The 72,089-nt window shown below is 38.6% G+C and overlaps 1 pseudogene; it reads right to left on the minus strand.

Annotated features, from left to right (window-relative positions):
• Window positions 1–20,999: 20,999 nt before the first annotated feature.
• Window positions 21,000–30,866, minus strand: LOC118894020 (annotated as a pseudogene).
• Between the last annotated feature and the right edge of the window lie 41,223 nt (window positions 30,867–72,089).

Raw genomic sequence — 72,089 nt, forward strand, 5'->3', positions numbered from 1 at the left:
GCTCTTAGAGTAGAAGGAACTAAGAGCAGAGGTCTTCCTCTACCAGAAGAAAATAAAAATTACATGAAGCCATCCCCATTTGGTTGGTATTTTTGAACAATAAGTGGCCTACTATTACTACTTGCACACATTTCCGCTAATACTATAGACACGCAGTGCCAAAGGTGACTCTAAAAGGACTCGGTTATAAGAACACCACACAGTCATAGCAGTAATGAAGGGCTGCTTAACGGGCAATTCTAAACACTAGATGACAATGATACTATTTCAGGCTCACAGAATTTCCTGATTGCTGGGGCAACCTCTAGTGGTAAGTGTGGAGAAGAGGAAAATGTTCAGCTGAGAGCAGGGAGTGAGCACTAACAACAGATAGAGCAGCTCACTAAGCAGGCTGCTTTTGAAGACGTGCTCCAGACACTGCCCAAAGACACTAATGTGAGCTCAAAGAGCTAATAGAGCTAAATGATCTACCCATTCTATGAACGCTCTTACGCTCACCTGTCTCGCAGGTCATATGCATGTCCCCAGCCATGAGATCAATGTGGACTTAGCAACTGCCACCTTATAAACCCAAAACCTTGACCTCCTTCCCTTGTCAATTTCCTGGCTACGTCTGCATTCGGGCGCTCTAAAAGTACAAATGACACCCATTTCCAAATCTAGAGCTATGCAGGTGAAGGCCCTCTCAGAAGCGTCAAGGGTGCCTTCACCTTCCTTCTCTGAGGGAGACTACCCCAGTAGCTCCAAGTTGTTTCACTTTTAAGTGAAGCCCTCTGAGTACCCCAGCTAATCTTCAATAGGATCTTGCCTTCAATGTCTTCAAAGTGGAGTTTTTCTTTAACACCTTTCTAATTAATGCCAGGAAAAACAAAATCTCCAATAACCTCTTTCAAAATGTTAAAGTAATCCTCATATCACCATGTCTCTTATTGCTCAAAACTTTCCCATCATGCACAAAATTAAGAAAACAAAATGATTACAAAGAATTTCTACCATATATGTACACAAGTCTTATCTCACTTTACTGCCCGTAGAATTACTGAAGTGGGCATCATTTCTCAAATTCATTCCAAATATTGTATAGTAAGTTATCCATTATATTCCCTCCACCTGAAATTCCATCCACCTCACCTGTCAAAAAGCTACTCTTCATTTAAAGGATGACAGTAATGCCACCTCTTTTTAGTCATCCCCAAACAATGGTAACCTCTCCATCTTTTAAATTCCACCAAGTACAGTGCCAAGACTGTAGGCTTTGAAACTCAACACAGGACTGTGTGAACCCCAGTTTCACCACTTGCTTAGCTCTGTGTCCTAGAGAGATTTACTTAACACCTTGATCCCCATTTTCTTCATTTATAAAATGATCATTTTCTTAATTTATAAAATGTAAATAATATTTTTCTTTCAGGAAAACTATAAGAATAATATAACTCACATAGCCAAGAGCAAGGCAAATATGTGCTAAGTAGATAGTAGCCAATGCAATTCACTATGAATTGCATCTTCTGTAACTTTACCAGGTAGGTAACAAAAACCTTAATCCAAAAATATGGGAAACAAAGCAGGTCAGGTACAGGAGACCAAGGGCAAATTCTTAAGTAGTAATGGGAATCCAACACAGGTTGGCCCTGAACTCACGCAAAATTCTAACCAATGTTTGACTGCTGTTCGGAATGAATTATATTACTTCTTGATGTGTATGTGGTTGTTTCTGCTACAAGAGTGCCTGAATGATGTCAAGTTGAAATTTCTGAAGCATTGTAACCAATTATTTTATTATTTATTAACTAATTGATTATCAAAGCTTTACTTGTACAACTATTTAAAAATTTCCTATGTTTATGACTCAGCTCCTCACTTTAAAAGCTTATTGGGGGCTCTGAACTAAGATGGCAGAGTAGAAGGACATGCTCTCACTCCCTCTCGTGAGAACACCAGAATCACAACTAGCTGCTGGACAATCATCGACAGGAAGACACTGGAACTCAACAAAAAAGATACCCCACATCCAAAGACTAAGGAGAAGCCACAATGAGATGGTAGGAGGCGCGCAATCACAATAAAATCAAATCCCATAACTGCTGGGTGGCTGACTCACAGACTGGAGAACACTTAGACCACAGAAGTCCACCCACTGGACTGAAGGTTCTGAGCCCCATGTCAGGCTTACCAACCTGGGGGTCTGGCAACGGGAGGAAGAATTCCTAGAGAATCAGAATTTGAAGGCTAGTGGGATTTGACTGCAGTACTTCGACACGACTGGGGGAAACAGAGACTCCACTCTTGGAGGGCACACACAAACTAGTGTGTGCATAGGGACCCAGGGGAAGGAGCAGTGACCCCAGGGGAGACTGAACCAGACCAACCTGCTAGTGTTGGAGGGTCTCCTGCAGAGGCAGGGAGTGGCTATGGCTCACGGTGGGGACAAGGACACTGGCAGCAGAAGTTCTGGAAAGTACTCCTTGGCGTGAGCCCTCCCAGAGTCTGTCATTAGCCCCACCAAAGAGCCCATGCAGTCTCCAGTGTTGCGTTGCCTCAAGCCAAACAACCAACAGGGAGGGAACCCAGCCCCACCCATCGGCAGTCAAGTGGATTAAAGTTTTACTGAGCTATGCCCACCAGAGCAAGTCAGCTCTACCCACAACCAGTCCCTCCCATCGGGAAACCTGCACAAGCCTCTTAGATAGCCTCATCAACCAGAGGGCAGACAGCAGAAGCAAGAAGAACTACAATCCTGCAGCCTGTGGAACAAAAACCACACTCACAGAAAGATAGACAACATGAAAAGGCAGAGGGCTATGTACCAGATGAAGGAACAAGATAAAACCCCAGAAAAACAACTAAATGAAGTGGAGATAGGCAACCTTCGAGAAAAACATTCAGAATAATGATAGTGAAGATGATCCAGGACCTTGGAAAAAGAATGGAGGCAAAGATCAAGAAGATGCAAGAAATGTTTAACAAAGACCTAGAAGAATTAAAGAACAAACAAACAGAGATGAACAATACAATAACCGAAATGAAAACTAAACTAGAAGGGATCAATAGCAGAATAAGAGGCAGAAGAACAGATAAGTGACCTGGAAGACAGAATGGTGGAATTCACTGCTGTGGAACAGAATAAAGAAAAAAGAATGTAAAGAAATGAAGACAGCCTAAGAGACCTCTGGGACAACATTAAACGCAACAACATTCACGTTATAGGAGGTCCCAGAAGGAGAAGAGATAGAGAAAGGACCAGAGAAAATATTTGAAGAGATTATAGTTGAAAACTTCCCTAACATGGGAAAGGAAACAGCCACCCAAGTCCAGGAAGCGCAGTGAGTCCCATACAGGATAAACCCAAGGAGAAACATGTGGAGACAAACAGTAATCAAATTGGCAAAAATTAAAGACAAAGAAAAATTATTGAAAGCAGCAAGGGATAAACAACAAATAACATACAAGGGAACTCCCATAAGGTTAAGAGCTGATTTCTCAGCAGAAACTCTACAAGCCAGAAGGGAGTGGCATGATATACTTAAAGTGATGAAAGGAAAGAACCTACAACCAAGATTACTCTACCTGGCAAGGATCTCATTCAGATTTGATGGAGAAATCAAAAGCTTTACAGACAAGCAAAAGCTAAGAGAATTCAGCACCACCAAACCAGCTCTACAACAAATGCTAAAGGAACTTCTCTAAGTGGGAAACACAAGAGAATAAAAGGACTTACAAAAACAAACCCAAAACAATGGAGAAAATGGCCATAGGAACATACATATCGATAATTACCTTAAACGTGAATGGATTAAATGCTCCAACCAAAAGACACAGGCTTGCTGAGTGGATACAAAAACAAGACCCATATATATGCTGTCTACAAGAGACCCACCTCAGACCCAGGGACACATACAGACTGAAAGTGAGGGGATGGAAAAAGATATTCAATGCAAACAGAAATCAAAAGAAAGCTGGAGTAGCACTACTCATATCAGATAAAAGACTTTAAAATAAAGAACGTTACAAGAGACAAGGAAGGACACTACATAATGATCAAGGAATCAATCCAAGAAGAAGATATAATAATTATAAATATATATGCACCCAACATAGGAACACCTCAGTACATAACGCAACTGCTACCAGCTATAAAAAAGGAAATCGACAGTAACACAGCAATAGTGGGGGACTTTAACACCTCACTTACACCAATGGAAAGATCATCCAAAAGGAAAATAAATAAGGAAACAGAAGCTTTAAATGACACAACAGACCAGATAGATTTAATTGATATTTATAGGACATTCCATCCAAAAACAGCAGATTACACGTTCGTCTCAAGTGCACACGGAACATTCTCCAGGATAGATCACACCTTGGGTCACATATCAACCCTTGGTAAATTTAAGAAAATTGAAATCACATCAAGCATCTTTTCTGACCACAACGCTATGAGATTAGAAATGAATTACAGGGAGAAGAATGTAAAAAACACAAACACATGGAGGCTAAACAATACGTTACTAAATAACCAAGAGATCACTGAACAAATCAAAGAGGAAATCAAAAAACACCTAGAGACAAATGACAAAGCAAACACGACAATCCAAAACCTATGGGATGCAGCAAAGGCAGTTCTAACAGGGAAGTTTATAGCTATACAAGCCTACCTAAAGAAACAAGAAAAATCTCAAATAAACAATCTAGCTTTACACCTAAAGGAACTAGAGAAAGAAGAACAAACAAAACGCAAAGTTAGCAGAAGGAAAGAAATCATAAAGATCAGAGCAGAAATAAATGAAATACAAACAAAGAAAACAATAGCAAAGATCAATAAAACTAAAAGCTGGTTCTTTAAGAAGATAAACAAAAGTGATAAACCATTAGCCAGACTCATCAAGAAAAAGAGGGAGAGGACTCAAATCAATAAAATTAAAAATGAAAAAGGAGAAGTTACAAAAGACACGACAGAAATACATAGCATCCTGAGAGACTACTACAAGCAACTCTATGCCAATAAAATGGACAACCTGGAAGAAATGGACAAATTTTTAGAAAGGTATAACCTTCCAAGACTGAACCAGGAAGAAATAGAAAATATGAACAGACCAATCACAAGTAATGAAATTGAGATTGTGATTATAAATCTTCCAACAAACAAAAGTCCAGGATCAGATGGCTTCACAGGTGAATTCTATCAAACATTTAGAGAAGAGTTAACACCCATCCTTCTCAAACTCTTCCAAAAAATTGCAGAGGAAGGAACAATCCCAAACTCATTCTATGAGGCCATCATCACCCTGATACCAAAACCAGACAAAGATACTACAAAAAAAGAAAATTACAGACCAATATCACTGATGAATATAGATGCAAAATTGTTCAACAAAATACTAGCAAACAGAATCCAACAACACATTAAAAGGATCATACACCATGATCAAGTGGGATTTATCCCAGGGATGCAAGGATCCCTCAATATACTCAAATCAATGTGATACACCATATTAACAAATTGAAGAATAAAAACCATATGATCATCTCAATAGATGCAGAAAAAGCTTTTGTCAAAATTCAACACCCATTTATGATCAAAACTCTCCAGAAAGTGGGCATAGAGGGAACCTACCTCAACATAATATAGGCTATATATGACAAACCCACAGCAAACATCATTCTCAATGGTGAAAAACTGAAAGCATTTTCTCTAAGATCAGGAACAAGACAAGGATGTCCACTCTCACCACTATTATTCAACATAGTTTTGGAAGTCCTAGCCACAGCAATCAGAGAAGAAAAAGAAATAAAAGGAATACAAATTGGAAAACAAGAAGTAAAACTGTCACAGTTTGCAGATGACATGATACTATACATAGAGAATCCTAAAGATGCTACCAGAAAACTACTAGATCTTATCAATGAATTTGGTAAAGTTGCAGGATACAAAATTAATGCACAGAAATCTCTGGCATTCCTATACACTAATGATGAAAAATCTGAAAGAGAAATTAAGGAAACACTCCCATTTACCATTGCAACAAAAAGAATAAATACCTAGGAATAAACCTACCTAGGGAGACAAAAGACCTGTATGCAGAAAACTGTAAGACACTGATTAGAGAAATTAAAGATGATTCCAACAGATGGAGAGATATACCATGTTCTTGGACTGGAAGAATCAATATTGTGAAAATGACTATACTACCCAAAGCAATCTACAGATTCAGTGCAATCCCTATCAAATTACCAATGGCATTTTTTACAGAACTAGAACAAAAAATCTTAAAATTTGTATGGAGACACAAAAGACCCCGAATAGCCAAAGCTGTCTTGAGGGAAAAATACGGAGCTGGAGGGATCAGACTCCCTGACTTCAGACTATACTACAAAGCTACAGTAGTCAAGACAATATGGTACTGGCACAAAAACAGAAATATAGGTCAATGGAACAGCATAGAAAGCCCAGAGATAAACCCACGCACCTATGGTCAACTAATCTATGACAAAGGAGGCAAGGATATACAATGGAGAAAAGACAGTCTCTTCAATAAGTGGTGCTGGGAAAACTGGACAGCCACATGGAAAAGAATGAAATTAGAACACTCCCTAATACCATACACAAAAATAAACTCAAAATAGATTAGAGACCTAAATGTAAGACCAGACACTATAAAACTCTTAGAGGAAAACATAGGCAGAACACTCTCTGACATAAATCACAGCAAGATCTTTTTTGATCCACCTCCTAGAGTAATGGAAATAAAAACAAAAATAAACAAATGGGACCTAATGAAACTTCAAAGCTTTTGCACAGCAAAGGAAACCATAAACAAGAGGAAAAGACAACCCTCAGAATGGGAGAAAATATTTGCAAACGAATCAGCGGACAAAGGATTAATCTCCAAAATATATAAACAGCTCATGCAGCTCAATATTAAAAAAACAAACAACCCAATCCAAAAATGGGCAGAAGACCTAAATAGACATTTCTCCAAAGAAGACATACAGATGGCCAAGAAGCACATGAAAAGCTGCTCAACATCACTAATTATTAGAGAAATGCAAATCAAAACTACAATGAGGTATCACCTCACACCAGTTAGAATGGGCATCATCAGAAATCTACAAACAACAAATGCTGGAGAGGGCGTGGAGAAACGGGAACCCTCTTGCACTGTTGGTGGGAATGTAAATTGATACAGCCACTATGGAGAACAGTATGGAGGTTCCTTAAAAAACTAAAAATAGAATTACCATATGATCCAGCAATCCCACTACTGGGCATATACCCAGAGAAAACCATAATTCAAAAAGACACATGCACCCCAATGTTCATTGCAGCTCTATTTACAATAGCCAGGTCATGGAAGCAACCTAAATGCCCATCGACATACAGATGGATAAAGAAGATGTGGTACATACATACAATGGAATATTACTCAGCCATAAAAAGGAACAAAACTGAGTCATTTGTAGAGACATGGATGGATCTAGAGAGTGTCATACAGAGTGAAGTAAGTCAGAAAGAGAAAAACAAATATCGTATATTAACACATGTATGTGGAAAGTAGAAAAATGGTACAGATGAACCGGTTTGCAGGGCAGAAGTTGAAACACAGATGTAGAGAAGAAACGTATGGACACCAAGGCGGGAAAGCCGCAGGGGGGTGGGGGTGGGGGTGTGATGAATTGGGCGATTGGGATTGACATGTATACACTGATGTGTATAAAATTGATGACTAATAAAAACCTGATGTATAAAAAAATATATAAAATAAAATTTAAAAATAAAATGTGTGTAACACATACACACACACTCACACACAAAGCTTATTGGGGATGACCATATCATGTTGTTTAATTGTTTCTATTCCTCTTAGATCTGGATAAAGAGTAGGTGTCAAGAAAGCACCAATTCAATTGTTGAACTGGACCTTACTGCAGGCAAAGAGATGATACTGACAACCTGTACTTCCCTATGAGAGCTGCCACCCTAAGTGTGCAGGAAACCGTTCAGGTGGGACTCCAGCCATGCTGGCCCGCCCTCCTCCCCCAGCGCCCCTGTGCGCGCCACTCCCCTCTGACTCAGGGCACCCCTGGACCACTAGCCCACGTAGGCCTGGACAGGACAGAGCCTCAGTGCGGTTGTACAGGCAGCCTTTCCTCCTCCCTCATACATTTATTTGCTCTACTTAACACTGAGCAATGCGATTCATTAATCACATGACAACCGCCATTTTATGCATCTTGGATCTCAAGTGCTCCATCTTCCTTCCGCTGTTTCCACAGCTCCTCCATTCAGCAGTTTCTATTTCCATCAATAACCACGGCAGAAAAATAAGCATGCCTAATATCCTTTAAGATTTACACCGGATTTGGCTCTGTAGATTAGGGCACACCATCTTGTGATTGTGAAACTCCTACTGTCTCTTCCTGTAACTCCAGCATTTCTCACAGGGTGGGGGTGAGGTGTGTATTCGGGGGTGAGGGCGTTGAGGTCACACCAAGACGGGGATACGTTTCCCTGGGCATCAGTGTACTCACGGTGCTGCTCTTGTGGAACTCTCCATCTCAGTGTCTCCTTTCAGCTGTCCTCGCTCTGGAACTCACTAATCTAGACATAAACCATAGATCTCTTCCTTTAATCCTTCTGTGATACCATCTCCCCCTCGAAAAATATACCTCACCTGAGACTTTTGTGAATGCAACAGAGTATATTGACATTTGTAGCAATGGAAGAGATCTACAACACAAAATGCAAGTGTATTAGTTTGCTAGGGCTGCTGTAGCAAAATTCCACAGGCTGGATGGCTTATACAGAAATTTATTTCCTCACAGCTCTGGAGTCTAGAAGTCTGAGATCAAGGTGTCAGCAGGTTTGTTTTCTCCTGAGGCCTCTCTCCTTGGCTTGCACATGGCCACATTCTCACTGTGTCTTCACACAGCCTTTTCTCTGTGCACACATATCCTTGAAGTCACTTTGTGTGTCCAAACTTCCTCTTCTTATAAAGACACCAGTCACATGAGATTAGGACCCAGCCTAATGGTCTCATTTTAACTTAATTACCTCTTTCAAGGCCCCATCTCCAAATACAGGCACATTCTGAGGCACTGGGAGTTAGGGCTTCAACATATGAATTTTGAGGAGACATAGTTCATCGCATAACAACAATTAACTTCAAATTCAGTATTAGGTATCCTTGTTCCTAATTAAAGTTCCTTAGCACCAGGAATTTCTCACAGGCCATTTTTCTTCAGAAGTTCCAGCTTCTGTGTAGACCAGTTGATAACATTTTGTTTTGTTTTGTTTTGTTTTCCCACCCAGCTATATGGACACAGAATTAAAACTGCAGTTTATCCTTTACAGAACATACTGATTCTAGCATTTCTCTGCTAATACTCAACCAATCCATGTAAGAGGCTCCACTAGATTAAGCACCAAGAACTTTTCAATTACTAATTATGTTTGCACGTAGCAGAGGCTGACGCTAAGGTGAACCCATACTCAGCCCTGGGATTCAGACTGAGCATATCTGATCGGCTGGTTGTATGAGGGTTTGGGTTGAATGTCCATAGAGGAGGGTACACTTTTATGTATCAGTCCCAGGTCAGTGAGGAAACAGGAAACACTCTCAGTGCTTTAAACATAGGGAACTTAATGTTGGGAAGGGGTTACACAGATGATGAGAAAGATGAGAAGCGAAGCAGGGCTGGCGGAGTAAATGAATAGTTAGAAACAGCAGAAAACCACCACCACTTCTAGGACTGCAGGAACACAAAAGAAAAGTGTTACTACCGGAAATCAGGAGCTTGGGACACGTGGGGAGAGCTAGAACCACAGCAGGGTTTACCTGGTAGGGACTGGGTTTACAAAGGGCAAACTGTTCAGAAAGAACTTGCTACCCCAAAGACTCAGCCGCTTCCAGAAACTGCTGCCTGAGGCAGAAGAACTTTAGAAATATCCCAGCTTCCTTACTCCTGAAACCCTCTAATATTCCACCAGTGCTTCCTACAGGCCAAACATACCTGGAAGCCCAACACAGAGGCAACATACAGCAAATATAGACAAGACAGAAAACATAATGGGGCAAGAACTGGATCTTTGTGTAAATAGGCAATGACTAGAACTGTACTCGAGAATTATGAGAGCACAGAAAATCAGTCTCACAGATTCCATCCTCAAGTATAACAAATGGATTAATGCCTGAATCTTACAAAGGCCAGTGAAACTTGAAAAAACACAGTGAAAATAGTTGTTTACAGCAAAAGCTCTGCGTGCTACTGGGGAATGCAGTTAGAATAATGGGCCCCCAACGATGTCCCTGTCCTAATCCTTGGAATCTGTGAATATGGCAAAAGAGACTTCACAGATATGATTAAGATTAAGGACCATGAGATAGAGAGGTTATCCTGGATCGTCCAGGTGGGCCAAATCTAAACACGTGTGTTCTTAGAAGTAAAGAATACTTCCTTGAGTGGTCAGAGAGGGATGTGACTATGGAAGAATGATCGAAGATGCAATGTTGCTGCTGCCTTTGCAGATGGAGGAAGGGGGTCACATGTCAAGGAATGTGGGCAACCTCTAGAGGCCAGAAAATGCAAGGAAACAGTTTCTTCCCTAGTCTTGAGAATAGAACATGGCCCTGACACAACACCTTGGCTTGAGCTCAGGGAGACCTGGGTCAGACTTCTAATTTACAAACCTAGAAGAAACTAAATTTGTGTTGTTATAAAGGCACTAAGTTTGTTACAGCAGCAACTTGAAACAAATACAGGGAACAAAGAGCTCTGCTTGGTATTAGTAACAAAGTTGAACTGAAAGAAGGGAAAGGTGGGAAAGGAGCATTTTCCCAACGTCTGCATGGAAGGCAAGGTGGCTTCGGGGCATTGTGGTCTCCAAAGAAGTCAACAACAGCATAGTGATCACCATGCAGAGTGCAAACGGTGCCTGATTAGAGGTAGAGGAGCCCAGGAAAACTCAGCTCGATGGCGAGCACTCACACAGCTGGTCGTGGTAGGTCTGAAAGCAGAAGAGTTTCAGCGGGAAGCACCAATGAGATGCCAAGTAGTCCTAAAGGACCTATGAGTTCCAGGTGAGGATGGACAGGACTCCTTCATGGACACACATGAAATTCACAGTGAAGAATTTTGATGGCAGTCTTCTATTCCTTTACTCTTGAATGAAGTCCTAGGTAATAAACTGAAACAGTTTTGTATTCAAGACACAATTAAGAGGTACTTGGAGAGATAAATTAGTTTCTAACAAAAATGGATAAAGAACTCTCCAATATAATTGTTACTAATTATTTTTCTGCACACCTACAGCTCGAGAATAAATTAGAGACATAATAATCTGTTTATAGCAGAATGCAGTTAGCAGGCTTTATTTAAGCTTATCTGATAAAGACTGGCTTGTTACTTTATCCTGAAGAACAAAATCAAAAACATCACTTCTTCTTGAAAATAGTCCTGCAAAATATGATTTGGTATCTAAACATTGTATCTTACTATCTTTAAGTAATTGTACAATTCTGTAAGGATAAATTCCTAAGGAATATTATTCCATTCTGTCTAAAACACCTTCTGAGCCAAACCTGATTCTCAGGTTTTCCCTACATCTTCCATTATATTGCAGGGCAAAATAAAGTGGTCAGGTAATGGAAGACGGATAAAAAGCGCTTGAATATTTTGGAATACTGAGTGCCACTGTGAATGACTAAGTATAAGAGGAATATGTGTTTTTTACCTCAAATGAAATATTTCTTAAACTAAGATGTTTGATAGTCAAAGTAATAAACTAAATCAACTTTCCAAACCAGAGCTTTAGAATGTTTTTCTCCATGATGGAATTACTTACACTCTTTAGGCCCATTTTCTCTCTGGGATGCAGGTTTGGTAACGGCTCTGATTTTAGCACCCAAAATACTGAAACAAACCTGGGCAACTATTTTACAGAACGCATGAAAACCAGAGTCAAAGCGCTCTCAATTTTTCTACCCTTTTACTCATCTTTTGCTAATGGTCATCCACTTAATGCTCATCTTTGATCAGTTCTGAACCATGGCAGTAACTTCCACCTCTTGCAGTACTTACACTGACAGTAGGTATGTTAACAACAATATACTATTTTCATTATATCCTGTTCCCCAGGAGGTGATTACCTTCTTTAATCTTTACTATAATGCCCATTGCTAGTGTCAGGATTTGGTGGTAACAAAAAAAAAAAAAAAAGCAAAAGCAAAGACTGGAATGGTTTTCAGAATGCTATTTATCATATTTACTCAGTGTTACAATGTTTGGTTGGAAAGCATGAAAGCTATGATTTCTTAGGCTTAGTCAAAGATATAATTTTGGAGACAAGAAAATATTTTTTAAAATTTTAAGTATTTTTTAAACATAAAAGCAATGCACAGCTTTTTTACTGACTCAAGCAATATGTACAGAATAAAAAGTTAAAGCCAAAGCAAGAATGATCATTATTTTAAATATTATTATAACCTTGTTCTCAAAGTCCTATCCAATTAAGTTATCAAAGAAAATTAGATTAAAAATATTGGGGAAAATAATCATTGTTTAATGGTGGTAGGATTACATATGTAAAAAACTGAGAGAATCAACTATACAGGAAATAAAAAGAATTCAGTAAAGCAATTGATTACAAAATTAATATATAAAAATCAACATCAAATATGCAAAGAATTTGTCAGAAAATATATGAAAAGAAAAAGAATCCTTTATGATAGCAATAAACAGATGGACATATATTTAAGAAAGGTGCTGGTCCCATAAGAAACCTACTATAAAAATCAACTGGAGGAAATGAAGAAAAAAAATTAAAGTAAGATATTTCATGTTCTTGGATAGAAATGCTCAGTACTGTGAGATTATGAGTTCTCCATAATTTACTCAACTATTTTATACAATCCCAATCAAAACAGCCACAGGATGTTTTAAATTGGAAAACCCTGATGACTCCACAGATGATACTGACAACTCAGCATTCTCATATACCATTGGAATGCTTTTCTAATCAAATTTTAAATGTTTATGTCATATGATCTACTAATTCATCTACTAAAAATTAACCCTATGCATATTCCAGTAGTCAGAATTCCAATCTAAAAATAGTCATCAAAGCCTTGTTTACAACAATAAAACAAAAGAAAAAATGCATCAATAAGGCACTGAGTAAATCTTAGTGAGTACCTTTAGATAAAAGAATATTGGTCAAAAGACAGGAAAAGACTTTTTCTGCATTTCATTTTTTCCACTGTTACGTCGTTTTTATTACCATTTGCATATAAAAGCATATTGACCAGGGATACCTTTATGGTAGACTATGGATCATTTTAAAATATCTTTTTTTTCTTTGATTCATTCAACATTTAATTATTGAACACCTACTCTATGTATCACACTCTTTGGACACTGGGGATACAGTAGTCAACAGTATTTTTTAATGTACTATAACATATTTTTTTAAATAATAAAGATTACCAAAAATACAAATTCCTTTTCACAAAACCATGATTCCTATTTACCTCTTCAGAGGCAAATCAACGTTAAGAGTTTAGTATACAAGTATACCACACTTTATTGTGCTTCACTTTATTGCACTTCATAGATAATTCATTTTTTACAAACTGAAGATTTGTGGCAACCCTGCGTCCAGCAAGTCTATCAGCACCATTTTTCCAACAGCATTTGCTCACTTCATGTCTCTGTGGCACATTTTGGTAATTCTCACAACATTTCAAACATTTTCATTATTATTACATTTGTTATGATGATCTGTGATCAGTGATTTTTGATGTTACTACCAGGACTCACTGAAGACTCAGATGATGGCTAGCATTTTTTTAGCAATAAAATGTTTTTTAATTAAGGCATATACATTTTTTAGACATAATGCATTGTACACTTAACAGACTACAGTATAGTGTTAACATTTATATGCACTGGGAAACCAAAAAATTCATGTGACTCACTTTATTACAGTATTTGCTTATTGTGTTGGTCTGGAACTAAACCCACAATATCTCTGAGGTATGCCTGTATTCCATCCAGACATTTTCTATACATTCCCACATGTGATAAAGACACAGAAAATAAATAAAAATGATATAGACACAGTCACACAGACTCACATTCATACAAGCAGACTTTTAATGTGAATTGAAAAATAATACCATTCTATGTTATTCTCCTGCTTCCCTCTATTTCTTAAAAATACATAAATTACTTAGAGATCTTTTCACTTTTTTTAGCTGTTGCACACTCTTCTCTAGTATAGCTGTACTATAATTATTTAACCATTTCCCTGTTCATATGCATTTGAATTGTTTAAACTTTTCCATGATCACAAATATAATTGCAAAAAATAACTCTGAGCATATACAGTACATCCTTCATATCCACGCATTCTACATTCATGAATTCAACCAACAGTGGATGGAAAATATCCCCCCCCAAATTCCAGAAAGTTCCAAAAAGCGAAACTTGAATTTGCCACACACCAGCAACTATTTACCATCATTTACATTGTGTTGGGTACTATAAGTAATCTAGACAAATTAAGGTATAGTGGAGGATGTGTATAGGTTATATGCAAATACTATGCCATTTTATATAAAGGATTTAAGCATCCACTGATTTTGGTACCCACAAGATGTCCTGGAACCAGTTCCCCGTGAATACTGAGGGACGACTGTGTATCAGAAGCAAAATCTTTTAGTTGATGTAAATGTGCTTTTGAAATTTTGATACCATCAATCTGCCCATCAAAAAGCAGTTCCAATTAACCCCAAGAGAAAAAGAATGTGTCTATTTCCCCATACTTCTCCTAGTTCCACATATTAACATTGCCCATTAGATGGGTTAAACTATATAATTTCATTACTCATTTGATTGAGACTCTTCATAATTATTCTGAGCCATTTGTATTTCTTGTTATCTGAATTGCTGTGCATATTATTTTCCAATTTTTCTACTGGTTGTGTTTCTTACTGATTTAAAAGTGCTCCTTATACAGCACACTTATCAAGCCTTTGCTAAATGTTTAGAAAAATCTGGCCCAGATTTTTCAAATGCCTTTTAACTCTGTCCATGGATTTTTTAATATTATAAACAATTTGAGGGTCACCAGTTTGATATGATCACATTTGTAAATCATATTTACAAATGGCTCTATGGCTTTTAGAGTTTTATGTCTTTTTTAAGAAGGCCTTTCTTGATAAAAATTTATAAAAATGTTCTCCAGTACCTTTGTATTACTTTTATAATTTTTAAGTGTTTAATATCTCTAGAATTTTCTTGGATATAGTAAGGCAAGAGATTCTGCTTTACTTATACTGCTAAATAAATGGATTATCAGATAAATTAATTAAATACTCTATTTTTTCCCCACTGATTTGCAATACATCTTTTTTATTTAAATTCATGTACGTTCCGGGAGTACTTCTCTACTTCTTAAATTACTTGTTCATTCAGGCCCTATCAGCATTGTCTTTTAATAATTTTGGCTTTAACATCCAGCATCAAAAGACTGCCCTCATTTTTTCCCCAAAAGTTACTGTCTCCTCTTATGCATTTACTTTTCCAGATAAGCTTAGAATCAATTTGTCACTTTCTATTTTTAAAAATGTCATTAGAATTGTGTTTCAGATTGCATCTATTTTATAGATACATTGGGTGAATAGATATTTTACAAAACAAAGTCCTCATATTCAGGAACATAGAAAATCTCAACATTTATTCAGGACTCATTTAGTATCTGTCTTTAATTTCATTTTTTTTTTTAATTCAGGTAATTGTGTGTGTGTGTGTGTGCGTGTGACATTTTTCCCAGTATGCTTTTTTTAAAAAATAAATTTATTTATTTATTTATCGTTGGCTGCTTTGGGTCTTCGTTGCTGCGCGCAGGCCTTCTCTAGTTGCGGGGAGTGGGGGCTACTCTTCGTTGCGGTGTGCGGGCTTCTCATTTTGGTGGCTTCTCTTGTTGCGGAGCAGGGGTTCCAGGGTGCGTGGGCTTCAGTAGTTGTGGCGCACGGGCTCAGGTGCTCCACGGCACGTGGGATCTTCCCAGACCAGGGCTCTAACCCCTGTCCCCTGCATTAGCAGGCAGGTTCTTAACCACTGCACCACCAGGGAAGCCCTTTCCCAGTATATTTTTAATTTCTAGTATAAACACACTTTTATCCATTTGAATTTGTGTCACCATGCTTATCTCTCTTATTTACTCCAATATATAGTTAGTTGACTCTAGTTGATTCCAGATAGTTCTTCATGTTGTTTCCAAAAAGTAAAATTTTTCTTATTCTTTAATATCTAAAATTCATTGTGCTTTCAAGATGTATTGCATTGAACAGAACTATCTATAAAATACCTACAGTGGTGCTGAAGGTGTACTCCTTTTGTCATTTCCAATTTTAGTTATAATACTTCAATCATTTTCAATAATTTTGGTTTTGCTAGCATAGTTTTCTATACTTTTAAGATCTCACTTAAATCCTTTATAAGCTAAAGGAAGTTTCATTTTTTTATAGCTTACTAAGCATTCTTACCAGAAACTTTTATTTTTAGTACAGTAGTAGTTCGTTAGATCACTAATGACTAAAAACTACTCCATTCCTGTGATAAAATCTATGTTACAAAGCTGACTTTGATTGAAGTTTTACTTAAAGTAATTGCATCTCTATTAATAAAGGAAATTGATCTAAATTTTTCTTTCTTTCAGTTTATTGCATTTTATTTTGTGTATGTATAGTTTGGGCTTAGACATGAACTAATCTTGAAATGAGTTGAGAAGCTTCGAAAGGCATTATCTCCCCTTCAGTTCTCCATGTTTTCCCATCCTGTCTTGCAGTTAACATAAAGGTGGTGGGGTTAAAATCTTGAGGCACAATGTATGAGCAGCCCTACTGGCTAATTCACCACATCAAAAAGAGCTGCCTGAAAGTCTCGCCTGTGCCCTCAAAGATTTAATTTGATCGAGAAGTAAACTTTTCTATGTTAAACCACTGACATTACTGGAATGTTTGTTACTGCAGCATTCTGACTAATACAGACGCTTTCCTCTATTTAATGCTCAGGAATATTTTAAACAATGTATTTAAATATTTGGTAAAATCACTGTAAAATCTTTGGGTCTGATGCCTTTTTAATGGTGAAATTTTTCACTACTTTTCAGTTTTCTGTTTTGCTTGGGTGCTCTACCTCTCCTTAGGTTTAGAATACTATATCTTAGAAAACATCTTTTCTTTAATTTCATGACTCAATTTCCAAACTTATTGGAAGGAAGTTACACATAATCTTCTAAGTTTTAAATCTCTGTATTTGCACCTGATTTCTTATACCTAATGTTTATTCATGATTTTATTTCCCTAGTTGATCAATCTCTCTTTTATCTTTGTTAGCTTCTTTTTCTCCTTTCCTTGGGTTTATATGGCTAGTTTTTTTTTTTTTTAATTGAAGACAGTTCGTAAGACTTTAATTTTTTTCAGCAAATTGTGTTAGCTAGGTCTTTATATGTGACCCACCTTGTTATTTTCCAAAATGTTTAACAATATATTTCAGTATTCCCTTTAATCCATTTAGATAAATGCATTTTTAAATAATTTCTAAGAAAAGTCAGAATTTTTTTTGACTATGAAATGAATGCATTTATTTTCAATATACTGTTATGCTTAATTTCTATTTTTATTGCTTGTAGTTACAAAACCTGTTTTGTGTAATTTCTCCTACACGGAATTAATAGAGATTATCCTTGTAGATTAAATGACATGTTCAATTTTTATAAATGTTTCATGGATATTTGAAAAGAATGTATACCTTCTGTTTACTGGTATAAAGTTACATATTAATACTTCTGACACTGAATGTACTGATTGTGTTATTCAAATTATTTCTGTTACCCTACTTACTGTTTCCCTCATCTATAAATTTCTAAGAGAGGTATATTAAAGTCTCCCATTGAGGTCATGGATTACTATATTTCTCTGACAAGATTTTGCTTTATATTCCTTGATATTTTGAGAATGAGAACATAAAGATTAATAAAAATGAAAATTCCTGATTCACTAATTTTTTTCAATATAAAATATCCATTTTTCTCATGTAACATATTATATCTTAAGCCTTTTTTAATATTGACATCAGCTTTCTTTTTGTAAGTATGTACTAACTATATTTTTGTTCCAACCCACTCTATTTAATACAGTTCTACATTTTGTTTCTGTATATCTTTGTGTAATCTTCTATTTTATTTTAATACAATCTGTTTCTGTCATTAATACCATAGTTCAATTATAGTTTTATCACTTTGATTTTGATAGTAAAGTGCTTGTATTTATTTCTATATTTTTACATTGAGAAAGAAATACAATCCTATATTATGAAAACTTTGCCACTTAAAAGTAAATCTTTGTGATGATAATGTTTACTATAAGAATTTTTTCATTTTATTTCTAACTTCCTTCACTTTTTCTCAGTGAAACTTAGTTTTTACTGTTTTTTGTTTTTTGGTAATGCATGCCTTTTTCTTACTTCCATTCCTTTTTCATGTTGTATCACCATGTCTCCAAATCACCTTTTTATTCCAAAGGGCAAGTATAACTGATGAACATTTTGAAGTTTTGCCTCTGCAAAAATGAATATTTACCCTCACACTTGATGGCAGTTTGACTAGACAAACAATTCTATGTTAAGACACCATTTATTATTGAAGTTATTTTTCAATGTCTTCTAGTAGCTAGGGTTATAAATGGGAATTGTGATGCCACCCATATTCTTGATCTTTTGCAGGTATAGTCTGCTACTGCTGCAAAGTACAGAATACCTAACTCAAATAGTATAAGAACAAACAAACAACAAAGACAACAAAAAAAGTCTTTTCTCACAATGAAAACTAGACTAGTGGCATGACAGTACCAGTGTGGATTAATTCACAATGTTGCTATCGACCCAAATACTTTCCTATAGTTGTAATGCTATCTAAAGTATGATGACCAAATGTCCTTATGGCCAAGACATGGCTGCCACAATTCCAGGAATCACGTGCACCCTTAACAACACTTTGCAGTAGAAGAAGGACTGTATTTTTTTTTCTTTTTCTCTTTATCTGAGAAGGCAAACCTTTCCTCTAGAGATAGACTTCTCTTTATGTCCCATTAACCAGACTGAATTACATTTCCAAGCCCAAACCAATCCTTGCAAAGGAAATAAGAGCATCACAGTTTTCCCCTTGAGGAAGAAGTCGACCTTCCCTAAAGATGCGTAGAACCTGATAAAAGCAAAGTTCTTCTAGGTAAAAAAGGAGATTGAGGAATGGTTGCTGGCAGACAATCAGCAGTATCTATCAAAAAAGTAACTTTGGTCGGCCGCCTTAGCGCTGCAGCTCCAAGGCAGCAAGATAGCGATGCCACCACCAGCCCGTGAGGGCAGAGGGCAGCCAGCAGGGCCCGTAGTGGGGCAGACCTCCTGGGCTGCTTCACGCGGCCCGTATGTTTAGAGGTGTCCGAGGAGCCGGTGCAGTTGCCCTGCGGACACGTCCTTTGCCCTGCATTCTTGCAGGAATGTTTGAAGCCAAAGAAGCCTGTCTGTGCAGCACTCTGGCACCTGGCATCTGAGCTGTGGGACTCAAGCAGCCAATGGAGAGCACGGAGACTTCTTGCCATGGCTGCCATACAAATTTCTTAAAAAAAAGAAAAAGAAAAAAAACCCCTTGGAGAACTTGACATGTGTCCCTTGAAGTTGGGTGGCCACAACAACTATGTATGTCTCATATGTAAACAACTTCTAAAAGTCAAAGTCTGGCTGGAGCTGCTCGTGTAAAAAGAGAAACACGAAGTCTACAGTAGGAACGAGTCACTCATCTACCACGGGCAGCCAGAGGTGCTTGTTTTTCAAGAGTCAGTCGTGGTCCCTGCAGAACTGGGCTAGAACTGAGTCCTCCTAAAAGGAACCCCACATGCAAGGCCTAAATGGATGGGGGAACGTCAACTCAGTAGAGTGTCTTTTTGCACTAGAAGCCAGGAGCTGAGGGAGGAGTTGCCTATGAGGAGAAAATCGACCATGGGATGTCACAGGTTTTAAAAAATATTTCAACCAAGATGCAACTTCAAAAGAGAGTTTCTGATGGCAGTACCAGAACCTTCTTCTACACTTTCCTTTCAAATGGTAAATGACTTGATAAGCACCGTTTTTAATGCAGAAAAGCGACACCTGCCAACAAGCTGTGAAGAAACCAGCACTAAACATACAAGGTTATGCAGACATGGAAGAACTAAAGTGTATGAATTCCTAGCTTTAAAAATTCAAACTAAGGTTTCTGAGTGGAGAGCCTGTGGTTGCTCTGTGAGACTCATCTAGGTCTTATTTTCCGGTGAGTAGAGGGCACCGGTGGTCTTCTGACATCTAGGTCACTGCAAGGCTAAATGCCAAGATTTTATGAATAATTAAGGACTTTCTATCAAAATGTTGTTTAGCTTAAGGACAAAGGGTTTCTGTTTTCTGGTCTTAAGGAAGAATGCAAGGGTTTGATTGGTATAGAAAGGAGTGTGGGGAGGGTGCCGAGAGGGAGCCAGGAGGAAGGGCCCTCACCTCCGCGGTCAAGTGCCAGAACTTGATCTGGGCCAGTGCCCAGGAGCCCCAAATCTGCCTCTAGTCTGGAGAGTTTGTTAGGAAGGAGGATTGGGCCTTTAAGACAATCTTGTGTGTACCTTGTCTGCTAACAGCCTGACGATTGTTTACTAATACTCTGGCCTAAGTTACTTCACAGGGATCGCTCCCGCTCCCTGATACATAGTGTGGAAATTACATTCAGAGATTGAAAAAAAAAATCGTGTGTGTAGCAATATTTTTCCACAAAACTAAGTGCAAAATATCTTTAACAAATAATGATGGTAGTAAGAAATATTTGACATGCATGTAGTCATGCAAAAATGCATCTCATTTTACAAAGGCTTAGAAAATTTACAAAATATCCCCTAGGTTTTTAGACTGTGAGCCTTACAATCTTACCCATTTTTCTTTGCATTTAAATGTGGCTGTTTGTCTAAAAAACATTAACATGCAAGTTCAGTGATCTCTATCTAGTCCACCAAATATTCTCTCCCACGGCACGAAGATGATAATGATGATTATAAAATACCACTGAACAAGACTGTACAAATAGATGAGCAGGCCCACTGCAGGGCTGAACAGGGTCCAGTACGGTATAGGGAGCAATTTGACCAGAAGGATCCTGGGCTCAGACTTGCAAGGTGGAATTACAGCCTGTCCCATAAAGTAAAAAGTCTTCTCCCACCAGTAGAAGAAGCACAGCCTCTCTCCTTTCTCCTCCCACCACTTGTGGTACCAGAGCTGGAGGTCCTTCTTGGACGTGGGGAGGGTGTCCATTGGGTATCGGTGGACATGGAAGTGGATTTCCTTGGAAAAGTCCTTGAGGAGGACGTGCCTCTCTGTCTGAGGAATGTTATGAGGGTATGCCACCGTGATGTCATGGACAGCGTCCAGGTTCTTACCTTCTCTTAGACGGTCTACTACAAAAGTAAAGCCTGTAGTTCTTGGATGTTAAGACATTTTCATATTTCTGAAGTCCATTCTTTTTAGCAAATTCATTACTTCAAGCTGTGCTATTTTCTGTGAGATCGGTCCCTTCTAGGAATATGAGGAGCTGAAGTTGTTCATGGATATCACAAAAATAATTATCCACGTTTTCAAAAAAAAAAGTAACTTTGTTGTTGTCGTCTTCCCTGGAGCCTTTTAGAGGTTTTATCCTTGTCTTTACAGTCCAGAAATTTAACCAGGACTTGTGTAGATGTATATTTTTATTTTTCCCATCTTAGTATATAGTGAGTTTTTACAAATTAAAGACCTGGGTCTTTCTATAGCTCAGGAAAATTTTCATCTACATTTCTTTGATTATTTCCTGCCTTCATTCTTTCTGGTCTTACATTAAACTTCAAATTTAACTTTCAGATAAACAACTTATTCTTCATCAATAGCCATCCAAATTTTTAGCCTTTCCCTTGATTTTTTTGTTGTTATCTCTTTTCTCATTACTCATTTTTCAGAGTCTCTTGGTCTTGTTTATGAATTTTAAATTATCCCTAATCTCTGCAATTACTAAAAAATACGTTTGTGTGAGGTTATAATCTATTTCCAAAATTACCTGTTTTTACTTAAGTTGGTCCTGTTTTTTCATATCATCCTCCTTTCTGTACTATTGATTTATCTCAGATGTTTGATGATTTTTCATTTTCTATTCCTATTTATATGCAAAGATCTAGATTAGTTAATCTAAGGATGCAATTTGAGATTACTTTGTGGTTCTGATGTTTCTTTCTCCTGTATTCTATGGGAGGGAGGGGGTGCTAACTATAGGTTCTCTAGAAATGCATGGGGTGAGCTACTGATAAACTCCCCTTAGTGTGCCTGGGTAGGTGGAAACAGGCAGGCTAAGTACTCCCAAGTTTGCCATGTAAGGAGAGTTCTGAGGAAGTGACAAATATTGGTATATTTTATGTCTAAAAGGAGCTGCAGTTTTTTCCTTATCTACCTATTACAAAAGTCTAGTTACCTGAGGGTCTACCTTGATTCTCTGTTCATCCTCAGTATTTAATATAAGAACTATGTCTATATGCAGAGCCTGTTAATTGGTAAGGCATTCTCAGCACATTGTCCTAGAGCAAATTCTAAACCGAGAAGCTCCATAAAAGGAGGGATGTGAAGAACTAAGGGGAAGAACGTTACCTAAGGTCCACTTTAAGAAATTAACATGGAGCAGTGTGGCCAAAATGGCAAAGTAAGAAGACCTCACCTCCTCCCATGGGCACACCAAAATTTAAAACATTTACAGAGCAACTATCTATGAGAATAATCTGAAGACTAGAAGAAAAGATTTTCCACAACTAAAGATATAAAGAAGGAACCACAACAAGATGAATAGGAGAGGTAGAGAGGAGGTATAGTCAAGACCCACACCCCTGAGTAGGTGACCCACAATGGGAGGATAATCACAATTGCAGACGTTCTCCCCAGGGAGCAAGAGGTCCAAGCCCCACATTGGGTTCTCCAGCCCAGGGGTCCTGCACCAGGAAGATGAGGCCCCAGAATGTCTGGCTTTAAAGGCTGGCAAGGCTTGCATATGAGAGAGCTGAAGGTCTGCAGGAAAAAGAGACTCCTCTCTTAAAGAGCTCATGCACAAACTCACATGCTTTAATTTCTAACACAGAGGCAGTAATTTGCAAGGAGCTTGGGTCAGACCCACTTGTTGATCTTGGAGTCCTCCTGGAGAGGTGAGAGGCAACTGGGACTCCCCCTGGGACATAGACATTGATAAGAAAAAATTTGGGGAGCTCATTCTACCATGAGGACACTGATGCTGGCATGTGCCACTTTGGAGTCCTCCCTCTAGTCTGTTAGTGCTAGGGGCAGGCCAATACCAGCTCCAGGGCCCACCTCAGGACACAGCCCCACACACCAGTGGGCCAGCACCAGCACCAGGGCACCCACCTGGGCCCCACAGTCAGCACCCCGTGGACCCAGCCCCAACACCAGTGGGCCAGCACCAGTCCCAGCCCCCCCCCCAGGTCCCACAGGTAGCTTCCCAGGCCCCAGCCTTGCCCATGAGCAGGCCAGCACCAGCCCTTAGCCCCCATAGGCCCTGCAGGAAATTGCCCCAGGACCTGGACCCAAATACCAGCAGGCCAGCACCAGATCCAAGACCTCTCAAATGCTACAGCCAGCATCCCCACGGCCCAGCCTCACAGCCAGTGGTCAGGTACCAGACACAGGACCCCCCAGCCACAGAGCAAGTCGGCCCAGGACATGGTCCTGCCTACCAGAAGGCTGGCACCAGCCCTGAGACTGCTCAGGGAATGTAGCCAGATGAACCGAAAGGCAGAGCCTGGCAGCCAACCAGGTCAGGGCCCAGCCCTGCCTACCAACAGACTCACATTAGTCAGCGCCACAAAATAAGGGCCATGCAGCCCACATAGAGGGCAGCCCTGCACATATAGCCCTGGTGACCAAAGAGGAGTGTGCTGCTGGGCCCTACAGAACATCTCCTACAGAAGGCCACTTCTTCAAGATCAGGAAATGTAACCCACCTACCTAATACATGGGAAAAAAACCCACAGAGACTTAGGCAAAGTGAGGAGATAGTAAAATATGTTTTAAGCAAAGGAACAAGACAAAACCTCAGAAAAGAAGTAAATGACAAGGAGATGAGCAATTTAACAGGTAAAGAATTCAAAATAATGATCATAAAGATGCTCAAAAAACACAAAAGAAGAATGAAAACAGTGAGAATTTTAACAAAGTTAGAAAGTATAAAGAAGAACCAAATAAAGCTGAAGAATACAATAAATGAAGTAAAAAATATACTAGAAGGAATCAACAGTAGATTAGATGACAGAGGGGAATGCATCAGCGAACTGGAAGACAGAATAGCAAAAATCACTCAAGCTAAAGACAAAAAAGACAAAAGAATTTTTTTAAATAAGGATAATTTAAAAGACTTCAGGGACAACATTAAGTATACTAACATTCGCATTGTAGGGGTCCCAGAAGTAGAAAAGAGAAAGTGACAGAGAACTTATATGAAGAAAAAAAATAGCTGAAAACTTCCCTAATGTAGAAGAGGAAACAGACTTCCAGGTCCAGGAAGCACAGAGTCCCAAACAAGATTCCTCAAAGAGGTCAACACCAAGACACATTATAATTAAAATGGCAAAAATTAAAGATAAAGAGATAATCTTAATAGCAGTAAGAGAAAAACAACTAGCTATGTACAAGAGAACTCCCATAGCTATCAGCTGACTTTTCAGCAGAAATTTTGCAGAGCAAAAGGGAGTGGCATGATATACTCAAAACGATGAAAGGAAAAAAAACAACAACACTATAACCAAGAATATTCCACCAGGCAAGGTTATCATTCAGATTTGAAGGAGAGATAAAATGTTTTACAGACAAGCAAAAGCTGAAAGATTTCAGCACCACTAAGCTGGCTTTACATAAATGTTAAAGGGACTTCTCCAAGCAGAAAAGAAAAGACCACAACTAGAAATAGGAAATTCGCAAAAGGAAAAATATCACTGGTAAAGGCAAACATACAGTAAAGGTAGTCACTTATAGAACTAGTAAGAAGGTTAAAAGACAAAGGTATTATAATTATCTATATTCACAATAAAAAGTTAAAGGATACACATGAAGAAAAATGTAAAATATGATGTCAAAACATTAAAAGTGAGCAGGTGGAGTAAAAATGCATGTTTGTTAGAATGCATTCAAACTTAAGAGATCATCACCTTAAAATAATCATATACATTAACAAAATATTAAAATATATTTTAAAACAAAGACTGTAACAAGAGACAAAGAAGGACATTACATAATAATAAAAGGATCAATCCAGCAAGAAGATATAACAATTGTAAATATGTATGCATCCAACATAGGAGCACCTAAATACATAAAGCAAATATTACATAAAGGGATAAATTAACAGTAACACAATAGCAGTAGGTGACTTTATCATCTCCCTTACATCAATGGATAGATCATATAGAAAGAAAATCAATGAGGAAACACTGCCCTTAAACAATACATTAGATCAGACGGACTTAATACGTATCTAAAGAACAATCCATCCAAAAGCAGTAGAGGGACTTCCCTGGTGGCGCGGTGGTTAAGAATCCGCCTGCCAATTCAAGGGACATATGTTCGATCCCCAGTCTGGGAATATTCCACATGCTGCAGAGCAACTAAGCCCATGTGCCACAACTACTGAGCCTGTGCTCTAGAGACCATGAGCAACAACTACTGAGGCCGCGTGCCACAACTACTGAAGCCCATGCACCTAGAGCTCGCGCTCCACAACAAGAGAAGCCACCGCAATGAGAAGCCCACGCACTGCAATGAAGAGTAGCCCCCGCTCGCCACAACCAGAGAGCCGGGGGGCTCGCCACTGCCCCCACACGCAGCAACAAAGACCCAACGCAGCCAAAAATAAATAAATTAGTTTAAAAAATAAATAAAATACTGTTTAAAAAAAAAAGAAACAAAAGCAGTAGAATACACATTCTTTTCAAGTGCACATGGAACATTCTCAAGGATAGATCACATGCTAGGCCCCAAAACAAGTCTCAGTAAATTTAAGAAGACTGAAATCATATCAAGCATCTTTTCCTACCACAACACTATGAGACTAGAAATCAACTACAAGAAAAAAACTGCAAAACACACAAACACATGGAGAATAAACAATATGCTACTAAACAACCAATGGGTATTGAAGATCAAAGAGGAAATTTTTTAAAAGGCACAAAGACAAAGAAAACGGAAATTCAACAATCTAAAATCTAAGGGACACAGCAAAGCAGTTGTAATAAGGAAGTTTATAAAAGCCTATCTCAGGAAACAAGAAAAATCGAAATAAATAATTTGACCTTAAACATAAAGGAACTACAAAAGAAAAACAAAACCCAAAGTTAGTAGAAAGAAAGAATACAAATTAGAGCAAAATAAATAAAACAGAAACCAAAAAAAAGAAAAGATCAATGGAACTAAGAGCTTTAAAAAGATAAACAAAATGATAAAACTTTAGTGAGACACATCAAGAAAAAAAGGGAGAGGGCCCACAAAATCAGAAATGAAAGAGGAAACATTACAATCAACACCACAGGAATACAAAATGTCACAGGAAATTACCATGACCAGTTATATGCCAATAAACTAGACAACCTGAAGAAATGGATAAATCCCTAGAACCATACAATCTCCTAAGACTGATCAGAAAGAAACAGAAAATGAAGAGACAGATTACAAGTAATGAAATTGAATGAGTAATAAAAAATAAAACTCCCCACATACAAAAGTCCAGGACCAGATGGCTTCACAGGTGAATTCTACCAAACTTTAAAAATGAGTTAAATACCTATTCTTACCAAAATAGTCCAAAAAATTGAAGAGGCAGGAATGTTTCCAAACTCACTTTACAAGGCCAGCATGATCCTGATACCAAAATCAGACAAAGACACCACCAAAAAAAGAGAATTACAAGCCAACATCTATGATGAACATAGATGCAACAACTCCTCAACAATATATAAACAAAACAAATTCAACAATACATTTAATGATCATACAACATGATCAAGTGGGATTTATCTCAGGGATGCAAGAACGTTCCAATACCCACAAAACAAAATTATGATACAGCACATCAACAGATTGAAGGATAAAAATCATATGATCATCTCAATAGAGCAGAAAAGGCTTTTGACAAAATTCAACACCCAATTATGATAAAAACACTCAACGAAGTGGGTACACAGAGGAAATGTACCTCAACATAATAAAGACCATATATGACAAACACAGAGCCAACATCATTCTCAACACTGAAAAGCTGGCAACTTCTGGTTGCCAAGGAGGGGTAGGGGAGGGATGGATTGGGAGTTTGGGATTAGCAGATGCAAATTATATATAGAATGCATAAACAACAAGGTCCTATAGGGAACTATATTTAATACCCTGTGATAAACCATAATGGAAAAGAATATAAAAAAGAATATATATATATATATACACACACACACACACACACAGACACAACCGAATCACTTTGCTGTACAGCAAAAATTAACACACTGTAAATCAACTATATTTTAAATAAAAAAATAAATAAAACGTGCAGTTTTAAAGTACTTTCTCTGATTTCAACACTTCACCATCCCTTCCTTGTTTTAGCATTCTCTCAAAGTCATGGTAATGAGGGATAATATCAGGAAAAGTCAGATAAGCACTGGAGCCTTTGCTCCAAACTTTGAGACTGCCTGACTTCACTGTGCCCAGCCTACCTCTTCCATACGTTACTCAACTCTGCATCATAGCCCATGGACTTTCTCCTGTGTCCAGCATTAATAGGCTAGCAGCCAAGTTATTAAGATCCTACCTGTATCCTTGATAAAAATGAAGGCAACTTTTTTTAATTAAAGGAACAGTTTTTCTGGGTGATGTTGTTTAATAGATAAGAACAATGCCAGATGCAGAAGATGAGGCTGTAGCCCAGCTTCATCTCTAACTAGCTCTGATTCTCAACCTCCAATGCTTGAGCAAGTCCATCCAGAAGAGCTCCCCATCCCAGTTCTGAGCGAAACCACCTTCAATGCCTACAGTAGAACTTTGGTAAATAATCTTTTAAATGCATCCACAGAGGCAATGATTGTTGACACAGACGATCTAAAAAGTGAGAGACTCTGGCAGTTCTTAGTTATTACTCTTAAATAAAATACTTAAACTCACTGGTCCTCAGTTCTTTTGCTTTAAATAACTATGTTATTCTGTGTGCTCTCTTAGGTCCTCCCAGCTAAATATTTCTATGAGCTACAGCAAAAGAATGAGACTGAGATTTGCCATAATGCTTGAAGGGAAACATCTGATATTAGAGCAGTATGTTTGGTATCCACAGTTAGGACTTAGTATCCATGTAAGTCAAAAGTGTCCACATTTGATATAGTCTATAATGAAAGACAGGCTTGATAAATAGCAAATGGTTTGGAATTACAAATAAAGCCTTAGGGGTTGTCTCATTTATACAGCCTTCCAAAGAATTACAGGTGGCCTAAATAGTCTTATTTCCCAGATCATGGTGAAGATCATTTTGGGTACAGCAAGAATTCTTTCAAAGGCTGGTCCCCCCTGATGTCCATGAGGTACCGTGTAACAATGTAAAGGACACAAATCTCAGAACTGATATATCTGGATTGGAGGTCAGATTCCATTACTTCCGACTGTATGTCCTTAGGCAAATAAATTACCCTCTCTGATTTTGTTGGTTTAGCTATAAAATGGGATGTTGTTATGTGTATTACCTGCTTCAAAAGGTTATTGTGAAGAAAAATGATTTAATACATGTTAAAGGAATTTGGAAACAGAAAGGCTACATGTAATTATAAAGCTGTTTTTAGGGGGAAATTTAAGTAGGCAGAATACACTTCGCTCTTTACAGAGGTCATAATCTTATTCTGGGGCAAGGAGCTAACTGATTAAACATCTTTTCCATGTCACATGTTAATAGCAAAGATTATAGGCGCCGACATTCATTTTTGCAATATTAAGATCCATACATTAAAGCCACCATTTTTTTGTGTGCTATGAATCTCCCATCTGTTTTGTACTCTCTCCCAGAAAGAGACTGGTGTTATTTTTCAAAGAAGATGCCAGCTTTCAGGCTCTGGAGCTCCTAAGTGCATCTGAGCTGGTGTACCCTCCACCACCCGTCATCAGCAGATGGATCTTGTCTAAGTGATTTGGATTACTGGGTAAGAGCAAGATTTGGAACATGAACCTGTTCAAGGAATACATGCTCAAGGAATGCATATATTTGGTAAAACAGGATAAATGTGTATGTGAAAAAATCATTTTTTCCTCTTCATTATTTCCAGTATTAACAATAAAATAAATAAAAATAGCTTGCTACTAATGGCACTGAAGAGTCCAAAAAAGGACCAGAAACATTTGGCATTTTGGTGTTGAAGGAAAACCGGTCCTTTTTTGTTGTTATAGTAAGTGAAGCCTGAAAGGACCATGCAGAGAGGAAGATGAATCTAAGCTATGTCAAACTAGCAGGGAAATGGCACCTGTGAAGAAGCCTATTGCCAACTTCAACAATGATTTGTCAGGTTTGATTAAAACCTGAATTAAGCAGTTCTCATTAGAACCTCAGAAGGGTGAATTATGCAGCATAAGTAGATTACTCATGCCCTGATAGAAGCACTGGCACCACACACCCTGCTAGTAACTTTCAATTACATTGATAAATGAGAAGTTAAACTGTAATTTTTTTAGCACTATCCATTTTGTCTCTAACATCCTGCCACTTCTGTTTGTATTGTGACTAAAAAAACAAGGCCGCAATGAAACAGTCCTCTAGATTTAGTGTCACACTCCAGACCAGGAGATAATGGGGGGTAGAGTTATGATTGGAAAAGGGACCCCAAGAAGAGTGAAAGGTGTCCTTTATCTCCAATGCTGCCCCAGGTATTTACTAAGGTTGTATAATAAGTGCATTTAGGACTTATCTTCACTTACAAATAAAACAGCCAGATTATGGGATAATCTACTAATGACAGTGTCTTGAAAGTGCTAGTGGAAAAGTTAATGCCATTGGTCATGGACTGGACTTGTTAACTAGCCAGTGAGTCAACAGATTTCATTGGCCATAGTTAATCTTTATAACATTTACAAAAAAGAGACGACAGCAAAAGCACTTAGCAGGTTGGTCGCCATTTCCTCCCCTCAGCTGTTTATAAGTATCAATTAAATTTATATCTGATCTCATCCTTTTGGTTCCTGACACACAGTCATTTTTCCTATTAATGCAGACTGTGAAAAATTGGGCTAGGCATTGTGGGAAAGAAGGAAGGTGTCAAAAATGGATACCTGCATTTTCCAAATGAAACTTTTTTTTTTTTTTTTGCTCCAACTTTGAGGCCCATCTTTAGCATGGCGATGCACCCAATAAAACAAAAATCCAACTCCTCAAGGACTTGGAAAGCAGTATGCCTACAGGTAAGTCTCCTGTAGAGGGAAAAAAAGATGAACTGCATCTAATGACTCATACAAAAAAAAAAAAAACTTCTTAAAATCTCTACCCATATCTGCCTCTCCCTGGATTTCCAGTAGAGGAAGGAGCTGGTAAAACTCTTCTCACCCAACCTCAAAATTCCTCCAGACTTTCTTGGTTTCACTACTTCATCCCCTCTCCTGCTGCCTTCTTCTTGCTTCTGAACCTTGTCTCTTCTTCCAAGCCAAAGTGTAGGCTGAGAATGTAAATTAAGTTTGCTCAGTTTCCTCCAGTTATCTTCTCCATCCATGACTCTAATCAGACAATAAAGAACCATGATCCAAGTACCATAATGAATGCTCCTGATAACAGAGGAGGAAGGGTCTCATCACTTACCTTTCAATATTTTTACCGCAGTTCTATTACACCAAGGGGCTGGGAAGACCTCTCCAAAAGAAATGAACGCCAGAAACTTCACTGACAGTGGTTTCTGCCGTCAAGGTTTGAAGGCAAATTCCTCTTAGATTTTCATCTCACTCCATAGCAGCTGTATGCCAGCTTAGATCAGAGGCTTTCAGAACCTTCCCCCTTTTATATAAAAGAACTTCACGTTGAGAGGAAAGAAATGTGAGGGGAAATTTTTAGTACAGAGGCTTAGAAAAGAAAGAGAAAAAAGAAGAGGGATGAGATTTTAGGTGAGAAACCATTAAAGACAAACTACATGCTTCAAACTTATCCTGAAGCTTGGAGTAGGGAGAGAGACCATAAAGAAAAAAAGAGTCCTGAATCCTGGCATTAAGAGTCCTGCTCTTCCATTTGTATTAGGAAAATCACCTCCCTGGGCCTCTGTTTACTCCTCTATAAAATCAGGGAATTTGACTGAAGGATCTGAAAAGCCCACATCCCTTGATTTTATGAATCCTTCTTCATCTAATTTGCCTTCTAACCATCTCTCTAACCACCCCCGTCATTGTTACAATCCTCAGGATTTTAACTGTGTGCTTGTCCACACAGCCTGAAGATGTGTTGTGTTTTGCTTCATGTTCTGTGCAAACTCCAGCAGTCCCTGAATGCATGTACATTATCTCTATTATTAAATTCATCATCTACCAAAAAAAACAGTTTAATTACCTGATTGATTATGATACTGCACTAAGTCTACAGAATAATGACTTCACGGGAGTTAACAAATTAAGATAAATGAAGCTGCCAGGAATGCAGCTACACATACAAAAAAAAGAATAAAAAGCATTAAATTAAAACACATCTGACCAGTAAGATGGAAGTTGTTGAGTGTTTAGCCATGAACTATGTGATCTATTAATATCTATATATCTAATGGATAATCTCTTTTGAAATAGTCACCTAGAGAAAAAATGTTCAGCTGTTAGAATTGTTCAGTGGTCACACACTAAATTCAAGAGGCATTTCTATATTGTCCCTCCTCAACTTTATTTCCCAAAATGGAACTTACTGACTTTCTAATCTAACTTATTCCCTGGACTTAATTTTAAACACTCTTGGTTTATTCTTAAGATAAGGGTAAAAACCATGCTTCAGATTCCAGAGGAAAGAAATTCAAATGAAGAATTCTAAAATAACATGACTTAACTATTAGTATCTAATTTTCCAAGGTAAATACTGTGAAAAAAACAGCACTCATTTGGAAGTAAAAATTCTGGATTAAGAAAAATATTAGATTATTTTCAGTCATACATTCAATATGCCAAGTTCATCTTGGGAGTAAGGAATGCTTTGGTGATAAGAAAACACTTCACATCAGGCCTCAGGATAAGATGCCATCACGTGCAAGGAAGGATCTGTTCACTGCTCAGCTCACTGCTGGGCACTAAATCAACATCGTTATGTGTCTGACCGAACAAGACACAGATCTTATTTACATTTCAGAAAACTGAGCATAAGTCATTGAATTATTTGCAGGAGGCTGAATCAGAGATAGGATGAGCCTTTTTAAATCCCTGGTTCTATTCTAAGACTTCTGACACCTAGAATCAGAACAGTGTTTATAATAAATTGAATTTTGACTATTTTGATATTTTACTGAAAAAAACCTAATATTATAAAATGACCAAAAGAAAAAAAATTTTTTTCATGCATCTCCTTTTTATCATACAAATCCTTCCCTCCTCTCCAGAATACTGAAGTAATACTCGAATATAAATTACACTGTAATATTCATATGAACTCAAAATAAATTTGATTCCATGTGAGGGCCTGAGAGAATCTCTTAATCATCAAGTCCTGCAGTGAGGAGAGAGGAAACATCCCTTAAATTTTTTTTTTTTACAAAGTTATTTACATTGTTAAACAATTCTACAAGACTTAAAAAAAACAAATTCAACAGTCCTCTGTTCTTCCTCCCACATACACATTCACACCTTCGTTCCCTGACACTGAAATGTCTTAAACTCAGAATTTCATTGACTCCACCTCGCCAGGAAATCCACCTGCCTTCATTCAAGGGAAGGGAGCAGTGGGTACCTGACAGTGTGGGCTGAAGGAGGAAATCTAGGGGTCAAGTTCTTAAACAGCTTTTCTAATAATAATCCTGCTTTTCAGTCCTACTCACAGTCCTATTTCAAAGATATCTCATGTCTCCATGTGATCCACACTGCCTTGCTACTGGGCTCCACTCCTTACCCAACCTACATTTCAACTTCCTTTGGTCTGCTGATGTCAGCTTTCGTCCATCTACTATGTTGCCACCTCCTCTACGGTTTTCTTGACACTGTGGATTTACAACTTTAAAAAAAATCACCTTACTGTCCTAAAACTGGGGTTTTAAGAGGAATCATGAATTCAAATGTTCGTGCTATACTTAGCCAAAAATCTGCTATATTTAGCCAAAAATCTCAACTTTCGTTTCTTACTCTAAATCCTTACATACTGATAATTGACTTGTATATTTTCTGTAACTTAAAAACAAATTTAAAATTAAGCCCATGGAATCCAAGATGGTTCTTTCCCTACTCAGGCTTTCTATAAGTTTTCACCATTTTCTATTACGTGGTTAATTCTAGATGGTTAAACTTGTTTGAAGTTGGGTCTCTGAATTGGTGCACCCTTGTGTAGAGTCCAAATACACTCAAAATGATAATCAGCAAAAGAAAAATAAAGAATCAGTCATGTCACCCATATAATAGTTATGAAAACCAAGTGTTAGCTTTCTCTACAAAATGATTCAGGGTATAGTCTGTGGAGGTTTTTCCAAAAGTCCAGAGCAACCATGTGCCCCAGAGGTTGTTCAGGCAGCTGCTTATAAACATACTTGAAACACAGTTCTTAAGATGTCCTTGTACTTGGAGTTGCCTCTCTGTTTTCCCTTTCAAAATAAACAATCTTACTTATTCTTCAAGGCACAGCTCAAATATTACTTCCCCTCTTTGGCATTCTCTTTTCTCTTCCATTTCCATGGGAGAATCAATTACCCCATTATCTGAGCTCTTTTAATATTTTGTATATACTTCTACTGTAGTATATGTAACACACAATGTACTGAGATGATTTATTGTCTATACCTCCACTATATTTTGAACTCCTCAAAGACAGGATCTGTGTCCCATTCTTTTTGGTATCACCAGTAGCTAGTAGAGTACCTATAACTCAAAAGAGCATCAGCAAATAATCTTGAACTTAATCACAATGACACAAATATCCTCTACTCTGAGAAAGCCCGGGACTGCACAAGGAGAAATGAGGATGAAAACTCAATTCAAAGTCTAAAATAAAGAGAAGCTTTATGTATTAATCCAATTCCCCCTCACTAAAACTACCTGAGGAAGATATCATCCCTCTGGGAGATGAAGGAATCGAGACTCAAATAACCTGGTCAAGATCAAAGCTAGTAAACATTAGAATAAGAGCATTTTCACCCCCATCTGATTCCAAAGCTAGAGCTCTTGAATTTTTTTCTTTTTAATGCTTCTTTCCTGGAGATCAGAGAATACAACATGCAAAAAAGGAACAGTTTTTTCATCTGTGTTTTGCCAGATCTTGGTATATAACTGACTACAGTCTTCAAATATAAGTTATGTCCAAATGTTTGTTTTTTGACTTATTTTTTACATGGTTCATTTCTGAGCCATTACGTCTGCCATGGTTAGTTAAGCCTGCTGTGAACCTGTACAGTCTGAGACTGCTATTACTTTAAACGGTAGTTCTTAGTGCAGGAAGATGATGCTCCCAACTGTTCCACCTTCAGAGAAGGAAGGTGGGTACAACCGATTCCTTGACTTCTGTTCTCAACCACATATTGTGCACCTGCAATTTGCATACTTTGGGAAGTGAGCCTACTGGGGCCTTGATTTTTTTGTGTGCTTAGAAAAGTAAAATGTGGCATACATGCGTAACACAGTAAACCTTGCTGGAGTGCACATCTGGTGCTTTTTATCTTGTTTGAATCCTTTGGGCACCTACATATTGGCTACAATACTCAAGTTTGAGTCTACATATCTACATCTCTATATACAGATTCCTATATAGTTAACATCGCTATGCAATGTGAACAAAAAGAGTTTTTTATATCAATTTCGAATCCCTCTTCTCCACTGACTATTAATCAGTGTGGCCAAGGAAAATTGTTTCCATTGTGGAAAGTCTGATTTTCCTTCTCCTAGATCTCACTGGTATCTAGATTCTAGATACCTCATAGATTCTTATGCCTTACAGGTCATGCTCTCTGTGTCATGATAGGTGGGAAAGAAGAACATAAATCCTTGGCGTCCACCATTCCCAAACCTGCTGCAGGCTTCTTACTTAAAGCATTTGCAGCTCTTAATAGAGGGCTTTATCTACTTGCCAAAAATGCTCAGCCCATGCACAGGGGAGTCCAGAGGTGGCAGAAAGGTGATGTCTCTGGAGCAGCCTTCAGAAGCTGACAAAGAGAGGTGTGTCCTGCACTGACTCCCCAGAGGTGCCCAACAGGACTAAGCCCTGCTGTGTCACTGTGGTGATCGTCTCATTAGAATATCAGCTTCCCTCCCTTCTCTGCCTCACGTCCCTATTGGTACTACTGGGATTGCCTCACATCTGACCTCCAGCACTGAAGCCTAGAATAGAGAAAAGGCCACTTTAAGAACAGGGCTTATTAGGTGATACTTTGGAGATTTACTCCCTCCACTCTGCAGAGAACAATGCCAGCTCCTAACTCTCTCATCCCACCAGGACTGGCTTCTGCTTATTTCCTCCATTCATCGGTTCTCCCTAAGCTGGGTGTCCTGTGACAGGGTCTCTACTCTGAACACTGTAGCACAATTAGGGGCCTTTTAAATTCCTTAGGGCAAGAAGAGTCACTGTCCTGTCTGTGCCCAGGATGAAAATGGATTCCCTCCCACCCTAACCACTGAGTGGTGCCTTTGCAGCTCCAATCACTCCTTCCTTGATAAGCTGCAGGCCACCATGTCCTTTTGCCTAGTCCTCTCAAGTGAGCATTTACTATCTTTTTCCTCTTGTAAGCTACATGCATACACACACACTTTTACTTTACTTATAAATGTGTTCATTTATTATTGCTGTTACTGTAATAAATCATCATAAATTCAGTGGCATAAAACAACAAAAAAATCTTACAGATCTGGAGATGAGAAATCTGAAACGAGTCTCACAGGGCTAAAATCAAAGTGTTGGTAGGGCTGCATTTCTTTTGGAGACATTATGGGAGAACCAGTTTTCTTGCCTTTTCCAGCTTCCAGAGACTATCTGCACTCCTTAGCTAGAGGCCCCATTCCTCCATTTTCAAAGCCGGCATCATTAAAGTAAGTCCTTCTCATGCTGCCATCCTCTGATTCTCTCTCTTCTGTCTTCCTCTTCCACTTATAAGGACCTTTGTGACTACGTCGGGCCCACCCAGATATCTCAAAGTCAGCTTAGTAGCAACTTTAATTACATCTGTAACCTTAATTCCCTTTGCCATATAAACTAACATGTTCACAGTTTCTAGGAATTGGGATATAGACATCTTTGGGAGGTGGGGGCATTATTCTACTAATCACAATAAGTTTAAAAATGCTAATTATGTTACTTACTGCTGTCAGACCTAAATTATTCTAGATGCTGTGTATAAGGATGATCCTATTACCCCACTCACTCTAGAAGCAACATCCATCTAAAACACTGAATACTATACATTACCAATAGTAGCCATCATTCAGAACCTATGATGTGTCAGGTATTCGATGTACTAAACAATGTTTAATAGTTACAGCATGGCCTTCAGAATTACACTGGTCTGGAATTCAAGTTGTACTCTGCCACCTACTAAATAGATATCACTCTGGACAAGTTAATTAACCCCTTTGAATCTCATTCTATCAAATGTTAAAGAGACAGTATACCTCCTTCACAGTGATGATTTGATCACTTTATTGTTTTAACTGACACCAGAATTCCTTATTGTAAGATTGTCATTGTTTGGAAAAATTGAGAAGAATATTTGATTACATAAAGGATTACCTCATGTTTTTACCTTTTAATCCTCCCAAAATTAATCCAAAATGACAGTTGAGAAATTAGCATGTTAGTAACCCATAACGTTGAGAATGAGAGAGGAGGAAACAGTGAGAAGAATCATTTCAACAAATATTTGAGAGATGAAATATAAATGGTGTGGTAACTGACATATCAGAATACAGGAAGCTAAAGTCGACATCAGCATCAGAGGGTACCAAAAAAGAAGCTAGCCAATTTGCCCAACAAAACATCTGGAAGCTCAGCCTTTGGAACCAGTCAGCACTAAAACTGGAAGGGCTGGGGTGAACAAAGAGAAAATGGCTAAGATCTACGCTCACAGTAAGTGGCATGGAGACATTTCCACCCAGGTTGTCTTTTTCACTCTGTGAAGCCTGGCAACTGTTCCTCAACCTCAGCTCTGTGAGACAGGGGAAATGTTTTCCTGTGGAGAAATGGAATCAGTAAGGGTCCTCCTAATGTGGGAACAAGAGACACACAGAAAAGGGTATTCATGGTACTGAAAAGCAGGGACTATGCCTAAGTTCACATACTGAACTACAGGAGTGTTAGAACTCAATCCTCATCAGGAAGAAAACTAGAGGATTTTTGTTTAGGGTAAACTAAACAGTTCACATATTGACCTTTGACTGACCCTCAATGAAATAACTGGCTTTCTATTGAAGGCCATCAGACAACAAGTCCATCTACCATTAAACAGAACTTCTGACCAGAGTTTTAGTGACAAATATCAGTGGAAAGTTAAAGGTTACCGGACATTTGAGTAAGTATCCAAAGTGAAAGATCAAAACAAACAGAAACCAAAAAAGAGGATAAAAGGCAATGAAGAAGAAAATCAACACAACACGCAAGATATTCAGAGAGACATAACTCTTTCTCTAAAACTAAAAAATGATGCAGTGAAAAAAGGACTGTCTTAGAATTTTAAAAAAAGAGCTCCTGGGGGCAGAGTCAAGATGCTGGACTAGGAGGATGCAGAATTTGTGTCTCCTCACAACCAGGGCACCTACCAGGCACAGCGGGGGACCACGGACACCTAAGGGGACGGGAGGAAACCCCAGCGACTGGGTAGGATGTGAGGTGTGGCGGGGAGGAGAAGTGGAGGCGGGACGGGACTGGCGCCCCTGAGGGGCAGCTTGGGGAGGGAAAGGGATCCCACACCCAAAGGGGGAAATTGGGGGACCATTGGGAGGGCAGAGGATCAAAAGGGAGAGTGGCCAGGTTTCCCCTGCCCACTTGGGCCCCCAGGAGCCTGCTGAGATACCGGGCCTGATCCTCTGTGCACCAAGGCCCCCTCCAGCCACGCGGGTCCTGAGGGAGTGGGAGGCAGGGAAGGGGGAAGAAAAGTAAAGGCCGGACCTCCGGGACCGGCACCCCTGAGGGGGGGCTGGGGGAGGGGAGGAGTTCCTACACCTAGCAGGACCCACCCATGGTTAGGGGTCCAGAGTGGATGGGGGAGACCCTGGGGGAGATGGTGGGGGAGGGGTGCGAAAGAACGGAAGGGAACATGGCCAGCGCTTTTCCTGTCCACTTAGGCACCAGGGAGCCTGTTGGGCTCCCAGGCCTAATCCTCTGCCCTCAGAGCCTCCCTCCTGCCGTGCAGAGCCCAAGCCCCGCCCCTACACCCCCACCCAGGGCCCTACCTCTACACTCAGAGACTCCCTCTGAGACCCCCTCCAACCGTGCTGGGCCTAAACCCCACCCACACACCCTCACCCAGGGCCTTACCTCCAAACTCCAAAACTCCACACTCCAGAGGCCCTCCTTTCGAGGCTGCCTCTCCCCTTCCCAGCAGGTCCTAAGCAGAGGCCCCGCCCCACGCTTCAATGTTGCCCCGCCTAGGCCCCGCCCCCAAGGCCTTTTCGCGCTGCGTGGATCCTGAGCCTAGGCCCCTCCCCACGCTCAAACGTCATCCCCCACCCACCTAGATCACATCCCACCCTAAACCCCACCCCTGCAGAAGTTCCACCTCCACCTAAACTCTGCCCCCTATAGCCAAGGCTTTTCTTTCTTTCTGTTGTGGTTTTATTTTACCTTGTTGCAGTTGTTTCAATTATATTTTTACTTTTCCTAATGTATTTTTTATCTTTCTAATTTTATTTTGTTTTTTATTCTTTGTTATTGTATTGCTCCTTGCTTTTTTTTTTTTCACCATGCCACACGGCTTGTGGGACCTTGGTTCCCAGGCCAGAGGTCAGGCCTGAGCTCCTGTGGTGGGAACTCCAAGTCCAAACCGCTGGACTAACAGAGAACCTCAGACCCCAGGAAATATTAATCGGAGTGAGGCCTCCCCGAGTTCCTCATCTCAGCACCAAGACCCAGCTCTATCCAACTGCCTGCAAACTCCAGTGCTGGACGTCTCCGGCCAAACAAAAGGAATACAGCCCCACACATAAAAAACAAAAAAAAAATGAAATGACAAAAAAATTTGTTACAGATGAAGGAGCAACGTAAAAACCTACAAGACCAAATAAATGAAGACGAAACAGGCAACGTACCTGAAAGAGAATTTAGAGTAATGATAGTAAAGATGATACAAAACCTCAGAAACAGAATGGAGAAAATACAAGAAACATTCAACAAGGATCCAGAAGAACTAAAAAGCAAACAAACAGTGATGAACAACACAATAATTGAAATTAAAAATACTCTAGAAGGAATCAATAGCAGAATAACTGAGGCAGAGGAATGGACAAATGAGGCAGAAAATAAAATGATGGAAATAACTGCTGCAGAGCAGAATAAAGAAAAAGAATGAAAAGAATTGAGGACAGTCTCAGAGACCTCTGGGACAACAGTAAACACACCAACATTCGAATGATGGGGGGTCCCAGAAGAAGAAGAGAAAAAGAAAGGGTCTGAGAAAATATTTTAAGAGATTATAGTCAAAAACTTCCCAAACATGGGAAACGAAATAGTCAATCAAGTTCAGAAAGTGCAGAGTCCCATACAGGATAAATCCAAAGAGAAACACACCAAGACACATGTTAACCAAACTATCAGAAATTAAATACAAAGAAAAAATATTAAGAGCAGCAAGGGAAAAGCAACAAATAACATACAAGAGAATCCCCATAAGGTTAACAGCTGATCTTTCAACAGAAACTCTGCACACCAGAAGAGAGTGGCAGGACATATTTAAAGTGATGAAAGGGAAAAACCTACAACCAAGATTATTCTACCCAGCAAGGATCTCCTTCAGATTCTACAGAAATTTCAAACCTTTACAGACAAGCAAAAGGTACGAGAATTCAGCACCAACAAACCAGCTTTACAACAAATGCTAAAGGAACTTCTCTAAGAGGGAAACACAAGAGAAGAAAAAGACCCACAAAAACAAACCCAAATCAATTAAGAAAATGGTAATAGGAACATACATATCGATAATCACCTTGAATGAAAATGGATTAAATGCTCCAACCAAAAGACACAGGCTTGCTGACTGGATACAAAAACAAGACCCTTATATACGCTGTCTACGAGAGACCAACTTCAGACCTAGGGACACATACAGACTGTAAGTAAGGGGATGGAAAAAGATATTCCATGCAAATGGAAATCACAAGAAATTGGAGTAGCAATACTCATATCAGATAAAATAGACTTTAAAATAAAGACTGTTACAAGAGATAAGGAAGGACACTACAAAATGATCAAGGGATCAATCCAAAAAGAAAACGTAGCAATTATAAATATTTATGCACCCAACATAGGAGCACCTCAATACATAAGGCAAATGCTAACAGCCACAAAAGGAGAAATCGACAGTAACACAATAATAGTGGGGGACTTTAACACCCCACTTACACCAACAGACAGATCATCCAGACAGAAAATAAATAAGGAAACACAAGCTTTAAATGACACAATAGACCAGATAGACTTAATTGATATTTTTAGGACATTCCACTTGAAAGCAGAAGAATACACTTTCTCCTCAAATGCACATGGAACATTCTCCAGAATAGATCACATTTCGGGTCACAAGTCAAACCCTGGAAAATTTAAGAAAACTGAACTGAAATCGTACCAAGCATCTTTTCCAATCACAATGCTATGAGAAATCAATTACAGGAAAAAATAGTAAAAAACACAAATACATGGAGGCTAAACAGTGTGCTGCTAAATAACCAAGAGATCACTGAAGAAATCAAAGAGAAAATCAAAAATACCTAGAAACAAATGACAACAAAAACACGATCCAAAACCTATGGGACAAGCAAAAGCAGTTCTAACAGGGAAGTTCATAGCAATTCAAGCTTACCTCAAGAAACAAGAAAAATCTCAAATAAACAATCTAACCTTACACCTAAAGCAAACAGAAAACGAAGAAAAAAGAAAACCCAAAATTAGTAGAAGGAAAGAAATCATAAAGATCAGAGCAGAAATAAATGAAACAGAAACAAAGAAAATAGCAAAGGTCAATAAAACTAAAAGCTGGTTATTTGAGAAGATAAAAAAAATTGATAAACCTTTAGCCAGATTCATCAAGAAAAAAAGGAAGGGGATGTAAATCAATAAAATTAGAAATGAAAAAGGAGAGATTACAACTGACACTGCAGAAACACGAACGATCATAAGAGACTACTACAAGCAACTATATGCCAATAAAATGGACAATCTGAAAGAAATGGACAAATTCTTGGAAAAGTACAACCTTCCAAGATTTAACCAGGAAGAATTAAAAATATAAACAGACCAATCACAGGTAATGAAATAGAAACTGTAATTAAAAATCTCCCAACAAACAAAAGTCCAGGACCAGATGGCTTCACAGGCAAATTCTATCAAACATTTAGAGAACAGTTAAAACCTATACTACTCAAACTCTTCCAAAAAATTGCAGAGGGAGGAACACTCCCAAACTCGTTCTATGAGGCCGCCATCACCCTGATACCAAAACCAGACAAAAGATATCACAAAAAAAGAAAATTATAGACCAGTATCACTGATCAACATAGATGCAAAAATCCTCAAGAAAATACTAGCAAGCAGAACCCAACAACACATTAAAAGGATCATATACCATGATCAAGTGGGATTTATCCCAGGGCTGCAAGGATTCTTCAATATATGCAAAACAATCAATGTGATATACCATATTAACAAATTAAAGAATTAAAAACCATATGATCATCTCAATAGATACAGAGAAACGTTCTGACAAAATTCAACAGGTATTTATGATTAAAAACTCTCCAGAAAGTGGGCATTGAGGGAACCTACCTCAACATAATAAAAGCCATATACAACAAACCCACAGCAAACATCATTCTCAATGGTGAAAAGTGAAAGCGTTTCCTCTAAGATCTGGAACAAGACAAGGATGTCCACTCTCGCCACTAGCATTCAACATAGTTTTGGAAGTCCTAGCCACGGCAATCAGAGAAGAAAAAGAAATAAAAGGAATACAAATACAAGTTGGAAAAGAAGAAGTAAAACTGTCACTTTTTGCTGATGACATGATACTATACATAGAAAATCCTAAAGATGCCACCAGAAAATTACTAGAACTAATCAATGAATTTGGTAAGGTTGTAGGATACAAAATTAATGCACAGAAATCTCTTGCATTCCTATACACTAACAATGTAAGATCAGAAAGAGAAATTAAGGAAACACTCCCATTTACCATTGCAACAAAAAGAATAAAATACCTAGGAGTAAACCTACCTAAGGAGACAAAAGACCTGTACTCAGAAAACTGTAAAATACTGATGAAAGAAATCAAAGATAACATAAACAGATGGAGAGATATACCATGCTCCCGGACTGGAAGAATCAACATTGTGAAAATGACTATACTACCCAAAGCAACCTACAGATTCAGTGCAATCCCTATCAAACTACCAATGGCATTTTTCACAGAACTAGAACAAAAAATTTCACAATTTGAATGGAAACACAAAAGACCCAGAATAGCCAATGCAATCTTGAGAAAGAAAAGCAGAGCTGGAGGAATCAGGCTCCCTGACTTCAAACTATACTACAAAGCTACAGTAATCAAGACAGTATGGTACTGGCACAAAAACAGAAATATAGATCAATGGAACAGGATAGAAAACCCAGAGATTAAACCCACACACATATGGTCATCTTATCTTTGATAAAGGAGGCAAGAATATACAATGAAGAAAGACAGCCTCTTCGATAAGTGGTGCTGGGAAAACTGGACAGCTACATGTAAAAGAATGAAATTAGAACACTCCCTAACACCATACACAAAAATAAACTCAAAATGGATTAAAGACCTAAATGTAAGGCCAGACACTATCAAACTCTTAGAGGAAAACATAGGCAGAACACTCTATGACATGAATCACAGCAAGATCCTTTTTGACCCACCTCCTAGAGTAAGGGAAATAAAAATAAAAATAAACAAATGGAACCTAATGAAACTTAAAAGCTTTTGCACAGCAAGGGAAACCATAAACAAGACAAAAAGACAACCCTCAGAATGGGAGAAAATATTTTCAAAGGAAGCAACTGACAAAGGATTAATCACCAAAATATACAAGCAGCTCATGCAGCTCAGTATCACAAAAACAAACAACCCAGTCCAAAAATGGGCAGATGACCTAAATAGACATTTCTCCAAAGAAGATATACAGATGGCCAACACATGAAAGGATGCTCAACATCACTAATCATTAGAGAAATGCAAATCAAAACCACAATGAGGTATCACCTCACACCAGTCAAAATGGCGATCATCAAAAAAATCAACAAACAATAAATGCTGGAGGGGGTGTGGAGAAAAGGGAACCCTTGTGAACTGTTGGTGGGAATGTAAATTGATACAGCCACTATGGAGAACAGTCTGGAGTTTCCTTAAAAAACTAAAAATAGAACTACCATATGACCCAGCAATCCCACTACTGGGCATATACCCTGAGAAAACCATAATTCAGAAAGAGACATGTACTACAATGTTCACTGCAGCTCTATTTACAATAGCCAGGACATGGAAGCAACCTAAATGTCCATCAACAGATGAATGGATAAAGAAGATATAACACATATATAAACAATGGACTATTACTCAGGCATAAAAAGGAACGAAATTGAGTTATTTGTAGTGAGGTGGATGGACCTAGAATCTGTCATACAGAGTGAAGTAAGTTAGAAGGAGAAAAACAAATACCATATGCTAATGAATATATATGGAATTTTAAAAAGCAGTACTGATGAGCCTAGTGGAAGGGGAGGAATAAAGACACAGATGTAGAGAACAGACTCAAGGGCACGGGGGGGAAGGGGAAGCTGGGATGAAGTGAGAAAGTAGCATCGACAAATATACACTACCAAATATAAAATAGATAGCTAGTGGGAAGCAGCCGCATAGCACAGGGAGATCAGCTCGGTGTTTTGTGACCACCTAGAGGGGTGGGATAGGGAGGGTGGGAGGGAGGCTCAAGGGGGAGGGGATATGGGGATATATGTATACATATAGCTGATTCACTTTGTTGTACAGCAGAAAGTAACACAACATTGTAAAGCATTTATACTCCAATAACGATGTGAAAAAAAATGTAAAAAGAGCTCCTGAAAATGAAAGATATTATAACTGATTTTTTTTATCAAAAGCAGAGATGGAAGTTATAGTTGGGAAATCCAGGAAAGTAGATTAAAATGTAAAACGACATAGAATATAGGAAAGACATAACAAAATAAGAGAATTGCACCCTGCTTTCTGACATTTAATAGGAATTCCAGAAATCCTGAATACAGATATTATCAAAGAAATAATATTAGTTTTCCTTGAACTGAAATAAATAATCTTCCAGAAAGAGAGTGCTCAGGAATGCCCAGAACAATAAGAAACACCATTAGAAATTTTATCAAGAGGTAAGGGAAGATTCTGAAAGTTTATAGGATAGCACACACACACAGCCTTTATAAAATAACAGGCATTACATACATCAGCAACACTAGATATTAAATGACAGCAAAGCTAAACCTCTCAAATTCTGATACAAAATTATTCTTAATCTAGAATTCCAAACTAACTGTATCAGTCTTCATTGCAAACAAGAGAATGTACCCTGTAGGCTAAGAAAACTGAGTTTCTTAAAGGATAGTAGATAGCTCACTGAATCATTGGGAACCCTGGAGAAATAAGCTCAAGATCAGGGTTCCAGTACCAAGACCCAGAACTACACTGCAGAACCACCCTGATGGAAAAGCCATTTTATTTTACTACTGCACCAACCATGCACTTCAATTTCTCCTCCCATGACACCAGTGACACTAGTGCCCCTGAAAACCACATGCCTCTGAACCTTCACCAGCAAAATGGTTTCTTCCTATAACACTAAAGCTACTTGCTTCTGAATGTAATCCCGTACTGGTAAGGACTGTCTGATAAGATGAACTCACATAAGTGCACCATAGCTGCAAAGGAGATTGGTGAAAGGAGTATTCTGGATCGTACCTTGTAGAGACAGAAATCACAGAATGGGAAATCATAAAAATATAAGGAGGATGTTTGAGAGAAACTCAACAGCCACTATTCCCATCAAATGAGAGATGTGTACTATTCCATAAATTATCAATCAAATGTGAGAGTACAATAAAAACATTTTCAGACATACAGCGAATTCAAATAAATGCCATCACCCTTTCTTAGAGAGATGCTAGAAGATGAACTCCACAAAATACGGGAATAAACCAAGAGAGAGTAATACATGGCATCCCAGACACAGGATCAAACACTGAAAAAGAATGAAGGGAATTCCAGGAGGACATCTGATCATGATGCCCAAAGTGTAACCAGCTGAGACCAGAGAAGGATGATAGAGAAATGGGAGGAGGGCTTTCTAGTGCAAAAAAAAAAAAAAAATGAAGAAACTGATTTATTATCTCTTACATCTTAACATTTGAAAATATATTTGTAAGTGTTTGACAGTTTTATTGGAGCTTTTGGAAGAAATGCAAAATAGAGAAATATAAGCAATAATAAAAATAATAAAACAATAGAGTAAATTTGGGAAAGAAGAAACATAGTATACTATTTGGCTCAGTAGTAAATAATATTTAACTACTCAGTAACATAAAAACTGAGTACTGAGTTAATTAAATATATGCTAAATTACACTGAGAGAACACATGTGTACAGGTGGAGGGGTGTGTATTAAGAGTGATAAATCCTGAATTACCATAACAGGAAGTCTAAAAACACTAAGACTGAAAAACTAATGAACAGCAGCACAAATATAAATATTTATAAAGATGTTGGAAAACTGTAGAAGATATCTACAAGATATCTGTAAAAGAGCTGAAGTTGATACATAAGGAGAGCAAGACTTGAGAATGAGGAAGTATGGGACAGGAGTCTATATTTTATTCAAAATATGCCCTTTAGTCCTTTTTGATTTTTAACTATGTGAATGCAATACATTGATAAATGTAGAATTTTTTTTAAAAGAAAATAATTTTGGTAAATGATGGTATAGAAAGTGGGATCTCAAAAGCCTGGATAACAGATATCAAAACTTTAGTTTTGCATGATAGAAGACAACCAATTTGAAGTTTCCAGGGAAATGTAACAAAAATGAAAGTAAAAAGAAGGGGACAGGAGAGAGAAGTCATGGGAAGTAGCCAGCAAAAAGGTGACATTTTGTGCCACACATTATATAATTCTTCCCTGTGACACTGCAAAACCATCAGTAACATATTCTACACCCGGAGATCAGTGAGTGATCTCTGACCAGAAACAACAACAAAAAAAAAAAATGAAGAAGGAATTGTCATTCTTTCGAACATAGCTGGTATCAAATGATGAAAGAACCAATAGGCTGAGTTAGTCCTTCGAAAACAAGCTCCTTAAAAATGAGCAGAAATCTTAGAAAGATTTTGGATTTAGAAATTTGATTTTTTCTAGAACTTAGAGGGGCAGCAAAGTATCCTGATTTACTGTCGATTATACACAAAATAATGCATCTGATAAGCTTAACACAATGCTGGCACATTCAGTATAAGGCATTCAGTATAAGGCAGATGTATATATAATCTCATGCACTCCTCGAACAACCCTTTAAGGTAGGCAATATTAACTCCACGTTTCCCAAGGACGAAAAGGCTCACAGACACCTTTTTCTCAAGATCACACCGACCAGTGCCTTTCAAAGGTCTTTATACAATACCAACAGAATCATCAAATTCATCCTAAGTTAGAGTTAGAACCATACATAATGAACAGACCATTAGCATTGTATCCTGCATATACTAATTTTATACAGAGTGTGGCAAAAAGATGAGGAAATATATGCCCTTTTGCTTTGGAACCTAAGATGCTCTAAACTCTCCTTAAACAGATTGAATGGGAAAAACTGCGTAGGAGTGGAAATGATTGTGATAATCTAGAGAAATTTTTAAACACGTCCATATTTTATGTAGGAGAGTTGTTTTATTTTTTAAGACATCTTTTTTGTGGGAGGATAACTTCTATCTTTACTCTGTTTTAAGAAGCTCATTGCCCCAATCATGTAATATATTAGATCATGAATGTTATCCTGGATTCTGTTAAGAGTACTAGATCCTCAACTACAGAAATAGAAAGTCTAAAAACAGCAACTAAAATTAATTAGTTAAAAATAGCCATACAAGTATTTTATTTAGAAAGATGCTGGAAAATTCCATCTGAACATCATTCATCAATGCCACTAATTATTGATAAACAGGTTGAACAGGTTACAGTGCTGACAGAATCCTTTAGCTTTCCATTGTCCCAATTTATTGCATTTTTCGGTTAAATACTGTCAAAGAAAGGTGTTAATTGAAAATATTTTGTCCTATGGCTTAGAGTTCACTCTTTTCTCTCCAATTATTTACAAACCATTACTCTTTGCAATGATATATTCTAGAACTTTGCATAGGATCCACGTCAACAATCCGTTGCACTCTAAAGCACAAATGCTTCCAAGAACTAACCAGGGAATAAAACTGGGGAACACAGAGGAGAGCAGAGGAGGTGGAAACTGTAATAAACTATAAAACACATCTCCCCTAAAAGTATTCAGATTTAATAACTTTTTCTGTACCAGTCAACAGATTCTTGCCAGCTTTATTTGTCCTATGGGCAACCAGATTGTGACTTCTTATCAAAAGTGCCCCTATTTGCCATCACACCCTTTTCAAAATCAGAATGTCATCGTCCTCTTCAGTTCCCAATGATTCCTCAGAGGTCATCTACAAGGACATAGTAAACTCCTTTCTTCCTTGAAGGTATGCTAAGTCCCAACTACATCCCAGGCACTGTACTAGCCACCAGGGAAACAGCAGGGAGACCAACAGACATAGCACTTGGAGCTTAGATAGAAAAGTAATCATTGGAATGGCCACAAACAAACATATACTTACAAATCATAACATACACTGCCTTACAGGGTGCTATGAGAGAATATAACAGGTGTATTGATCTTTTTGAAGTTGTCCTAGTCTTCAAGGGCCTATTTCATCTAGCAGGAGACCTGAGTTCATTTAGATCCATTAGGTGCTGTCTCATAAAATCTTCACCCATATAGATTTAAATTCCCCTGGAACCAATATTTGTTTTACCCTATGGTTTGAAGATCATTCTATTTGACAGAGAAGACAAAAGCAAAACAAAAGTTGAGGGTTTCTGCTTCTCTGTATTTCTTATCAATATTGTAATGTTGGCCCTAATCAACACCCTGTTACTTATTGATCTTTTTCCTCAAACACAGCTTTTAAAAAATGCATTTCTGACAGTTTTTGCATGCTTCTGCTAGTCTCAGATCAATTTGGATTTTAAACTTTTCGACACTATTCTTAGCAAGCAGCTCAGTGTAGTAAAAAGACAGCTTTGGTTCAGATGTGAATCCTTAACAGAACACTAACAAGTTGTTTTACCATAACCAAATTATTTTGTCTCTCTGAACCTCATTTTAAAAATGAGAATAATAATTCAGTTCTGTGGTGAGTATTAAATTTTATCCTAGGAGCAAAACATCTAGTACAATGCTTGGCACAGAGCAGACCCACCAAACAACTGATGATCCAGGCTGTATATCATGTTTGTCCTCACCTGTACTGTGGGTTTCTTAGGGACAAAAACTGAGCTTCCCACTTCTTTTCTCTCCCACATAATGTCTAAGGCCAATAAGGAGAGCAGGCAGGTTGATCATTAATAACCTTGGTGAAAACTTAAAAGGAATTCCACAGTTGAAGATATTCTTTAGTTTAGCAAGGAAGAACAGCTTTTATCTTGTAAATACTAAATTGCACGCTCCTTTTCCAGTTAAACACGCAGTCTGTGTACAGCTAATTGTCACCTTAGTGGCTTCTGCTCCAATAAATGTTCATACACTGGATTCACAGGCTTACACTTCTACTGTGTCCCTGTTCTCATAGAATACATATCCTGCGCGATAAGCGCTTATCTCCCTACACCAAACAACCCTCTGCCTGAATTTTTTCTGAATAAGCCCAAGTGTTCAGTTATTTTGATGCCTGCTAAGCAAAAGTAAATTTCATCAAACACCATTAGAATGAGGCATAGAAAAGAAAATCTAGTCCTACATATAACAGACTGTTTGTCTATGACAATGAATTCCTAACTCTAGGTGGTTATATCAAGGAAGAAAGAAGGGCGCTTTCACTGTTCCATTTGTTAAAGTACTACTGTAAACATGTAAACTGTTAAGGTGAGCCTCACTTTACAAAATAGAAAAGCAAACAGCCTCCATTTTATGAATCAGTTGAGTTCTAGCAGTTCAGTCTAGCAAATATTTGTCTTGAAGTATCAGAATAAGGCTATGTCCCATTTATTAACTAAATTAAGCTTCTCTAGGTCCCTATGTTAATAATAGAGATAGGCTCACTTTCTCTTCACCCCTGCCATACGTTTCTGTGATAATAACAAGAGTCCTGGTACAGGGACTCAGTGGACGCTCAGTCCAGATCCTCGCCAATCCCTTCCACAGCCCCTGTGTGCCCCAACTTCTGACCCTTTGCTTCTAGCACCATACCTGGAACTCCCTTTGGAGAGCAGTATGTTGCGAGCTTACCCTGCTATTACTAGGCTTAAAATATTCAAGTGCAATTTTAAATGTTATTTCCAAAAAAAAGGACTAATTTATACTTTAAAATTAGACTCTAAGAATACATTTAACCTTCTAATCCAAAGACTATCCGCACTGGTACCAGAAAAGAGGCTCCCTCACCCATAGTTTATCGGTGATAACAACTCCATCGGTGACTTGAGCTACCACATGTTCCTACACTGTTGCCCTTAGGATCAATGCTACAGATTCCTCAGAAGCACGTGAATCTGGAGCTGTAGAAAATATATACACACAAACATACATACATATATTTTAATACCGCACTTAACTCCAATGCCTAAACCAGTGAATATTTTATAAAAGGCACTCAGTACATGTTTGATAAATTACAGAATAAATCACCAAATGAGTAACCAAACAAACTAATGGACTTAACAGAACTCTACTGAATATATTCCATGTATACGGTACTGGACTAGGTTCTAGGGACACCACAATCAGCAAATCCATTCATAGACTCTACCCTTACGGAGTTTATATTCTAGTGAGGAAGAAAGGCAGACACACTGTGCACATATGCATGCACACACACACACGTGCACAGACACACACACAGAGCCAACTGAGTTCTGTAAGGGGATAATGGTTTGTAGGGATAGGAAGATCCAATATGGAATCCAGCAGCAAAGACAAGAGTGAAAGAGTGAGCAGACCTCCTGCCTACTTCGGTACTTTCCCCAGTGGCTCCTGAAGCTATGGACACCAATTCATATACATGGATCACTGGTATGTCAAGGATGGCCAGTATTCCCAGTAAGACATCAAAACAGATGTTTTTACAAAGAGAATCTATTTTCAGTAAACTCTTTAACTCATTATATAGCAAACATTCATGCAAAGTAAGGAGTCGTAGTCTCTCATCAGTTTCACAACTTACCTTTATGGTTTATTCAGAGTAAGATGAATTTGTAATGCAATTAAATAATAATGTAGCGAATTGTTAGAGGCAAGAATTAGAGGAAGCTTGTAATGTGTTTCAGCAAAAGTTGAGAGAATTTGGCTCCCTCCCGAAGATGCATGTTTTCCTCACTCTTCTGAAAGTATGAGCACACTGTGGAATAGCATGCTAGTATCAGCCTGACTATAAATGCTAGCTTATAGAATTATGATAATTTTTCCTGACAGAATAAAAAAGAATACAGTTTAATTCTATTAACTGTGTGCTTACTTTAGTAAAAACAGCATTTAGTATGATGCTATGGGAAATTACTTCAACTCCACTGCAGCTGCACTGGAATGCCTATAAACAATTTCACTTATTCTTAGAATATTTCCTAAATTCAAGAGAGTCACATGATAGCTAAAGTAATGACACCATGAGTGTCCTACACAGCAGCACCTCTGCTGCTGCAGAAGAAGTGGCTAAGTAAACTCTGTTATAAATTTACTGAAAAAAAAAATTACCAAGGTAGAAGACAGTAAATACAACATGGTAAGGAATGAGCTTTACATCTGGAAACTGCATGTTACAGCTACAATAATTTCTTCTTATATTTTAGACCAACGTTGCTCAGACGTGTTGGTCCTAAAGTATGAAACCATTGCCATAAACATGCTGTCAGTCTTCATGGAGGCTCTGGAAAATAACCTATTTTTCACATATCAAAGGTAGACATTTCCCGGGCTTCCCTGGTGGCGCAGTGGTTGAGAATCTGCCTGCCAATGCAGGGGACACGGGTTCGAGCCCTGGTCTGGGAAGATCCCACATGCCACGGAGCAACTGGGCCCGTGAGCCACAATTACTGAGCCTGCGCGTCTGGAGCCTGTGCTCCGCAACAAGAGAGGCCGCGATGGTGAGAGGCCCGCGCACCGCGATGAAGAGTGGTCCCCACTTGCCGCAACTAGAGAAAGCCCTCGCACAGAAACGAAGACTCAACACAGTCATAAATAAATAAATAAATAAATAAAAGAACGTGAATTTCTTAAAAAAAAAAAAAAAAAAGGTAGACATTTCTTATACCTAGAAGAAAAGAAGAGAAGATAGAAGAAAATCTTTAGCCAACTCTGACATCTTGACTTTAGACTGCCTTGTATGGTCCTCTACTGTGTCTATCATTCACTGGGTCTTCAACCACACAGGACAGCGTATGTGACAGGGAGTGTGGTGTGGTATTGACAGCACAGGCATGAGAGTCAGTAAACTCTGGGTTAAATTCTGGCCTGGCCACACAGGAGGTATGCAACATTGAGCTCTTAACACTTTGAGTATGACTTCTCCTCGTCTATGAAAAGGAGTAAGAATGTATACTTTACAGATTAAGAGGGCTAAATGTGATTATACATGTACAGTTCCTCTCACGGTCACATGGCTGGTATTTAATAAATGTTCAAATAAATATATGGTTGTCTTCATCTCACCACTAAGGAATGAAGAGTGAAGATTTGTACTATTACGGTGACTCCTTGGGGTACAATCACTAAATTCTTCCAGCTTCCCTTCTCTTACTTACTTCCAAGTTAGAGAATTGTTTGGCATCCTCCCCATCTCTACAGGGATTTGTTTTAATACTAATGTCCAGCTGTCCATAGCCTTTCACATGTGACATCTACTTTTCCCTTTTGAATCCCATGCACCTCCAGACAAATACCCATAAAGCTTTACTCTGATCATGTCACTTCATTTCTCTATGACCTCCAGTGACTCCTAAGTGCCCACAGAAAATGCTCAAATTCTAAGCTAGGACCCTGAAGACCCTCCACTCTCAATATACACATGTGGATGGAATAATAATGAAAAATCTGCAATTAAAATGATAATCAAAATCTACTAATACAAATTATAAACCACAGTACAATATTCTTTGCCAAATCAGATTGAGAATCTGTTACAAAAACATATAGCTAGTCAGCAGCAGACGTCTTTGAATCCTTCTCTGCTAGATTGTCTCTAAAATATTATGAGCATTATGCTCTTTTACAACAAGTAGAGAGGTTATGCTGGGCTGCATAGCAAGATGGTATGAATAAAGTAGTGACTTACAGAGTCTCAGGTAGACAGAATAATACCAATAATAATAGCAACTATTCAGTACTGCCTGTCTCAGTGTAATTTCCCTAGAAGGACTAAGTCAAAAGCTTACTGCTAACAACTTATTAGAAAGACCAATTCCAGAGAAGCAGGGGTAAAACAAAAAGGTCCTAAATGAGGGAGAGAACATATAAGGGAGTATACTACTGAACTGGTCACAGCTTTGTAGCATGGTCCACTGATTGTTCAGGCTCGTGGGATAGCAGCCTTAGAGAGGTGTGTAAGGCTACTGTGTTTCCAAACAGTCCACAGAAAAGGGATAGGAAGGAATTTCTTTGCTGTTCCCTCCTGACTCCTGTCACCTGACGAGGCAATGTTCACACGATGGGAAATTAATTCCCCACATCTTGGGGGCATCACCTGCCCCTTCAGCAAATGCTGGGGAAGCCAGATCCTATTCCCGTCACCTGGGTGCTTCGAGGCAGGAGGTGGTGAGAGGAGCCAGATCCTTATTTGCGGTAATGGATCTCACAGGCATCGTGAAGGTGGTCACTGAAACAATGGAGTTTTACCACAACAGGTGGCTAAGTGAGGTCCATGCCAAGTCAGTCATAGAATCCCTTCCGCGTCTGTTCAGAAATAAGTGGATTAGTCTGTGATAAGGCTCATGAAATATAAAGATAAAGCAAGAGGAAGCAAACTGAGTAGGAAAAGTCTTCAGCCATTCAGCAGATCTGATACCTGTGGAAGGAAAGAAGGAAGGAAGCAGGACTGGTCCAGGTAAGCCTCGGGCTATGATGCAGGTCTGACAAAGCCTAAGCCAACTCCCATAGGGTGCTGTGGAACAAAGACTGCCCACTAGAGGAGTCCCACGTTAGGCAGAAACGGCCAAACCCTAGTACCCCTAACATGTTCAGTGACATGCTGAAAGCCACCTAAGAGGATGGAGATCTTGGCCCAATGCCATGGCAGATCCCAAAGGTGCTATAGTTGGTTGCTGTTAGCTAACTACATGTCTCACAGCTTAAAAATAAGTTTCTTCTTGAAGGGAGACACAAGCAGGACATCTCCACGACTCCCACACCTACGGAGACCTTGCCTCAGCAGCGGCTAACTGAAGAGAATTTGATGAGACTGATTCCCTAATTGTAAAATTCAAGGCATGGTTTTCTTGCTTGAACTTTCTGATTTGGATACCGATGATCAATCCCTTCTAGTTAATCCTGACTGTACCCAGTACGTATACTACTTCATAGCAGTAACCCTGGCAGAAAAAAATGGCCAAAATTATTTAGGTGCCAGTTCAAAATAAAATCCAGAGATATGCACAGCTTTCTATAGCTAAAGAACCAAAAGTTTTCATTCTCTTTGGACCAGCTCAGCAACATAGAGCAGGTGATAGACAGGAACGTGTTCCCAGATGAGTAATGGTGATGAATATGGCAGGATTGACGGATGGAGAAAGAAAAAAGATCTAATTTGCACAGCACCTAGTCTTTACAGTTACTGAGAAGGGCCAAAAGAAGTCTGTAAATACATGGGATGTAAAACACTAAGGAAGAAACAAGATTTGTAGAAATGAAAGAGATGTAAGTCTGTGCAATGAAATACTTTTTTAAATAAATATTTTTTTTTGCTGAATGGCAAGAAAAAAACTTCATGACCTAGAAGAAGCTTACGAAATTTTATTTAAAAGTAGACTAGAAAGAAACCGAGGTTACAGTATACAATTTTGTACTAACCCATAGGGGAATCAACTTATTGGATTTTTTCCATTTCTTATTTACCTCCTTCTGTTGTCTATACCACAACTTTCCAGAGACTTTTTTAGTGCTCTTGGCAGCTCTGGGCACAAATGGATAACTAATGATTTCCCTGTGGAAGGATCAAATATCCTTGGAGAGAAAGCTGAACTGGAATTTTTCAGGCAACTATCATATTCTCTCCTAATGTGGCAGCTGGTCTGCTGGAGAAAAGTACAGAAAGTTCCCAACTGAAGAGTAGGCTGTATTCTAAAAACTGCAGAGTGAAAATTCATAAATTCCAGTTTCCCATGGAAAGATTTTAACCATTAACAATAATTAACTATCATTAGAGAAGTACTGCCTGGATCAAGCTTGTTTAACCCCTACTGTACAAGAAGTGTGATGATAACTAAGTCTAACTTCCTATGCACTTATATCATTCCTAAGCACCTGCTTCTAAGGGGAAATGCGTTACAAGCAGCAGGACATCAGAAAGACAAAGCAGTCTTGCTACAATAATAAAAGTGGGCACTCTCTCAATTCTTACAGCTGCAGTAGGACGAGTGGAGCAAGGAGGAGTATCCTATACTACTGTGAACACTCAGGACATGGGCATACAACCTATGTAGTCACACAGGGCCCTGTGCTTAGAAGAACCCTGTCTTCGATTTAAGGCTTGGCTATCGACATCTTGAAATTTTTAATAGTTTTTGAACAAGGGGCCAGCATTTTTATTTTGCGCTGGGCCCCACAAATTATGCAGCCAGTTATGCTAATACTATCTTACAATTAACAAAGCTAATTCCCATACATTACCAATACACTACCTCACTTTATTCTCACAAATGCCTGTGAAGTAGGTAAGGCAGGTTTTACTGTCTCTGTCTTAGAGCTATGTAAATGGAGGCTCAAAGAAGATAAGACATTTGTTTCACAAAGTTAAATACATGACAGAGCTAAGACCTAAACCTACGACCTCAGACTTCAAGGCAATAGCCAGCACTGCCTCCAGACACCTTGACTTGCGGTTCATCAATAGAACAATATAAAATAAGGGGTCGGGCAGGTGAAAATAACCTCCTCTTCTCAGTAGCTCTACATTATTGATATTATTTCATCTCAAATTCTTTCTTTTTAAGTGACAAGATCTTGCTCTTTTTTGACAAGATCAAGTTCTTTGTTTTTCAATTTCTTAACAGACCTTGAAATTTGGCTATTCATTCATCATCTAAATCCCACAGATCTTCGTGTATGAATGTCCCTTCCCTAATTGGCAGGGTTATATCTGGGTTTCCTGTGCCTGTTTGACCCTTGTCAGTACACAGAAATGATCTATGATTTTGCTAGCTGAGTGTATGGGACTTCTTGTAACTTTTTCTTAGCTTTATACCGTAAGAAGGGGAGTTCTAATTAGGAATCCCATGAGGCACAGCTGAAAGATGTTGAATAGCATGTTATAAAGTGCATCTATCCTTGTCAGAAAATGCCTAGGGGTATCAGATGAGGAAAAGGAGTAGTGATGATAAGATATCAGGTTATGAGGATTACTGAAATCCCTTGAAGATACACAGCGTGGCAGGAATGACCAAGGCTTCCTCACTTTGCACAACAGATCTGAAGATAGGAAATTTCTCAAGGCTTCCATTTGTAAGTATAAAAGCAATTTTAAAGCCCCTGATGACAAGAAGATTATTTTTCTCTGTAAGGTGCATAAGACAGAAAGGATCATAATTAACTCACCAAGGTCTCTGGTCTTAGGGGACGGTAACAGCAGTCCCAGAGGTGAATATAATTAAACGTCAAGGTTGGAAGACAAGTGAGATATTTACTATACTGTACTATATGATAGAATCAGAAAAGTCATTATAAAAATTATATACCAATGCTACCCCTCAGTTTCAGAAAACTACTGAGAGTAAAAATAATATTTAGTTTAATAATATATTCTAAACCTCAGCGCCATGTACACAGTACACAGTACAGAGGAAAAAGCAAGAGTTCTTAAACAATACAGACCGAGGATAAATTCCCAGTTTGCTTATAGTTTTGTAAGCTAGGACAATTTATTCAACCTCAGTGAATTGTTCTGACTTTATAATAAAATGGGAGACAATAACATCCACATAAGTTTTTTGGGAATAATAAACCTTATTTCACAGTGCTTGACACAGAGTATGTGCTCAAAAGGGGTAGCTGTTATTATTATTTATTCCCCTCCAATCAAGTTTACTTAGAACACTTGGCTTGCCTGGGAGACATTCTTTTCTACCCTGAGATGATCCTTTGCCCAATAAAACAGAATCTATAGTTGCTAATGTCCAAAGAGATAGGCAGTTCCTCCATTTTCAGGTAACACGATCTTAAAATTGGAGTGGAGGGGAATGTAGTCCTCCTCTTATGTTTGCTCAAGCTCTGGCACTCCCACACAAAAAAATACATTTAAAATTATTCTGCTGCATCCTCCTTTTCATCCATCACTGCTCCCAGCCCAACACTGGCATGGCCAGATTCCAAGACCAACTTTATTCTCAGAGGATCTGTGATTCAAGGCATTGCTGTGCATTACAAGAGGGGAAGCATTTTAGTACTTTGATTACATGCTGCTTCCAACACAGAGTCATTTTGTGTAAGCTGCAATTAAACATTTACAATTCATTTAAGGGCAGTAAAAGAGACATGGTTTTAAAACATAATTGTGATGTTGGCTTTACAGGGTTTTTCTTTATATCTAAATATTTGCAATCATGCAGTGCTGATACATGTGTAAAAAGTACCTACGGGGGGTTCCCTGGTGGCGCAGTGGTTGAGAATCTGCCTGCCAGTGCAGGGCACACGGGTTCAAGCCCTGGTCTGGGAAGATCCCACATGCCGCGGAGCAACTGGGCCCGTGAGCCACAACTACTGAGCCTGCGCGTCTGGAGCCTGTGCTCTGCAACAAGAGAGGCCGCAATAGTAAGAGGCCCGCGCACCGCGATGAAGAGTGGCCCCCGCTTGCCTCAACTGGAGAAAGCCCTCACACAGAAACGAAGACCCAACACAGCCAAAAAATTAAATAAAATATAAGTACCTATGGAAGAAGGAAATACTCTATAATTTTATAAAGAGGCACTCTGAACTTTTTGCTATTGCCACATTGTAAACAATAGTTAAAACATTTTAATATAGTCTAAGGATTTTATGAGTTTTTCATATTTTGAATTGTGAGAATAATTTCGAATTCTATGTGTAAATGGTAACAATCAGCATCTTATTTTTCTAAAAGATCACCTTCTGACTATAAACTAATGAAAGCTGAATAGCAATAGCTTGAGTCACTTTGTGGTTAATTAACACTTAACTCAATAATTACAACAATCTAAAAATCTGCTCTTATAGTATAAAGTTTAATAATTTTAGCAAGTTTTGCTAAATCTGTCTGCAGACGAAGTTACCATATGTATGATTTGCGTCCCTTGCTTCCACACTTGGCTCTTAATGTACTATAATGTTTTCAATATAGGGAAGAAAGCCAGCATAGTAAGACATAAAGAAAGACATCACAGAATTAATAGTTAAAAGACATGGGCTCTATTTCCTACTTGCTATAGGCTAAATATTTGTGTTTCCCATAAATTCTCATATTGAAATCCTAATGCACAACATGATGATATTAGGGGATGGGGCCTCTGTGAGGTGATTTAGTCGTGAGGCATAGTCCTCATGAATGGAATTAGTGCCCTTATAAAAGAGGCCCAAGAGACCTCCCTCTCCCCTTCCACCATGTGACGACACAAGGAGAAGTCCGCCACCCAGAAGATGGCCCTCACTTGACCACACTGGCACCCTGATCTCAGACTTCCAGCCTCTAGAACTGTGAGAAATAAATTCCTGTTACTTATAAGCCACCCAACCTGAGGTATTTTGTTATAGCAGCCTGAACAGACAAGACGCTGCTCTTAAGACAATGTGAGTATATGTAATGCCACTGAATGTCACACATAAAATTGTTAAAATGGTATATTTTATGTTATATACATTGTACCACGATAAAAAATAAGATGCACTCAAAGAAAAAAAAAAAAAAAAGGACACTGCTCTTGAGTTTGCCAGTGTTTCACCTTAAGCTAGTCACCTCACTTTCCTGAGCCACTTTTTCTTTATTTGAATCTTACAATATGGCTAAGGTAAACTATGAGATCTATACCAGTTATAGACTCCTGTGAGCCAGTTTTCCGGGCACATTATGTTGATGTAAAGGACAGGTCCACCCACTGCCTCACCCTCTGCCTTGTCTTGTTGGCCATGTTGTTAGGCAAAAATATATTCTGCCAGAATGAATGAAAGAAAATCATGAAAGAGACAAATGGGAGAAGCAGTGTGACTTGAGTTTGTTTCCCTAACTTCGCATTAGTGAATTGTTAGTTCACATCACAGAATATAAGGGTCTTTAAAAGCATCTATATCCAATGCCTGAGTTAATACATGGAAACTGAGACGGGAAACAACTGTCCAAGATTCACCACTTGGTGAAGCGGCGGCAAAGCCAGGACTAAGACGCTGGGCTCCTGCCTCCTGTCTGTTGGTGTTACTGATCTGTAAGTATGTCTGGTTCTAAATGTTAGCACAGCAATGGGTGAGATGACTTGGAGAAATTCTGTAAAGTGAGATTTAAAGCCACATTGCTTATCATTTTGTATACTTCCCAGTAATTTCTGTTCCAGTAGAAGGCAGAAGTGGGCAAGAAAGAGAACGGCATGAATGAAGAGAGGATACCACGGGTCTCTCAAGCACTGACGTAATCCTGGACGTCAGCAGTTTCTTGTGGCCTCCATGGATACTATAAACCACCTTCTTAATTCAGTTTTTAGTGGTATCCACAACATGTATTAATTAACATGGCTAGAAAAAAGCCTGATCTTTAAAAAGTAACCTCACAGAGACTGGCAGTATACTGAAATAACTTATAATAACATTTACTGATCATAATTTAGACCTGCCTCCATTTCCTCTCTATATTTTTCTCTAATTTCCTCTATGTTGCTTCTGAAATGTGTATCTGACCTCTCAGCACTTGATTTATCTTTTGTAATTGGCCCTGCATTACTCAGTATCTCATCTAAAGCATCTCCAAGATTAGAATGGGGTGACGTTGGCCTGGCAGCCAGGCACAGGCGGGCACTGGTGGATGGTACAGTTGGTTGAGCTGCAACATCACAAATGACCAGCAAAAACCCCTAAGGCAGCTGGTCCTGTTACACTGAGAAAAGCCAGAACTAAATCAGAGCGTGATCACCACGTGGCCCCAGAACAAGTGCCTCACTAGTCCTTCAGGGGTTGAGATATCTGAAGGAAATTTTAGCTTTCAGGAGTTCTAAAGGTGCAAAAAAACATTTTCAGAAATAGCAGCTAAAAGATCACAATCCCTTTGGACACTGGCATTTGGTTTCATCTAGAATCCTGTACAACTTGTTTCATGGTGGCTGTTTCTTCCCCAGGTTATTTTATGTAAATTGTAATCTCAATGACTGATTTATCCGACTTAAGTTTTCAAAATGTATGTACCATATGTTGCAGAAATTTATAGCTCCTCACCAAAATCTGTTTTTTCTCTTCTTCCTGGTCTCAATTTCAGTGTGACCTCTCCTTTCTAGTGAGAATCTGACTGACACAGATGCTGAAAAGAGGACGTTGGTGGTCCATGGATGTTGGCAGAGAAACACAGAAACCTCAAACATGAGGAGTTAAATGAAGAGACCATTTTCCCTTTTTCTCAGGTGCCCTCTCAGTGCCCCCAGTCAGAGGAGTCAGGCTATGAGAAGAGACAGGGGGATGTGAGACCCAAAGACAAACACCCCCTCCTCTTCTGAGATGGGTGCGGGGTGGGGGGTGAGGGGGGAGAGGAAGGGAAGGAGGGAGGGAGAGGGAGAGAATATGAGAATAAAGAGATCAGAAGAGGCCCATGTATAAATATGATAAGTATGCACTTTTAAAACAGCAAAGAAATAAAGACTATTAAATAATAAATAGTGTTGGAAGGATGAGCCATTATAAAAAGAATGTGTGAGGGGTGGAAAATTAAAGGGAAAGTTTCAAGCAGTATTAGGAAAACAAATTGACTAAGGTGACTGTACAATTACTATTTCACAGATTAAGTGTGTTTCTTAGTTTACCTGCAGTCAAAAGGAACCCAGGGGCAGAAGTAGCCTTAGATTTTTACTTGACTCTCATAAATCACATTAACCTCTAAGGATGTGGCCTTTTACATTTAATTCCCCTTAAAAAAAAAAATTAGTGACTGAAAACCACAAACAAGGCAGGCATACTTCCTGTAAGGGGATGAAAAAGTTACCAAAGGGCTTTCTGAACAGAGAAGAAAGAAAAAGTCAGCCTTCTGCATTTAAAAGCCCATACGACAGCATGTCATTCAATGAACGTTAAAGATTTATTTTCAAATGACATTTTATAAATATATACTGAAGGGCACAAATCTAGGCTTCATTTTTGATAATAGGTATAACTCAGGGACAAGTGTTGATTCTAATACAGAATAGCTATCTAGCTAATATCCACAGCCCAAGATAATTTAATAATCATAAAAGAAGATAGTATTTTTGGTTAAATATATACAGAAATGCAACACAAAGTATATTGTAATGATACATATGATGCATATAATAATACTGAAGGCAGGACAATTTAGAGCCCTCCCTTCTCATCCTTAGGTATTAATTAATTAATTAGGTTAATCATTTTCTCTTAAGAGTTTACAAACCTCATCAACTAGCAAGCTGGAATTCTACTGTGAAGCACGTTCATCTTCAAAATTATGTTAACATTTGAAAGCACTTCTTAAAATTTAGCTGGCATCATTGCTTGTTGACTATTACATGAACCATATCATATCACAGCACTGATTAGGATGTGCTGGCACTAGGGGCATGTCTGAGACCATCTCGAAACACTTTTGGTCAACACCCATCCATCTACTTTTAAGACGGCTCCAGTTTACTTCATCAGTGAAAAATAACTATTCTGGTACTTTTCAGCATGGGTGGTAGCAGCTCGTGTTACTGCAACAGTTATCAACATGTGCATCCTTGTGCCTGTGAACATGCACATATACTCTCACATGTTTAGGAAAAATTTTCTTTACAATGGCAATAAGGGTATCACTTTCATAAATCTTTGCTTTCTTCAGAAGAGCTATATCCCAATTCCTAAACTGGCATTAAGACCCTCCAAAAGCAAGCCTCACACTCTTTCATTTCCAAATATTAATCTTCTCCATTCTACCCCTGCTCATCTATTTATCTATTGGCCTTTTCCTTCTCCACACCATTGTTCATACTGTTCTCATTTCCTTCCTCCTAACCAAATTCTATCCATTATTTGCTGCTTAGTTTAAATTCTACCTCTTCTATAAAATGGTCCTAAAATATTTTAGCCATTATTCACCCTCCCCTGTTTTCATCCAGCATTGTGTTCATCTTACTAATTTTAGAATTAATTATTCACTACCTTATCATAGATCTATTAATATTGAAGCTGGCCTCTTAAGAGTTTTACTGTTTTACTGTGTCCATAGTTACTGGAACTTTCTTGAGTGACTCTGTGTATGTGTGTGTGTTTTGACAGGAAATTCAACAAAATATAAATAAGGGAAGGGAAGAGATGACAAGGGACTTTTTAATCATGTAAAGATCTATATTTCTTTCTTTTTAATTTTTTGTAAATTATCATTCCTTATGCTTTGTTCTCCCAGCTCTTTGAATGACAGAGTTGTATTTTTTTTTCCTTTTTTAAAAAGTTCCTGGTAGCACTTAACACATCAATGAATGCCTATTGGGCAATCAACATTAATTCAACAGACATTCAGAACCAGACTATTGATTAACACACACAAGCCTAGTGTGGGAGATGGAACCTGGAAAAAAATGAAAACCAAAACAATGACAATAATGAAAATCTATATTACTTTAGGCTGTCATATCTCTTTTGTCTTAAACCCACATTCAAAGACCCCCAAAAACCTATTCTTTGGACAGTCAAATCAATACAAACCAAATCAATACAAACCAAGCATGCTTCTTACAAGCATGCTTCCAAAAAGAAGGAAGAGTAACTGACAAACATCAAAACTGAAATAGCCAAAAAGCTCATGATGTCCCCAAGTCTTTAAATGCCTTACAAGTATTCCCTGGGGATAAGTCTCTAGGAAGCTCCTGGAGACTGTCCCCTCAGGTCTGCTTTACCTCCTTCTGGAGGGGCAGCCCTGGTGGTCTGGTCCCCTCTTCGCTGGTGTCACCCCTTGCCCGTGCTCTCCCTACCCAAAGATCAGCTTTGGATATGCCTGTGTAAATGGCACTGGTCGGAGAAGATGAACATGCCTGCTCAATGATTACAGCTCCACTGCAGATCCTCCAGCTCCGTCTATAAAGCTTCCCTCTTGATGTGTATCCTCTGTTTGGAGAGCTACTGCCTTTGCATAAAAATTCTCACCTGGAATGAGGTCACTCTGCTTCTTCCCTGTTTTTCCTTGTAGTTAAAATTATATCTGAGCTGTAAGAATAACCTAAAACTCGCTCTGTCCTGGCATTCTTTCTTTCTCTAAGCTTCAGGCATTTGTTTCTCAAACTACAGCTAAATCCTGGGCCCCTACACACACACTGAAGGGAATGGGGCCAGCAAATTCCTCCACAATTTCTCTCTCCATGTGGGAGCAGTTCAGTGTGCCTAAGCTAGATGAAGCACTTTCTTCAGCAACTCCTAGACCAAAAGTTTTGGACTGTTCCATGACAGCATGGGAGTGTGCACTCAAAATGGACATCTAGAGACACAAGTAGGACAAAAGAGCATTACTGACCATAAAAGGTGCAGCATTTGGAAAATAAATCCTTACTAGTCATCTGATGAACATATGAACAATAACTATTTGGTATTTTATAATACTCAAAGCACTTTCAACCATATTACTTGTGGGAGATTGGTTCAAGATGGCACAGTAGAAGGACATGGGCTCACTCCCTCTTACAAGAGCACCAGAATCACAACTAACTGCTGAACAATCATCGACAGGAAGACACTGGAACTCACCAAAAAAGATACCCCACATCCAAAGACAAAGGAGAAGCCACAATGAGACGGTAGGAGGGGCGCAATCACAATAAAATCAAATCCCATAACTGCTGGGTGGCTGACTCACAAACTGGAGAACACTTATACCACAGAAGTCCACATAACTGCTAGGTGGCTGACTCACAAACTGGAGAACACTTATACCACAGAAGTCCACCCAATAAACTGAAGGTTCTGAGCCCCACATCAGGCTTACCAACCTGGGGGTCTGGCAATGGGAGGAGGAATTCCTAGAGAATCAGACTTTGAAGGCTAGCAGGATTTGATTGCAGGACTTCGACAGGATTGGGGAAAACAGAGACTCCACTCTTGGAAGTCACACACAAAGTAGGGTGTGCATCAGGACCCAGGGGAAGGAGCAGTGACCCCAAAGGAGACTGAACCAGACCTACCTGCTAGTGTGGGAGGGTCTCCTGCAGAGGCAGGGGGTGGCTATGGCTCACTGTGAGGACAAAGACACTGGCAACAGAAGTTCTGGGAAGTACTCCTTGGCATGAGCCCTCCCATAGTCCACCATTAGCCCCACCAAAGAGCCAGGTAGTCTCCAGTATTGGGTCACCTCAGGCCAAACAATCAACAAGGAGGGAACCCAGCCCCACCCATCAGCAGTCAAGCAGATTAAAGTTTTACTGAGCTCTGCCCACCAGAGCAACACCCAGCTTTAACCACCACCAGTCCCTCCCATCAGGAAACTTACACAGGTCTCTTAGATAGCCTCATCCATCAGAGGGCAGACAGCAGAAGCAAGAAGAATTACAATCCTACAGCCTGTGGAACAAAAACCACATTCACAGAAAAACAGACAAGATGAAAAGGCAGAGGGCCATGTACCAGATGAAGGAACAAGATATAAAACCGCAGAAAAACAACTAAACAAAGTGGAGATAGGGAACCTTCCAGAAAAAGAATTCAAAATAATGATAGTGAAGATGATCCAGGACTCGGAAAAAGAATGGAAGCAAAGATCAAGAAGATGCAAGAAAAGTTTAATAAAGACCTAGAAGAATTAAAGAACGAACACCTAGAAGAATTAAAGAACAAACAAACAGAGATGAACAATACAATAACTCAAATGAAAAATACACTAGAAGGAATCAATAGCAGAATAACTGAGGCAAAAGAACGCATAAGTGACCTGGAAGACAGAATAGTGGAATTCACTGCCATAGAACAGAACAAAGAAAAAAGAATGAAAAGAAATGAAGACAACCTAAGGAACCTCTGGGACAATATTAATCGCAACAATGTTCACATTACAGGGGTCCCAGAAGGAGGAGAGAGAAAGGACCCGAGAAAGTATTTGAAGAGATTATAGTCGAAAACTTCCCTAACATGGGAAAGGAAATAGCCACCCAAGCCCAGGAAGTGCAGAGAGTCCCAGGCAGGAAAAACCCAAAGAGAAACACACCGAGACACATAGTAATCAAACTGACAAAAATTAAAGACAACAAAAAAGTATTGAAAGCAACAAGGGAAAAACGACAAATAACATACAAGGGAACTCCCATAAGGTTAACAGCTGATTTCTCAGCAGAAACTCTACAAGCCAGAAGGGAGTGGCATGATATACTTAAAGTGATGAAAGGGAAGAAACTACAACCAAGATCACTCTACCTGGCAAAGATCTCATTCAGATTCGACGAGAAATCAAAAGCTTTACAGACAAGCAAAAGCTTAAGAGAATTCAGCACCACCAAACCAGCTCTACAACAAATGCTAAAGGAACTTCTCTAAGTGGGAAACACAAGAGAAGAAAAGGACTTACAAAAACAAACCCAAAACAATTAAGAAAATGGTAATAGGAACATACATACCGATAATTACCTTAAACGTGAATGGATTAAATGCCCCAGCCAAAAGACACAGGCTCACTGAATGCATACAAAAGCAAGACCCATATATATGCTGTCTACAAGAGACCCACTTCAGACCTAGGGACACATACAGACTGAAAGTGAGGGGATGGAAAAAGATATTCCCTGCAAATGGAAATCAAAAGAAAGCTGTAGTAGCAATACTCATATCAGATAAAATAGACTTTAAAATAAAACTATTACAAGAGACAAGGAAGGACACTACATAAAGATCAAGGGATTGATCCAAGAAGAAGATATAACAATTATAAATATATACGCACCCAACATAGGAGCATCTCAATACATACGGCAACTGCTAACAGCCATAAAAGAGGAAATTGACAGTAACACAATAATAGTGGTGGACTTTAACACCTCACTTACACCAATGGACAGATCATCCAAACAGAAAATTAATAAGGAAACACAAGCTTTAAATGGCACAGTAGACCAGATAGATTTAATTGATGTTTATAGGACATTCCATCCAAAAACAGCAGATTACACTTTCTTCTCAAGTGCACAAGGAACATTCTCCAGGATAGATCACATCTTGGGTCACAAATCAAGCCTCAGTAAATTTAAGAAAATTGAAATCGGGCTTCCCTGGTGGCGCAGTGGTTAAGAATCCGCCTGCCAATGCAGGGGACACGGGTTCAAGCCCTGGTCTGGGAGGATCCCACATGCCGTGGAACAACTGGGCCCGTGAGCCACAGCTGCTGAGCCTGCGCGTCTGGAGCCTGTGCTCTGCAACAAGAGAGGCCGCGATAGTGAGAGGCCCGCGCACTGCGATGAAGAGTGGACCCCGCTTGCCACAACTAGAGAAAGCCCTCGCACAGAAACGAAGACACAACACAGCCATAAATAAATAAATAAATAAATAAAATATTAAAAAAAAAAAAGAAAATTGAAATCTTATCAAGCATATTTTCTGATCACAACGCTATGAGATCAGAAATCAATCACAGGAAAAAAACATAAAAAACACAAACACATGGAGGCTGAACAATACGTTACTAAACAAGCAAGAGATCACTGAAGAAATCAAAGAGGAAATCAAAAAATACCTAGAGACAAATTACAACAAAAACACGATGATCCAAAACCTGTGGGAGGCAGCAAAAGCAGTTCTACGAGGGACGTTTATAGCAATACAAGTCTACCTAAAGAAACAAGAAAAATCTAAAATAAACAACCTAATCTTACACCGAAAGGAACTAGAGAAAGAAGAAAAAACAAAACCCAAAGTTAGTAGACGGAAAGAAATCATAAAAATCAGAGCAGAAATAAATGAAATAGAAACAAAAAACAACAATAGCAAAGATCAATAAAATTAAAAGCTGGTTCTTTGAGACGACAAACAAAATTGATGAACCATTAGCCAGACTCATCAAGAAAAAGAGGGAGAGGACTCAAATCAATAAAATTAAAAATGAAAAAGGAGAAGTTACAACAGACACCACAGAAATACAAAGCATCCTAAGAGACTACTACAAGCAACACTATGCCAATAAAATGAACAACCTGGAAGAAGTGGACAAATTCTTAGAAAGGTATAACCTTCCAAAACTGAACCAGGAAGAAATAGAAAATATGAACAGACCAATCACAAGTAATGAAATTGAAACTGTGATTAAAAATCTTGCAACAAACAAAAGTCCAGGACCAGATGGCTTCACAGGTGAATTCTATCAAACATTTAGAGAAGAGCTAACATCCATCCTTCTCAAACTCTTCCAAGCAACTGCAGAGGAAGGAACACTCCCAAACTCATTCTATGAGGCCATCATCACCCTGATACCAAAACCAGAAAAAGATAGTACAAACAAAGAAAATTACAGACCAATATCACTGACGAATATAGATGCAAAAATCCTCAACAAAATACTAGCAAACAGAATCCAACAATACATTAAAAGGATCATACACCATGATCAAGTCGGATTTATCCCAGGTATGCAAGGATTCTTCAATATACACAAATCAAGCAATGTGATAAACCATATTAACAAATTGAAGAAGAAAATCCATATGATCATCTCAATAGATGCAGAAAAAGCTTTTGACAAAATTCAACACCCATTTATGATAAAAACTCTCCAGAAGGTGGGCATAAATGGAACCTACCCCAACATAATAAAGGCCATATACGACAAACCCACAGAAAACATTGTTCTCAATGTGAAAAACTGAAAGCATTTCCTCTAAGATCAGGAACAAGACAAGGATGTCCACTCTCAACACATTATTCAACATAGTTTTGGAAGTCCTAGCCACGGCAATGAGATAAGAAAAAGAAATAAAAGGAATACAAATTGGTAATGAAGAAGTAAAACTGTCACTGTTTGCAGATGACATGATACTATACATAGAGAATCCTAAGATACCACCAGAAAACTACTAGAGCTAATCAATGAATTTGGTAAAGTTGCAGGATACAAAAGTAATGCACAGAAATATCTTGCATTTCTATACATTAATGATGAAAAATCTGAAAGAGAAATTAAGGAAACACTTCCATTTACCACTGCAACAAAAAGATTAAAATTCCTAGGAATAAATCTACCTAGGGAGACAAAAGACTTGTATGCAGAAAACTGTAAGACACTGATTAGAGAAATTAAAGATGATACAAACAGATGGAGAGATATACCACGTTCTTGGATTGGAAGAATCAACATTGTGAAAATGACTATACTACCCAAAGCAATCTACAGATTCAGTGCAATCCCTATCAAATTACCAATGGCATTTTTTACAGAACTAGAACAAAAAATCTTAAAATTTGTATGGAGACACAAAAGACCCCAAATAGCCAAAGCAGTCTTGAGGGAAAAAATGGAGCTGGAGGAATCACACTCCCTGACTTCAGACTATACTACAAAGCTACAGTAGTCAAGACAATATGGTACTGGCACAAAAAGAGAAATATAGATCAATGGAACAGGATAGAAAGCCCATAGATAAACCCACGCACCTATGGTCAACTAATCTATGACAAAGGAGGCAAGGATATACAATGGAGAAAAGATGGTCTCTTCAATAAGTGGTGCTGGGAAAACTGGACAGCTACAAGTAAAAGAATGAAATTAGAACACTCCCTAATACTATACACAAAAATAAACTCAAAATGGATTAGAGACCTAAATGTAAGACCGGACACTATAAAACTCTTAAGGAAAACATAGGAAGAACACTCTTTGACATAAGTCACAGCAAGATCTTTTTTGATCCACCTCCTAGAGTAATGGAAATAAAAAATAAATAAATAAACAAATGGGACCTAATGAAACTTCAAAGCTTTTGCACAGCAAAGGAAACTACAAACAAGACGAAAAGACAACCCTCAGAATGGGAGAAAATATTTGCAAACAAATCAACGGACAAAGGATTAATCTCCAAAATATATAAGCAGCTCATGCAGCTTAATATTAAAAAAAAAACAACCCAACCCAAAAATGGGCAGAAGCCCTAAATAGACATTTCTCCAAAGAAGACATACAGATGGCCAAGAGGCACATGAAACGTTGCTCAGCATCCCTAATTATTAGAGAAATGCAAATCAAAACTACAATGAGGTATCACCTCACACCAGTTAGAATGGGCATCATCAGAATATCTACAAACAACAAATGCTGGAGAGGGTGTGGAGAAAAGGGAACCCTTTTGCACTGTTGGTGGGAATGAAAATTGATACAGCCACTATGGAGAACAGTATGGAGGTTCCTTAAAAAACTAAAAATAGAATTACCATATGACCCAGCAATCCCACTACTGGGCATATACCCAGAGAAAACCCTAATCCAAAAAGACACATGCACCCCAATATTCACTGCAGCACTATTTACAATAGCCAGGTCATGAAAGCAACCTAAATGCCCATCAACAGATGACTGGGTAAAGAAGTTGTGGTACATATATACAATGGAATATTACTCAGCCATAAAAAGGAACGAAATCGGGACATTTGTAGAGATGTGGATGGATCCAGAGACTGTCATACAGAGTGAAGTAAGTCAGAAAGAGAAAAACAAATATCGTATATTAACGCATAAATGTGGAACCTAGAAAAATGGTACAGATGAACCGGTTTGCAGGCCAGAAATAGAGACACAGATATACAGAACAATCGTTTGGACACCAAGGGGTATGCAGAATCTGTGCAGTAATCTGGAGTTTTGCGGAGGAGGGGTTGTTTTGTTTTTTGCAAGATCAGACAGCCTTGAGTATCTGCAGAGATATGTATCCCTCCTCTTGCCCCAAATGTGAACTGACCCTCCCATTACTCAGTCTTCTGATGCTACATGATCCATGCCCAGTCTTGTCTGGAAATATTGCAATAGTGATATTAAAGGCTTTCCTCTTAAAATACCAGCTCTGAGGCAAGGCCCACTCCAAGCCACTTCAAAGCAATAAAAAAGTGTCACAGGAGACTTTTTCAGTGGCAAAGATGGTCACCCCATAGTGCAATCCCTTATAATTTTGAAAAACTCTTTTCATAATATTATTTCTCTCTGAGTGAATTTAGAATTTGCCTGGTAATAAGGTGGTAGGTGCTGCAGAATCCTACAAATATCAGTGAACAACCTTTAATAAGACATAAAAATTTTCAATATGTGTTGGTACTGGTTTCCCATAAGACCAGATATTTCACAAGAAAAAGGGCAAAGCTGCCAGCTAATCTTCAGATTAGAAGCAAGCACTAGGAGTGTTCCAGCAACTGCACAGAGAGATATCAAAGCTAGCACTTTGTCTTTTGATGAAGTATTGCCCTTTTCCCCGAGTAATATCTAATTATTAATGCTCTTCCCAAGAATAGTACACCCGTGCCCATACGCTCATTGTCAGGGGCCTGAAGTACAGAGCAGACACTGGCTAATAATTATAAGGGCTTCTCTATTCCGTGAATAAGAAAAAAGGTTATTAGCAGGAATATTGTTATTAGGATGCCATTTCCAGATGTGCTAAATAAAACTAGCTCTCATCCAAAAGCCACCTTTTCTAATGAACTGACATTAGCAAAAGTGAGCAACAGTGTGGGTAAAAAAGAGATGGGGAATCTGAAAACTGAAACATGAACCTACTTCCATCACTTATATTGTTATTGGTATGAACTTGGCTTAAAAATATCTCTAAGCCTCAGTTTTCTCATCTTTAAAGTGAATCCACAGTACTTCATAATTTATGGTTATGAGGATCAAATGAGTAAAACTGTATATAATACTTGGAACAATACAAAGCCATATACAAACATAAGTAATTATTATTCTTATATTGACACTTTGAGATAGAGTTTGTAAAGAAGGACAGCTAGAAGGGCACTGCTGGCAGAGAATAAGGTAACTATCCTCTTCCCAGGAGTCACAAAGAGCAGGGAGACAGATGACGGTTCAGGTAACTTCCTGTCCAAAAATAACATCATCACAGCAGGAATCTTTGGGTAGCTGAGGTGGTTCACATGTTTAAAGAAATATTTGAAAAGCCCTACAAAGAATGTCTATCCATGCTAAAGAGCTTGAAATTTGTTTCAATAAAATTTGAATACGAATGAAATCCATGTGCTTCTATTATTACCTCTTACCAAATAGATGTACCTGTTGGACTAGAGACAGAAATATATACTTTTTCTGGCCATAAAAGGAGAAATTCTAACCATTTACTTTTCTGCTCCTTCTGTGTGAAGCAATAAAGAAACACAGTGAGCCTCCAGACTGAGCCACACATTTCAAGCGAAGGGCATGTATGTAATGCATAGATTTCTATCCAAAGACATTCAGATTATCTAATGAAGCAAAGTCTGGCTAAGAGCTCCTCCCCAGTCTCCACAGACACCTCAATACAGTCAGAGTTGCTCATATTTGCACCTTTTACCCCAAAAGTTATGAACAGTTCTAGATAACACATTAACTAAAGACTGAAGTCTGCCAGTAAGAAAATAAACAGTGGGGATTGGATCCCTTATGAGGTACCTGCTCTATGCCAGCCAGAGTACCAATTACTGAGAAGAGAGAGGTGAACAGTACAGTCAGGTACCTTAACCTCAGGTAATCTCCTAGTCGACCAGTTCACAAGGTTCATCCTCCATCAGTGCCACCATCATGTGTGCAGTAAGGGAGGGGGAATAAATTAATGTATTAAAAACAAGCAAAATATATGTGCATTTAAATTTCCTTTGGTTTAAAAGATCAGCAACAGAAGAAGAAATAGAAAAGGCATCACAGCCTGCAGCCTGCTTTCTGTCCAGTTACATTTTCCCTTGGGAGGATTTTTAGCTCC

The sequence above is a fragment of the Balaenoptera musculus genome, chromosome 4 (assembly GCF_009873245.2).
Source record: "Balaenoptera musculus isolate JJ_BM4_2016_0621 chromosome 4, mBalMus1.pri.v3, whole genome shotgun sequence".
Classification (NCBI taxonomy): Eukaryota; Metazoa; Chordata; class Mammalia; order Artiodactyla; family Balaenopteridae; genus Balaenoptera; species Balaenoptera musculus.